The sequence below is a fragment of the Adiantum capillus-veneris genome, chromosome 5 (genome assembly GCF_014529385.1).
Source record: "Adiantum capillus-veneris isolate H3 chromosome 5, ASM1452938v2, whole genome shotgun sequence".
NCBI lineage: Eukaryota > Viridiplantae > Streptophyta > Polypodiopsida > Polypodiales > Pteridaceae > Adiantum > Adiantum capillus-veneris.
Window position 1 is genome coordinate 85,249,113 of NC_140935.1, and position 72,089 is coordinate 85,321,201.

At 44.6% G+C, this 72,089-nt stretch overlaps 2 protein-coding genes across 4 annotated transcripts; one reads left to right on the forward strand and one right to left on the reverse strand.

Annotated features, from left to right (window-relative positions):
* Positions 1-9,541: 9,541 nt before the first annotated feature.
* LOC147457651 (Rho GTPase-activating protein) lies at positions 9,542-50,202 on the reverse strand. 3 transcript variants are annotated; one of them, XM_086512511.1, is made up of 5 exons: positions 48,458-50,201; positions 47,601-48,246; positions 47,214-47,502; positions 47,073-47,135; positions 9,542-10,478 (listed from the first exon to the last, which is right to left on the reverse strand). In XM_086512511.1, exons 1-5 carry the CDS (start codon positions 49,707-49,709, stop codon positions 10,434-10,436), a joined length of 2,295 nt encoding a protein of 764 aa, XP_086368637.1. In that variant the 5' UTR covers positions 49,710-50,201; the 3' UTR covers positions 9,542-10,433. The 3 variants fall into 3 exon arrangements, with proteins under 3 accessions (XP_086368637.1, XP_086368636.1, XP_086368638.1); XM_086512510.1 differs by having other exon boundaries at positions 9,550-10,483; positions 48,458-50,200; XM_086512512.1 differs by lacking the exons at positions 9,542-10,478; positions 47,073-47,135 and having other exon boundaries at positions 47,312-47,516; positions 48,458-50,202.
* LOC147457652 (uncharacterized) lies at positions 38,115-39,183 on the forward strand. Its single transcript, XM_086511886.1, has 3 exons — positions 38,115-38,288; positions 38,489-38,650; positions 38,740-39,183. Exons 1-3 carry the CDS (start codon positions 38,115-38,117, stop codon positions 39,181-39,183), a joined length of 780 nt encoding a protein of 259 aa, XP_086368012.1.
* Positions 50,203-72,089: the final 21,887 nt, after the last annotated feature.

Here is a 72,089-nt window from a genome sequence, read left to right on the forward strand (position 1 = left end):
AGGGCTCCCCAATAAGCCCCATAACAACGTTTTAAGAGGGCCCATCCAAAGATTTATGCAGGCCTCATGCCTTTTGGTTAAGAAAAAGCATCCGCATGCAAAAATGAAGGTAACCGTTGCAGTTTTGGTGAGGAGTATTTTTCAACCACCCCATACATGGAAGTTCTGCCTTTACAATCGCTAATACATGATTACCTAGTCATCCTCTTTATACTATTCAATAGCATTTTGTGTACTACTACCGCCTCACATGGAGTAGATTGCCTGCTCGTGGGGATATGGTGCATGCACACTAACTACAATTGGGTCCTTTAAAATTCTTGTGTCCTCTAAAGTAATAGGGGCTATATGGGGGAGCCCTCTTAGCCTTGAGCCGGTTGAAAAATCAAAATAGAGGGTTGAAGGGAAGGGAAGAAGGAGAAAACCTACTTGAAAATTTTTTTAAAATAGAGTAAAATTACAAAAATTGCCTATTCTTTTGAAAAAATTCCTCTTTCTAATTATCCTAAAGGGAATTTTGTATGTTTGTGAAATTAATTTTTCAAGAACATTGTTTCAAGATCAAGAAATAAACCTTATAAGGTTCTTTATCTATCCTATCCACAAACGACAAGGAAAGTTGTTTAATGCTAGGTACTCTCTACTACTAATTGATTATGTTTTTCTCATTAATGTTTAGGCCCTTGGTTGGGGTTGATCGCCTGCTTGTACTATTGCAACTCACTCTAAGTAATAAAGAAAATCTGAAGGGAGTTGCTCGATTATTTTGTTGCTCAAAAATACCCGCTCGCCAATTTGTATAACTCCTTGAAAGTCGCTCAATCACAATACCCTTTGCTAGCATATGGCTTTTGAGATAGTTCTCAATCTCTAAACTCTACCAAGTGACAAAAACCTTGTTCTCGCCACTATGTTACTAAAGTGAAATGGAGTGGTTTTAATGTGGTTCTTCTTAAATATAGTGACAAGGTCACTCAACTACCGTAGGATCGAATCCTCGTCAACCGCACCAATATATAGCATAACTATCTGGCACTAACATACTCTGTGCCAATATTCATGCAAGCGACCTAGATGGGACACTGAGACACGTTGAGCTTTTTAGGCTCAAAGGAGTGGATATGACTAAAGAAGCAATTAAGTGTAACAATAGAATCAACTCAGAAAGTCTACGGCTATCTACACTCAATCTTCTCTTTGCCAACACTTTAATTATTTTCTTTTTGTCAAACGAGCTTGAAATGCCACAAAACTTGAAGAGATAGTGGGCAGGGACTAATAGAACCTATCCAAACCCTATAAACTCATTTTTAAGAGGTACTTAAATCGTGATTTATGGGTTTATAGGTGTGAAAAATATGAATAAAAGTGGTCTAAAAGCTTCACTTTTATCCCAGGACTCATCTCCTATCATAAAGTCAACATTCACACTTGATTACGGCATCAAAATAGCAAGTTTATGAGAACACAATAAAGTCACAAACTTAAACAAAACCAACAATGCATGCAATCAAATAAAAGAACAAAAAGAGAGAAGCAAAAAGAGAGGTACAAAAGGCAATAGTTGAAACTTGATTCTAATTAGCCGTTAATGAATTATGTTGATCACAAGTTTGCACCAAAGGCTTTCTCTCATACATAGCATTGTCTTCTAAAAAGATCATCCTTTTCTCTTTTACAAAATGACCTTTATACCTACTCACAAATAACTTTGGGTTCCATTTCCATGGGGTATATCCACCGTCATAAAATAAAAATTATTTGTATATTACATCTTCAAGGAGTGGGGTTGAGCTGCTTCTTGTATTACAATGTGGTTTCATAGGAAATATTACTTTAGAAGGATTATCCTCGGAGTCATCTCCAAACACATAAGTTGATGGAGATGATGCCTGCACAGCAAGTGACGACTGGATGCCTTTTCTTTTGCATCAAGTAGGTACTACGTATTTGATAGGCCAACATACAGCCTCATAATAGCATGCATCTAGTATGGGCAAGCAATTACCATACGTGCTCTCAAAATTGAGGACAAGAAGTCTTATTGGACTTGAGAAAGTAGGTGAGAATGAAAGAATTTCTATTTGTGGTAGTGGATCAAGGTGGCTCCATGTTTCTTACAATTGAGAACGTAAAACAACTTGCATGCATAGAAGATTGGGAAAGCATCATTTCAACATGCTTGTTAGGCAATCATCTAAGTTTACAAGCAACCATTGCATCTACATGGTGCACAAATATGAGGCAGCATGGAATATCACTTTCATACATTTTGGAGTTTGTGGACACGTGGTTGTGAAACGTTTCCTTCCTTGGGGAAAGTTCATAGCTATGAAGGTTGCCCTCCTAGTTTGATACGAGAGTGCAAAAGTTTACAAGGCAAACAAAAGAGTCCCTACAAGGATGAAGGGTTCATTGAGAAACACATTATGCATAAGCATGGCATTCAAAAAGTGATAAATAGTAATTCTCTTAAGCACAAAGCCACATTAATTATGCGACAATTCTCTTCCAAAACATTGATTCAACTTGTGTGTGATCAACGAGGCAAGGCACGAAGACCAAGTCATGATCATCGAGGATTACGTATGTTCAAGAAGTGTGCTTGACCCTTTATGATTGTGAATAAACATCCCTTAAACACCATGGAAAGCATAAGAATAAGGGTGCATGTTGGCCACAAGGTTCATGTTTTAGGATCATGCAGGGATCTTTAGCACTTGCCGGTGCATCTTGATGTGAAGAAACAAATGCATAGAGGATTTTTTTAATGTTGGTATGTGTCACCATGTTTCAAATATGAATGTCTCTAATAAGAAACCATTTCATATCGAGATCGCGTCACCAAGAGTCCTACCAAACACTGAACAAAATTTTTTGAGCAAACCAAAAGCCAAGCGAGATCCACATGTTAATGAGAAACATTCATCTACTCTAGCTCCCAATTTACTCCTCATGTATTATGGTAGACTTCAATGGTCAAGAACTTTGGTTCTTAACCTTGTTTGACAGTTACATATTTGGTTATTTTCTTTTGCACGAAGTTTACCTCCTTCTAATGGTCTTATAAACTTGTTTCATGTTGCCTTAGGCCCTTATTGCATGAAGCAAACGTATGAGAAAATTGTAAACGAGCATAAATACATGTTGTTTTGGATCCCTTATGCACACAATTAGATGCAAACATAGTATAAACTTGAGTTGACAACCATGCAATAGCAAGCTTAAGAACGTGGGTGTCCCCTATTTTTTCTACCTCTTGTCCATACCATTGGTTTGAACAAATTTTTGTGTGCCCATTTGGCTACATGTAATTATGCAATAGTGTTGACCATGTGTGGTGTGGACATACGTGGAGGGGCATCTTCTTCAAACACACTGGGCTCCTTGGCCACACAATGAAGCTCTCTCTAAAAAAAATCAAAATTTAGTTGTGCACGAGTAATGTACACGTTATTGCTTAGTAATGTAATCTATCTCTAGTGAGCATGAAAAATACAATTCTTTTTTATTGAGTTTATTTTGAATCTGGATTATAAATTGGACTTTTTCACAAAATGCACATGAGAATTTCTCTCAACAAGACTCAGGTTGGTGCAAATTGATATCAATACATATTTAAAAGAGAGAAAGAAGAATAAGAAGAAGAAGAGAATTTTAACGTTGTAGGAAGCTATCCCGAGAGAGAGAGAGAGAGAGAGAGAGAGAGAGAGAGAGAGAGGGGGGGGGGGGGGGGGGGGGGGGGGGGGGAGGAGAGGGAGAGAACAATGTAAGCACACTTAAGAGGTATGAAAGAATGGGTATTGTAGCTCATATTGCTCACAAAGGTCTTTGATAATCTCTCAAGTGTCAAAATGAGATTTTGAACAACCTTTTGACCAAGGCTTTAAATCTTTCTCTAGCACCCCATGCCGGCATGGACTGCTAGAGAGAGAGAGAGAGAGAGAGAGAGAGAGGGAGAGAGGGAGGGAGGGAGGAGAGCTCTTAAACAAAATTTGAGGTGGCCAAATTTTGACTCACACCTTTTGGATAAAATGAGCCTATCTTTTTTGAGCCCTAGGTTGTAGCTATTGTTGGAGTTGGTTGGGCATCATGCTAAAAATATTGCCAACATGGCAAGGGACGTGCGTGGTGACCTAGGCATGGGCACGCATGGATTACCAAAGCTAGACAAAAGACAAGGTCATTAAAGGTGTTTAATAGAGAGTCAATGCAAAGATAGTTTATTATCCTACTACTATTAGAATGATCTATCTAGCTCTATAATTTTGCTCAATTTTGAGGATAGTGTGTCTAGCTCCATATTTGTCTTATTGTTCTTATCATAGAGTTTTTGTAGGTACAAAGTTATCTTCAGATAGAAATCATACGGCAATTGGAGTTTTCACATGCATCAACACAATGTAACTCCACACATGTATTCGCCTTGGGTATTGAGAAAGAGTGTAATAAGAATGGGCATATAAAAAAGGAGCAAAATGCCTCCTTTGTTATAACTATCCTCACTTGCATACTATAAATTTTTCTTGGAATCTCTCTTGATCACATCATCCGTACCAGAACATAGATCTTGTTGTTATGCTTGAGATTTTTATCGTGCATCTGTTTGCTCGGTTTATATAACGCTCAAAAAATCTTGCTCAAGGTTTGGGATTCCTTTATCACCAATACACCAAGTGTCATATAAATTCTTCATGATACCAAAGAAAATTTAAATGATTTCATATCAGCTTCGTGCTAAAGGTAATCTTTGACCATAAGTATATCCACTCAATCCATGGGAATTGTTTGTTTTGTGGCAATGATGTTAAGGTTTACACATGTCTAGGTTTATCCATGTGAGCCTACTTTTACTTGGATGCTTGGATTTTCTTGTACTTGAAATTTAAGTTGACTTATTTGTTTTCTCTACAGGGCAACTAGGAAGTGTTGGCAGGTCCTCAATGTACATGGAAGCGCCTAAATTGAAAGACCAAAAGAAGATGCTATACTATCAACCCTACAACCCAATGCCTTAGACGAGAAGGATAGGCCATTCATCCTCATTATCCAAGATGGCAAGATGCACAACATGTGCATGGGTTTCTCAAGAAACAATGCTTGGGCAATAGAATAAAACCAATGTTTTCGAGAAGGATAGGCCGTTCATCCTCATTATCCAAGATGGCTAGATGCACAACATGTGCATGGGTTTCTCAAGAAACGATGCTTGGGCAATAGACTCCACCTTCAAAGCCAATGTTTTCGGGATGCCACTGTACACAACAGTGTTTCCAAATCAACATGGATTTCGCTTACCATTGTGATTCATGCTATGTATCCATATGGTGCTTTGTAGGCTGCAAGCATTCCTTGCAAGCTGTTTTTGTCGTGTATGTGTACATGCATGTATTTATCTATATGTGTGTGCACGCGTGTATTTATCCATTTATTATTTTGTGGTTGGAAGAGGTTTTAATATTCTCTCTCTCTCTCTCTCTCTCTCTCTCTCTCTCTCTCTCTCTCTCTCTCTCTCTCTCTCTCTCTCTCTCTCTCTCTCTCTCTAACCCAATCACGATGTAAAACATGGATATAAATGGGTCAGTAGTGCCTATGAACCAATGGCATGAAATTATACTTCAATCACAAAGGGAAACCAAAGTAGAGGAAAAAGGATGTGAGCACACTTGATATTAAAGCAAAGTATATGGCAGAACATGGCAACTTGAGTTTACATCATAACCATAGTAACGCTAAAAGCGTCGGCCCAAAAAGTTACCATAAAATCCCATCACCAGAATAGTCTCACCCTTCAACCAGAATATTGTCAACATACATCTCTTGTGTCCGCTAGCATGTATGGCAAAGCTTACACCCAATCATCTAGATGTAGTCGGCGCAGCCTCAAGACTGCGAGGTGCGAAAACATGACTAGCAACATTTGGGAGCAAAAAACGTTTTAATCAGTGACTTGCAATGAGGGAATGTATGAAACCAAAGACACAATTAGTACATGCACTTTAAGTCGTCATACCCAATCCTTGGGAAAACTACCATCAAGAGATTCCTATGTGAACCTTTCCATAAAAACCATGACATAGAATCCACAATCGATAGCATTGAGTTGTTGTGGGCCATTAAGTTCTATCACATGAAGCTTCTCCTTGTACCTAGCTAGTTGTTGGGCAAGCCTTGGTGCGAAGCATGTTGTAGACAAGACATGTGAGAGACTGCACAAAATCACAACACATGCACGTCGGCCAAGGATGTCCTTTAGATATAAATGCATCATCTATAAGCTTGCAAATATATGCATACATATAGATTGCAGGAAGACACTCTACAATTTGTATCAATCCAAGAAAGTCACACAAAATAATTAATGGCTTGACAATGGGGATGGATTGAATATTGTTGTGTCCATTGTTAAAGATTATAGCCAAATACCAATGGCCCCTATAATCGACTTTGTTAGAGTGCATAGAGAAGCAATAAAAACACTTGAATATACACATAAACAATACAACTTGCTTACCATGCCACCATGGGCAAAAATAAATGTGAGAGAGGCTTCAAATCAAGACACTCAGCTAGATTTGAAAGATTTTGATTGTTTCGTGTCATGCCATACCATAGCGAGTCTACCACCCACACCTTTTTGTTGCATTGGTGTCCGATGAAGACATGGAATTGGTAGAGAAGAGGCTCAAAGTCCTTGTGCTTGCCTCACCCACCAACAATTGGTAGAGAAGGCACTGGTCGATCTCAACCTCAAGAGTGCTATTAAGTGTGCTCTCTAACTGAACCGAGCGGGCAATGGTTAGCCAAAAAATTAGCACAAAAGTTAGTTTGGTCCTAAGTATGCAAGACAGACAGAAAAATCCAACTTGATATTTATCCCAGGGTAGACAAAAAAACCAAAGCTTACTGAAAAACCTAATCTAACTTTTAAACCATTTTATAGAAGTAAAAGTGTACATACATGGAAAACTGATCAACCATATGTATAAACCCGAATCATGCATAGAAAGAATACGTTGAAAATGTGCAAGAGCTAAGAGTTATGCTTGCTCACCTCAAATCCATTAATTCTACCTCCTACGGTATGAAAGAGTACCATCCGCTACAAGATGCAGCTTCACACCGTTGCGGCCGCATCGAATCACCACATCAAGCTGAGGATTGACTTACTCGCAAGGGCTATCTACTACTATGGGACGCACATCTATGTGCACCTACATGACCAAGGCAACTACAGGACAAGCAACATCACTGTCCATCTTGTCCTCTCCACTATCCCTTCCACTCTCCCCATCATCATCCATGCTATCCTGGTCATTGTCAGCACCCACATCCATGTTCCCGTCATCACTGCCACCATCGGTGGCATCCTCCCCGTTGTTGCACTCACCACTAGCAACCTCCTCCCTGTCATCAATCTCACTACCAATAGACCCCTCTCCATGGTCTATGTCATCATCCCCTTTCTCCATCATCATTGTCACCCTCATCCCCACCCCCATCATCGTCATCGTTGTTATAGACAACTTTGATTTGTCGTTGCAGCAATGAAAAAGACCGAAGAGAGAATGAAAACCACCTCAATTTACCTAACCAAGAATTGACACAGAACGTAAATCCGGACAAAGATTAGAATATAATCCCAAACAATTATGTAAATCCGAAAAACAATATACAAGCACGCTTTACACAAGTAAACTCACATGTAGTTCGTATCTTTGGGCGATACGTTGTTGGATGATGGGAATGGGATCGTGCTAGCTAACAAGCGAGTATGTGTAGGCTAGATTGAAAATCAAGCGAATTAGGTTCCAAGATAGATTAACTTGGACTCATAAACACGATCTTGCGTAGTTGGCTAACCCATCACAAGCTCACCATAGACAAGAGACATGTAAGCAAACTTAAAATGATTGTTTATTCATGAAAGGAGCTTTAAGTAGCTCTACAGTCTCACACCTTTACATGTGGGATAGTTCCACCTCTTCTCTCATTCACTCACACTCTATTGACTTTAGGACAAAGCCCATACCTTGCAATACTCCCCTTGGGGTTTGAACTAGGACAATACACTGAAGATTCTATATCCACTAAGGATGACACATGGTATCCACACAAGATGTCAATACATATCCACAAAGGATGAAACAAGGAATTCCTCCTCTTGAAGTAGAGAGGCTACAAATCTTCACCTTTGATTCTTGAAACACGCATGTCCTCCCCCCTTTTTCTTCATGTCATTCTTGGAGTCTTCTATCCCCACCATATTGGCGATGTCAATGATGTCGATGTCCACCAGAGCCTTCTCTTGAGATTTATTCAAAACAAGTACAATGCTAAAAAACATCGATGAAAATACTACTAACGCAAATGTGAATGCTATTGTTGCCAATTTTCCTCCCATTGAGGTGGAATTTCCAAATTTCCCCATGGTGCCTTGGAGCGGTCTCTTGCCATCCGGGCGGACGTGAATTTGCCATGAAAAGGAGCTTGAGGTGGGGAATAACAAACCAACCTTCCTCAACCCTAAGCACAACTCTCTCCGCAATCTTTTGGCGGTTGTATGTCAACTTGTAGTTCACAATGCTAAAGCTCTCTTGCGCTCGCTCTTGGTCGCGTACCGATGACTTGGGCATTGTGCCAAGATCCTCTTAGCCTCCCACCAAATCTGTGGGATGAATACATCCAATCTGTGCACCTTCTTTAAGTGACCCATCATTCATTACCACTTCTCCATCTTGGTACTACGGCGAGAACACCTTGGTTGTGCACGGCAAAGGCTACAAGCTTCCCACCCTCATAGACCTCAACATATGGGGGCTTACCGACATAGGGAGCCTTATCAACATTTATGGTTGAGTCTTGCAAGGAGGGGAAAGTGTCAGTTAATCCATGACACTTTGATCATACAGGTGAACATTGAAATCATTTATAGAATTCAATCATACAGATAAACTCAGGCGATATGTCTATTTATACATGTAGACCGTGGTCGAGGGGGCATTGACCACATGTGCATAGTTTATAGGGCTTTCCGAGATGGTGAACTTAACACAATTGTGGAAGAGCTACCAGATCTAGGTGTGGGTTTAACTTCAAGCTTTGGCCGCTTTAATTATTTGAAAATGTTGCAATCTCAAGAAGTTTACTTGATCCATCATTGTTTTTCCCCTCATTGTCTACTTGTTTGGCCCCCACGTTGCTAGCCTTCACCTCACAAATAAAAGGACGAAGCAATAAGGATAACCGCAAGCATGCATGTGGTTCATCGTTTGAGATCATTGATTCCTTCATTCCATCTTTCTTGCCATCATTGTTCAATGTTTTGTGCTTTTCATTGATGACCCTTACCTACGAAAGAAGATGACACTAAATAGTGTCATGCAAGTAGACCACACAAGGGTCTTCCATAAAAGTATAACCCTTAATAGTGCACCCATACATATGTGTGCAAAGGAGAGTACATTGCTAGCGTTGCATGTTTCTGAGCCCTCCATGACCTCCAGTGGGTCCTTCACCTACAAATAAGGATCACCAGAGACAGACAGATAAACGCGAGTAAAAGTACATTGTGCACAACTAGGAAACATACATCAGCGACCGTATCTTCATCCCCATGCCCCAGTTTTGAGCAGTCGCCCTCCTCATGGCATTCACCTCCATGTCTTTGCCTTTTGGAACCCTCTCCAAAGCCTTCACCTGCTTCAGCTATTGTTGAAGGCTTCCCTTCGCCAAAGGTTCTTTTATACCCTTGTCCTCCATCAATTTTTCTGTTTTCTTCTTGTCAGCCCCTTGTGAAAGAAGAGGACAAAGCAACCAAAGAGAGGTGGATTCTATAATATTGGGCATACACATAAATCAAGCTTCTATAAAATCTGACGCCAAAATTGCCATGTAGCTCAAGATTTCCATAGCTTCTCTACTCTCAAGACCTACGTGAAGATGTTTGCAACTTACTCATCTGTCCTCATGTTGGTCCCGCATTTTTTTGTCCGGATTTACGCTTGGCGTATACCCTAACCCCCGCCACATGGACGCTCACGATGCCCTTTCGATTCGCACCCTACTTTCGATTCGCACCCTACTTCCAATGCCCTTTCGATTCGCACCCTACTTCCGCACCGTAGATGCCAACAAAAGGAAGAGAACTTTCATGGGTGAGCATGGCATGCCAAAAAGTACATGGTTTCACTCTCTTGAAGAAAAGATAGACAAGAGCACAGGCAGCTTCTTGCATAATAATGCTGAATGCTCTTTTTCTTTTTATATACAATTGCAAGCACCCACGAGGCTCTTCAAATAACTCACAGACCCTTGTGCCCACAAGGAAGTACTCTCTTCAAGAATAATGAGTTGTTAATAATGTGTTGGATGGAGAAGACAAGCTTAGCAAGCCATTATGTTTCATCTCTCAGATTGAAAGTTTCTGCTTCTTAGTTCGCGGTCTTCGTCTTTTGGTTTTCTTGAGCCGCTTGCCACTGTCCTGTAAAACAACATATAAAGAAAGGCTTAAGATTAGAGCTCCAAACACATTTATTGGAAAAGCAACCGACACATTTCTCATGTTTACTAAACACTAATGGGGGAACACATAGAGTATCTGTCAACTGCTAGAAGACAAGCCTGCATGGATAGACCGATGAGGGATTCCAACTGAAAGTTCCCCTATGCAATGTAGATTAAAAAACTATGTTTTGCTTGTATAGCACCGAAAACTACAGATTGAAGACTCATCTCTAAGAAACTCAATAACATGCCCAAACAGAATTGAGTGTTAAGAGCTTAGGGTAGTCATCAACAGAAGCCTGCATGATCAAAAGCTCCATCATGCATCAGATAGATATGTTAAATACGATACGTAAAGTAGGGAAAAAAAGGTTGTACGGTACATAACAACAACTTTGAACCATACAATACATTAAGTAGTGAGCATGATTTAACATGTATGTGTGTGTATCTTTCTGACTTTGTATGTGTGTGTAATGCACGTTTGCTAATAAGAGATGCTTAGAAACATAATACAATTGCCACACTTCTATAGCATGCAAACTTTGATTTCAAAAGTTTGCAACATTTAGAAGTCAATCAATTGAAGTAAACCAACAAGTACGTTACTATTGGAAGACCGATGTGGTGCGAATCGAATTTAACATCTTGATCGATAAATTCAAGGAATCTATGCAACCTTGACGTATAGTACCCAATAGTGATTGTCTAGGGGTACTTTAAAAGCTCTTCCAATCTTCAAACTTTGATCAAGCATTTATACCTAGATAAATCCGCAAGAAGTCCAAATTCACCTTTCAAGGGAATTGCTATTTATAGAGCTAGCCATCACTATGTGCTCATGAATCAGCATACAGCGATACACAGGGTTTGCATACAAAGTTTCTATGCTGGCTGCATGGCAACCTTGGCAATAATGAAGCCTTGCACAAAAAGAAGCACCGAGTCAATACCAAAAAAAAAAGGCTGATGATGGGGCACCACTTAAGATAGAAAAACAATCAAAGAGAAACAGCTAGCTGTAACACAGCCAAAAACTTCACAATGTGAGCATATGATTATAACATATACCTAGATGAGTAAACTTCTACAGGGAAGCCTAAGTTCAACAGCTCAACATGCATGGTATGAACCAGACTTTAACATCCCAATTCCACGATAAAGTCATCAAGATCGGTGGTAGATCGTATAGGGTAGCCAAGATAAAACCATGGATGGCTGGATGGTGGTTGGAGGTGAAGGATCGAATGGTAATGAAGGCTGACTTTCTTGAGATGCTCATGGATGCTCACCACATGCCATAGGACGAAACAATCCACCAGAGCACTGAGATGTATCTAGAAGAGGTAGGAAGAAGTGGTAGCATCATCAGAAGAGGGAATATAAGAAAAGTGTGTTGAGGGATAGCATGGGTAGCAGGAGGATAAATTTCGCCAAATAATGGAGTAAGAGACAAATGCTATTATCTGTGGGACTGAACCCTTGTTGCTCCGCCGATCAGGAAAGTTGTTGACCTATGAACTCAGCATGAGTTTCCTTGTGTTGCCATTGTGTTGAGAGACTCTCGGGAATATCATCAAGATCTCAAAGACGATCTTCGCCGTTGTTTTGTCCATTGAACTCTAACGCGAAGGTCGTTCACCACAGGACCATGCTTCAATTTTGTAGAGGACAAGGAAGCAGCTGAGCTCTAATACCATTGTAACCACTTCCGATGAGTGGTCGGAAAGAAGATGGTGAACTACTTATATTTGCACATTCGTAACAGCGGTTATTATTCAATCCAAATTGAATAACTAAGCAGAGCTGATAAATCAAGTGAAGGGAGATGGAGAAGTAGACATCGGAATGAGAAAGCCCTATACATGAGAGTCAATTCCCTTGAACCGTCACTATCATCACCCCCGATTCGATATTTGCTTATTATTTCCAATACTTGGATACAAATGCAAGAGTGGAGTCCTCCAATTTTGAGCGTTATGGGAACCCATACACAAGCTTTGTGCTCTCACTCTGTGTTGATGCAAAGTGAACCTCTTGAGGTCGTTTTATAGTACCAAAGGGCTGCCCCAAATAGGGGGGTCCTCCCCACAAAAGCAACTTGGCACACATGCACGTAAGGAAAACCAGGAGAGGCACCAAAAAGCAACACACGACCCCCCCCCCCCCCCCCCCCCCCCCCCCCTGCGGGGTTAGAGTTTTGAGGGTCATCACCTGGGGTTTCCACCTAGATCTAAGAAGAGAAGATCCACCTAGATCTAAGAAGAGAGCTTCTCTTGTGTACTGATCTAGAGCAATGGCCACATTGTGTTTGGTCTGGCCAACGTTGAGCCACTTCTGTAAGCACCCTGCTTTATGTTATGACTCTTCATATTAACCTATTTTTGGGTCTTGGAGCATATTGGGGGAGTTGGACAACCACAGCTTACCCATATATATGGGAGGGGAGGGCACCCTCATTTGAGGCATCTGGCTCATTGTATCCTCTCACCCTCTCCTGAGTCTTAAATAGAGGTTGCCCTTGCAGGCTGATCCACTCTCTCTCTCTCTCTCTCTCTCTCTCTCTCTCTCTCTCTCTCTCTCTCTCTCTCTCTCTCTCTCTCTCTCGCGCGCGTTTTCTCTCGGTGCATCACCCTCCTCCTACTGCCATGCTGTCAGAATAGGCAGCGGAAATGCAATGAAGACAAGAACTGGACTCCGATCGGATGGACACCTCGACTTCGATCTGGCTCAACTTCAATAAGATCTTCTAACACTAGAGGACACCTCCAATACCACATACGTGAAAAAGGCAATTGTGGAGAAGAGAGATCACTAAGGTAAAAAGAGAAAGGACGTATGAGAGAGAGAGAGAGAGAGAGAGAGAGAGAGAGAGAGAAATGAAAGGAAATGTTATATTAAACGTCTTCAAAAGGCCAAAACGACCTATGAGACCAAATTGATACAATCTTGGTGAATTAATCCAATGTCTAGGTACAAAATAAAAATAAAAATGAAGCAAAGTGAAAGACTAAAATCATCATCATCATCATTAATGCCCGAGGATGCCCGGCATTGGGCGTCGTCCGAGAAAGTATTGCATCGATCGCTGAAGAGCTTCAACAATGTCCGCCTTTGTAAATAGCATCTCCCATGTCGTGCTAGAATAGTCTTGATCCTTTGATGGAGCCTCCGTCGATGTCGTGGTCGCCCTCATAGACGTCGGCGTCTAGCTCTAGAAAAGGTATATCTACTGAGAATGACTGCAAAATCGAAAAATCAACACCATTGCAATCACACGGCTTGCCTGAAGGACACTGTCACCCTCAAATGTATCAAACGCATCATAGAACAATGCATCGGTCTTTGGCTCAACTGATGTCACCTCAACTGATGACTGACCGAGCTATGCACCCCCAGAAATACCATTGTCGACGTGAACGTCACCACAAGACAAATGCACAACCTGCTCTCCATGCAGCACATCCGCAAAAGAGATGCCTCGTCTCTCGCTCCAAACATGGCTGCAAATACACAGAGACTACACCGCCTCGTGTGTCAAAAATATGCAAAGGGTATACCAGACCACTCCTAGCACCTATGGCTATCACCAGTGATCCCCAATGCATCTGAAATGACCGCTCTCCAAACAGTACACAATGTCCACTACTCTGCAACTGACGAGACTCTGGCTAAGTCCTGGTACATAGCATACATCTCGTAGTGTAAGCAATGCAGCGCTAGGTAAATGACATGCATACATCTCGTAGTGTAAGCAATGCAGCGCTAGGTAAATGACATGCTTACATCTCCAGCACCCTCTATGTCATATATTGAACCATCAGCAAATTGCACACGACTAAGTCTCCCACTACAAAAAGAGCAAAACAAATCACAATGTGGCGTCACGTGAAAAACTACATGCTCGTCTAGTAGAAAACTCGTGGACAATGTGCTATCCCAAGACACAAAGTAGTCTGAAGGCAAGCTAGACTCAAAAGTGACATGCTCGTCACATGCATACTCTCTAGCATTTGTCCTCATAGTAGCACCATGCATCTGCCTCTTCCGCTGCCTCATACACCTGAAGCAACGATGCCTAATATGCCCATCATGGCTGCAGTGCCAACATGTCAGTCACGATCATGAGCGAGAACCACCTCTAACCTCAAGTGTCTCCATATCCATGCCAAAACTATGGCAGACAATGCTCGAGATCACAAGGCTCTCCCACCTGAGAGCAAACCACTGTCTCAAGCAAAGAAGGTGAGCAAACGGTCAAGCTCACTAGCCTCTGCAATAGACATACATAACTGGCAAAATTTCGGCAGTCTCCTATGTAATTGGAGCAAAAAACTCAACAGTAAATCGCAATGGAGACAACAACAAATGCCCAAATGGCCAATCCAGGAATGTACTCGTCCAGAATCACTTCACAAAGTCATACACAAAGCCAAACCGCTCTAGCCGGAGTATCACTCAACGGCACCACAAATGACATACATATGTGAGTGGAAAACTACTGCCAAAATGTGTAAGTGTCAATGAATGAACAATGTGCCAGAAAACCGTAGCATACACAACCTGTGTAAAAGTGGAGGCAAAACTCAACCACTATCAAGAGTAACAAGAATTGTACTCGTAGAGTAACACAAGCTCGTGTACGGTAAAATATGGCTGCAATCAAACCCAAAACAGCCCCAAATTCAGCTCTCAAATAGCTAAAGAAACAGGTCACAATTGTGCCGCAAATTAGCTTACAATTGAGCCATACATAGGCACCTACAAAGAGGGAACGATGACTGAAAAATTCAGCTCACAAATGAACCTCAAACCTGCCTGTAAAAATGTCAATGTGAGAGCTAAGCTCGATCACAAACTATGGCGAGTAAACTCCAACCACTATCCCACAAAAGAATACACAAAGCAAAAGCTCAAGACACTTGCTGTGTCGAAACCGATATGCAAGCCAAAACACTACAGAAGATGTCCTCAACTGCAAATGGCAATACCTATGGGAGTACTAGACTCAACTTGTAGCTGGGAGTCAAAACTCGAAGCTCCAAATGGTCGAGCACTCACAGCTCAAGACCAAAAATGCAAAGCGAAACACGTCTGCGATACACCACCCAACAGGGAAAACACTGCACGCAAATTCTGAGCACTACAAGCAATCGCAATCTTGATCGCATTAACGATGTGCATAAAACGGCTACAAAACCAATAACCAAAGTGACTGAACGCTCAAAACCATGAGCAACCAAAGTGCATCAAACCACACTCCAAATGCATGCACCAATCTCCACACTTTGCATAGATCATTGCAAACACCTGCAAATCTAGTACACAAATACCTACTCTACCTGTGACTGCCAAAAAACATGCTCAAGCCAGTCAAAACAGAGAGAACCTACGTGCGCTCGTTGCCACTGCCCGCACCCCCCCCTCGCCATCGCTGCCTCCCCCCCCCCCTCCCCTTCCTCACCATCGCTACCCCCCCCCCCTGCTCTCGCGCTACTCTCTCCCCTGCTCGCATCCCTCCCTGCCCGCTGTCCCTTCCGCTGGCCTTTGCGCATCCCCCGCCCGCCTGCCCACTGTACACACACACACACACACCCCCCCCCCCCCCATTGCACACCACCCCTCCCCCCCCCCCGCCCGCTGCCCATTGCACACCCCCGCCCCGTTACATTTCCCCTGTCCGCTTCACCCCCTCCTGCTACCCACTTCACATTCCGTCCGTTGCCCGCCCGCTTCTTGCCCACTACCCGGCCATCCCCCGCCGCTTCCCTGTCCGCCCGCCACCTAGCCTCTTCCTCTTGACAGGCCTCGCCAACACCTTCAGCGTGCTTGGTCCAGTGGGAGTTTCCCCCCTCGTCGACGCTCCTCCGTCTCTCTTCCACAGCAGCAGACACAGATGGAGGCTCAAGCTCCGCCACAAAGGAACTCCAGTGAAGTCCCCTCGCCCGACCCCGCTCAGCCCACCATTCGACTTGCTCTCTCACCGATAGAGCAAGCGAGCCTAGCCGTAGAGGTGGAGCGCCTGCAGGCGACCTTTGTCATCTGCAAGATTCTCGACACCAAACCCAGCAGAGGAGAGCTGCGTAATCTCCTCCAAGCCCGCCTTCTCGCAGAGGTGGGCAAGATCTTGGACGTTCAGTTCCTCGAACGCGGCTACTACCAGATAGAGTTTGAGACCTCCGAGATGGCGTCCAAGGTCATCGCGATGAGCCCTTTGACCATTCAAGCAATTCGAGCCCACTTTCAACAGTGGAGGCATGGCTTTGACCCAACTTTGGATGTTCTGGTAGAGGAGGTAGACCTCCCCATCTCCGTCTACTTTTCTCGTTTGAGGAGGGAGTACTTACCACTTTTGTCCAGGATAGACTCAACGATTGGGACTGTCCTGGAGACACCTCGCACGGCAGCCTCAGTAGCTGCTAAGGCGGCCGGCATTCCCTCAGTTCGTGTTCTGGTTAGAGACACTCACACTCTTCCGAAGGTCATCCTACTTCCTCGGGTGAGTGGGGGTTGGTTTAGACAGAGCCTGGAGTATTCGGGCCTCCCGAATCAGTGCTTCATTTGTCGACAGATGGGCCATCTTGCGAATGCCTGTCCACGGAGAAGACCCCGACCTACTTCACAGGCCCATCACAACCCCAACCTTCAAGGGTTGGCCAGCAACCACATGCAGAGACATAGAGCACACAGGTAGAGCCACGCTCCGAGCCTGGGGCTCCAGCGGAGGAGAGATGGCAGCAAGTTCATGGACGACGACGGCAAGGGCCACAGCAACAACCTGGCACTCAGAGTGGTCCTCAGGAACCTGCCCAACAACAGTGGGTTCCCACGGCGAACCGATTCAGTCCTCTTGAGCAGGACGAGGTCCCTGCTCCACCTCCACCTCAACTTCACCCTGAACAGTCCCCCCCCCCCCCCGGTCTCCTGCTCCTGCCGCCCCTCCTCCTCACCCCTCTACCTCCTTTGCCGATCCCCCTCGCCCCTCTTCTCCCCCACCTCCCCCTGCTCCTACACCCCCCCCCCCCCCCCCCCCCCTCTCCCGCTCCAGTCCCACAGTCGACCCAGGGGGCAGGGCCATCCCCGACTACTAGGAGATCTCTTGGCAGCGCCTTTGCCACGAGTCGCTTGGCAAGAGAGGGACAGCCTTTCTTGCGACCCCCTCTTCTAGTACAGACGTCTCCCTTTGTAGCAGTCCCTCGTGGTCTGACGAGCTTCGACATTCGGCGACGATGGGACTTCTTTGCCTACGACTTTACACGCTTTCTCGGCAACTCCTCGGGCAACCTGCTTCAGAGTTCATGTTCTATTCCTTGCAACTAGGGGAATAGAGGCCTTGGACTCAACGGTGGGCTTCTCTTTTCCCCTTTGCGGCAAGGACCAGACTGAGTGGACTCTCGACTCAGTGTTGGAGTGGCTACAAGCACAGGCCCTAGAGTTCTCTCACCACATGGGAGACCTAAGAGTTACAGACATCTTCAGACTCTCTGGCCATTGGCCAAGTTTGCTATGAACCCTCCAGATGCAGCAGGATGTAGACACATTGTGGTTCACTTCTTTGCTGATATGCAGTGCCCGCCGCAATGCTATGTATACATTCATGAGGAGTCCTGGACAGAGGAGGTTGCTTTACGCACGGCTCGGTCTACTTGGGCTTGGGCCAGGCACTCTTTGCAGTCACGCCTATCTAGAGGACGTTCGGATGCGGATTACTCGCCATCCAAGCCAGCCTCGAAGATAGCACATTTAGCTGCTACGACAGCATTTGTTCTCTCTCGCTCCCCATGAGGATTGTCTCATGGAACGTGCAGGGATTAGGTGGGCCCCAGTTTCAACATCAGAGGGGCCGTTTGTGTCAGGAGCTTCAACGATGCCTTGTGGAAGGACTCCGGAGGAGAGATTGACCTCCTTATGCTACAGGAGCATCATCTGTATGAGAGCCGCATTAGACGTTGTGGTCAGCTTTTGCATGGACGATATGATACTTTTTAATCAGCTGCTTTTGGACCTGGAGGCATCCAGGGTGGGGTATGTATGACTATTGCGGATTCTTTGTAACACGCCATTATAGGCAGAGGGATTATTGTGCCAGGCAGGGCTCAGTGGATCACTATGCAAGTTCAGGGTTGCCTTGTGGGATTCCTGAACATCTATGTGCCCAATGTGGCGAGTGCACGAGCAGAGTTTTGGTCACAGATTGTTGAGTCTCTGCAGCAGGCAGAGCAGTGGTGCATAGGGGGTAACTTCAACATGTTAGAGGACCCCTCCGACAGGATTGGTGGTAGCCATGCTACTGTGCATGGAGTTGAGCTGGCAGCTTGGGAGAGATTTTGTATGACTCTGAGGGTTTCAGTGTAACAGACTTGGACACTCCAAGTCAAGAATCTACCACGACAGCACCAAATAACCACTTCAAAACAGCTTACAATTCACAATTTAATTCGACACTGGCCCGACGGAGTTCCGTGCCTAGAGATATTGGCCCCAAAGACTGACGCCCCTTTCAGTATTTCTTTTTATAGTAATCTGAGTTCAAAGTACAAGAATGCAAGCAGGCGCTCGCACTCAGACTCTGCGTCCAGATGCTCTGAGTTGTGAGAGGCCTGCTCACATATTTAAAGGTACAAGGGTTGCTAAAAGCAGAGCCCCAAAAGCTGAAATCAAAAGCTTCAAGTAAAAGCTTTGAAAATAAAGCAAGAACTCTTTCTCTCTCTCCTGCTTAGTGTAAAATAAAGCAAGAGTCTCTCTCTCATGCGATGCGTAGCAAAAAGCATTGCCCAAAGGCCGTCCAAAAAGCTGAGCTGCCGCAATATGCGCCGCTTTTTGCGGACGTCCATACTGCTGCCACGTGGCAGGTTCTCCACGAATTCCGGGACTGCTGTACGGCCAACCACGTCAGCTTTTCCATTTCAAGGTTAGGGTTTCCACAGAATTAGGGTTTTTGATTTTAGGGTTAGGGTTTCAGCAAAATTAGGGTTTTGGGCAACCACGTCATCACTTTGTGACATACCCCCCTCTTGAAAGCATTGTAATCGCCCTCGATTACGCCTGCAAAACAGACAGGCCATAAACCGTCTTAGCAGACACTGATTGTTAGTACCTAAGTACTAGGAACACACAACTAGCACATGTACCAATCAACAGTCACATCACAGGACATCACGGGACATCACTCGACATCACAAGATATCACATGACATTCAGCATTCATTCGGATCTTAGACCATGATTTATCGGCAATGTAGCTAGCAATCGCATCTAGATCCAGTCGGGACCTCATCGATGCCCGATTGACTAACCCCTATTGCAACCATGTGAATTCGAGATCAATTAGACCAAAATGCTGCAATCATTTCGTCTATCAGTTCCTGCACTTCAAAACAAGTCAAGAACAAATCAGTTTCATATTCCAGAATCCCATTTCATAAAGTCATACAACAGAATACTGTCAGCTCTCAGTATCCCTGAAGCTCAAAGAGACATCAGTGACAAAAATCAAGGCATCTGTTGACAAAGGAGCGGAGTAACTCCCCTCTTGTGCATCCCATTACACCAGATCTGCGGCCAAGCTGAATTCTGGGTTCCATTTGGAGTAGACTATGCTAAACCAAAAGCTTCAAGGTAAAGTTTCACAATTTGAGGAGTATCTGCTAGATCCTCCTCCACCATCCACTTCGCATCCAATGCAAGATAGTTCTTGAATTTAACCAAGAACCGCCTTCTTATTTTACCCTTATTCTTTGTGTCCTTATGTGTCAAAATCTGTTCAGGAACAAGGATCTCCTCGTTTGCCTCCACTTCGGGTTGCTCATCGGGCTCCCCATCATCAGGCACATCACCTTTAAAAGGTTTCAAGAGACTCACATGAAATGCATTGTGAATCCTCCAAGTGTCAAGCAGTTTTGGTCGGAAGGAGACATCATTGATCTTTTCGGAGATCTGGAAAGGTCCGTAGTATCGCATACTAAGCTTTGGAAAAAGCCTCTCCTTTCCCTTCTTCTTTCTCACACGTGCCTTCTCAAAACGTAAGAGCACCCAATCATCCTCCTTCAATTTCAAATCGTGACGATGGCGATCCGCTGCCTTTTTCTGTCGTTCTTGAGATTTCTGCAAAGCCTCGCGGACCTTGGCAAAAGCTGTGTCTAAGTCGCGCGTATACTCATCCGCTTCAAAAATCTTATCCTTCGTGCTTAGGAAGGGTGGAACCTTCGCAGCACCTTCAACAATCTCAAATGGCGCCTTCCCCGTCGAAGAGTGTATCGTGTTGTTGTAGGCAAATTCCACCAAAGGTAGATACTTTTCCCATTGAGTCTTCTGATCCGAGATATAAGACTTCGATAAATCTAAAACCACTGAATTGGCAATCTCAGATTGCCCGTCAGTCTGTGGGTGGAAAGATGACGAGAACTGCAACCGTGTGCCAATGTTCTCCCAAATTGCCTTCCAAAACAAACTCGTAAATCTAGGGTCCCTGTTGGAGACAATCGTCTCAGGCATGCCATGTAATCTGAAAATCTAGGCCACAAACAGTCTCGCTAAGTGATCCGGCTTGATTGTTTTCTTCATTGGAATGAAATGAGTCTACTTGCTAAATGTGTCAATAAACAACCTGATACCATCGTGACCACTGTGTTCTCTGGAGATCAAAAATGAAATCCATTGCAATACTTTCCCAGGGGCAGGTGGGTATGGGCAAAGGCTGTAACAATCCCTGTGCTTTATGCCTGTCAAACTTGACCTTCTGGCATACCAAGCAACTGCGCACAAACTCTTCCACATCCTTTTTGAGTCTCGGCCAAAAGAAGTATCTCTCTACCCCTTTCATGGTGGTAGCAATCCCGAACGGAATATCCCGCTACTGTCTCCCCATCCCGTATCCGTGTAAAAACGTCTGCAAAATCCGTATCCGTGGCATACTGGTCGACCATATCCTCGAAGCTCCTATGATGAAATAGCCCGAACTAACCCGAACCAACGGCTTCCGAGACAAAGCATCTGCCACCACATTCTTTTGTCCCTGAACATGGACAATCTGGAAGTGAAACGGTGACAAGATGTTCGCCCACCACATCTGCTTTTCCGATAGCTGCTTCTGTGACAATAAGTAGCGCAAATTCTGATGGTCTGTAAAAAGAGTAAAATCCGCTCCAAGTAGGTAATGCCGCCACTGAGGAAGGGCATGGATAACCGCCAAAAGCTCTTGCTCATAAATTTGTGCTGGCATTTCCCGCCTTGAGAACAATCGGCTCTCGTAAACAATGACATGGCCTTCTTGCATTATGACCGCACTCAGACTATGACCACGAGCATCACAATATACTTCAAATGACTTCTGCAAGTCCAACAGAGTCAAAACTGGTCCCGTAGTCAATTTCTCTTTCAATGTCTGAAAGGCAGTCACCTCTGTGGGTCCCCACGAGAAAGGGACTCCTTTCTGTGTCAAGATATGCAAAGGGGAGGCAACCTCTGCAAACTTTCGAATGAACCGCCTGTAGTACGAACACAGTCCCAAGAAGCTTCTAACTTCATGCACAGTCTTCAAATCGGGCCAATCACGGATAGTCTCTATCTTGGCCGAATCCATTTGCACTCCTACTGCTGACACAATGTATCCCAAAAAGTGTATCTCTGGTAGGAAAAATTCACTTTTCTTTGCATTAATCACTAACTTGTGATCTCGTAATGCCTGAAAGACCTCAAGCAAATGATCACTATGTTCTGCCTCATTCTTGGAGAAAACAATGATATTGTCAAAGAAAGTGCCAACAAATAGCTTGTACTCTCGAAAAATCATGTCGATCATCCGGTTAAATGTCGCAAGAGCATTGGTTAAGCCAAAAGACATCACCAAAAACTCAAATAACCCAAAAGTCGTCCGAAAGGCTGTCTTGTAGACGTTGGAGAGGAGGAATAAGGCACACACCCAACACACAAACTACTTGCCTCACTATAGCCCAAGGATTCCACAGCACCCGTAACCTCTCAAAAAACACCTTCAAATTGGCTTATTTGCACTAACAACTCCGCTTTAGCATACAAAACAACTACCTCACACCTTGCAAAAAACACCCACCACACAAAAAACACCCACACTGCTCAACTCACCCTTCCGAATCACAAGACACTCCTAATCTGCCCTCTTGATAGCACCCTTCGAGCTGCAGGCAAAACCTCTGCAAGCAATGGCCAACTCACGGAGAGCGAGAGAAGAGGAGGAGGATGGGGAGAAGCAACACACGAGATTGGGACAAACGAGTGGTATTATTACATAGGGAGTAGTACAACCGATGTATGCAGCTTCAATGGCAAGCTTGGCATCACACAAGCTTCAAGCTTTCACTTACTCACACAGGCAAAAAAGCCCTCAAATTTTCGTATTTACAACCTTCTATAGGAATACCTCTAGGGGGCTAAAAAAAGAAAAAAGGGTGAGTTTTCCATGTCGTGCACTTCATTTGGAGCTTCTTTTAGAATTTTTATGCATTGCCAACACTTGGCCTAGTTTACTTTGGAAAAATTTGCATGGTGTGCACACTTGTCCTTTGCATCTTCCACTTTGGCCGGCCGGATTTCCCACTTCTTGGCCTTTGAGTATGTTTGGCCTTGCACTTCAACTGCTGGTCGGCACCTTCTTACAGTGGGACGCCTCCCCTCCAAGGCAATAGCGATGTCGCTATTGGGAGGGGCCTTCCCCTCAAAAATGTTTTTGCCGCTTACGGGCACGGGCATAGCCCCTAGTGCAAGCCACGTCATCAATGAACTCACCACCGCGGGCGCCACCGCCGCCCCGCCTTGCCAGTCGCCGCCCAAAATCACCGCCAACACGCCATCGGGCGCCCACAACAGCGCCTGCGCGCAGCGCCATAGCCACGCTCAAGAGAGCTCCCCTCTCGCCCTTTGGATGCTTATGGAGAGCCCACGCTCTGGCCTATGTAGTGTGCCGCCCGGACTCCCCGTCCCGCATGTGGGTTTATCCGACCTGCCACGTGGCAACTCTGTAATGCCCTAGCCTTTTAAGGCCCTTGAACAAGCAAAAACAAAACAAAAAATTCCTTTGTGAACTCCTCTTGGGGTGCCCATTTGTACTGCTTGCCAACTGGCCCTTGATGGCCCATTTGTAGAGCTGTTGAACCCGGCAAAAAATTCATAGCACCAACTCCGCTTTCCCCAAGCTTTGCTCCACCTCATGACTCTCTTAACCCTCGGACCGAGGCTACCAAAACACGATCAACTCATCTGCAATCAGCTTCGAGCAAAGACTCCCAGTTTCCGACCGCCATATCTTTCCGCTCCAGACTCCGTTTGGCATGCAGTCACTTCCTGTTAGCTCCGTATGATGTACTCCCTGCTCTAGAACTTCGTCAAGGCTCAGAAGGTGCCAGACGGCACACTCTCCAATGCGGTCAAGTTGACTCAGACCCGGCCCCCGGAAAAACTTCAACTGACCATATCTTGCAAACCGTGGCTCCGATCCACAATCCGAAAAGACGGGTAGGCTCCATGAATTGAGCTCTACACATCTATACCTCAAGCTCCACTTGGACCACCTGTCTCCAGCTGCCCTGTCCGGCAAGAATCTGCAACCCACCAAAGCTTCAACCTTCAATAACTTGGGCTCCGTAGCTTGGTTTGATGAACCGTCTGGACCTATTCCTTCAACACTTCAAGCTCTTCATTTCTGGACCCAAAAAACTGCACTTTGCATCTCCTTCACCTGCTACCCCAATTAGCCCCTTATGTAGCCTTTCTTGGCCTATAAGCCGCATCATGCATACACTTCCGCTGCTACCTGCTATCGCGTGACCTTCCTGGCTGCTCCAGTCCTTTGCCATGCTTTTGCTTACCTGCACACACCTATCCATGCCATCTTCTAGAGTCGACACACTTCAATCCCGTTCTGTGACACCACATGGCCTAGCAATTGAACTCTTGGTTGTGCTAGCTTGCACTTCTTTGGATTCAACTGACCTCCTTCTTCATCTAGCCTTTGAAAACACAGCCTTAACTTGGACAAATGCTCTGCCCTGGAACTATAGCAACCAATATCATCCATAAACACTCTGATAAACTTACCCAAGTAAGGTCCGAACACCTTGTTCATTCAATCTTGAAAAGTCGCATATGCATTCACCAATCCAAAAGGCATCCTACGATAGGCAAAGCAACCCCATGGAGAAATGAATGTAGTCTTCAATTGGTCCTCCAAAGCAATACCAATCTGAAAATACCCTGAAAACCCATCCATTACAGAATAGCGCTCATGTCCGGCAACCTGGTTTAAAATCTCATCTTGAAAAGGCAAAGGGTAATGGTTCCGCTTGGTTGCAGCATTCAAAGGCTTATAATCTACACATACCCGCCACTTTCTATTCTTCTTTGGGGTAATGACAACAGGAGAAACCCACTCAGACTCCTTTACCGGATAAATAATACCTGTCTCGAGCAACTTGTTGATCTCCTGCCATAGGGCTTCCTTTTGAATATCCCCCAACCTTCTGAGCTTCTATGCTTTTGGCCTGTATCCTTCTTTAAGCAGAATCTGATGCTCCACTCCTTTAGCTCCCCTCAGATCCTTATATTCCGTTGCAAATAAGTTAGGGTAGGATGCACATGGGCCCATGTAGCCTTCTTTCTCCTACTTTGTTAAATCGGAACCTAGCATATCTTCCATCTCTTTAGCTTGCAAACTACAAACAAGAACTTGCATACCTCTCCTTGCAGTGGTAGAGTCTACTGTGACCCCGAACAAATCTGTATCCAGCTTTAATAAATCATCATCACTCTCCTCCTCTTCGACACTGGTCAGCCCTTCATCATAAGTAGACTCCGTCTCGTACTCATAGCTGGTACTGAAATCTTGATTATCTCTACCTGCTGAGGGATGAAAATGACTTTCCCTCGTCTTTAGATCAAACACAATCTGTCCGCCATTTTCCCGATCCGGCAAGGTAAACACCCCGGTCCCCCAATCTTATTTGGCCCCAATTGCCAACAACCATGGCCTCCCCAATATAATTGGATAGGCATTCTCACCTGCTTTCATGACAAAAAAATCAATTAAGCATTCAATTTCCATAACCTTTACCTTCACATCTTGTGCCACTCCCAAACAACGAGCCTTGGCATGATTAGCCATCCTCATTCGCACATTGGACCTGACAACAGCTTTAATGCCAATATTCCTCATAGCTGACTCCGTAATAACACAGACTTGGGCACCACCATCGATGTATGCTTGAACTTGTTTCTTCTTCTCGATCAAAACATCCACCACCGGAAGCTCATCGGCCGGACTCCCCACTTTCAAGGCTAGATTCTGCACTGTATGTACCTCTCCTCCCACTCGAGAAAGCCTTGTGCTGACACTGGTTGACCATTGCCTTCTTAACTTAGGGTTTAGAGCAACTGCCCAAAAGTAATGTTAGCCTTTTGATTTTGAATATCTCTTACCAAATCATACTCCGGATTGCCACGTCCCAATTGAAAATCCTTTTGGGTAATTCTCTGTCTTCGCCTCCTTCTGCTTGGTTCGGACTGCTCTCTTCCTTCATTTACCTTCTCTTTCCCCTTCTTTGCTCTAGTTTCACGCTCCATCTCAGTCTCTCTTTCACCTCGTGCTCTTTTGTTGGCCATAATGTCAACCTCTTGCCTGTCAACACCAATAATGTTAACCCTTGGTATTTCATCATTACCTGATGGAGCCGCATGTGCCTGGTTTTCAACCTCTTGTTGACCTCTTTGGCCATTAAACTGCACCTGACCACAACCTCGACCAAAAAGAGGATACATGCCACCCCTTTCCCTTGGTGGATGAGGGCAATCTGGAGCATAATGGCCCTCCTCTCCACGATTGTAGCACCTGCCAGGCAATTGCCTAGCTCTGCCTCTTCCAGCCCTTGCTTGACCTCTATCCATAACACTTAAACGCAACTCTTGCATTTGCTCAGACAAATCTTGAACTGTACGTACCCATTGTTGAGGAACGGTTGCTGCCCCTCGATTGGGCTGATTCTCTGCTTGAACTTCTTCTCTCGGGCTCGAAGCCGGATTGGGAACCATCGCCTCATACCCCAGTGCACCTTGCTCGATCTTCTTCTTGATTTTACGGCTTTTAGACCGCGCAATGGCAACTGCCCCGTTGTAATTCTCCGGGCCCTCGAAATCCACCTTTTCACGAACTTTGGGATGTAAACAAGACATAAACTTTTCCAATTTAAAGTACTCACCACCATTGACCAACTGCATGGCCACTACAAAATCCCTCCAGCATTCTTCAAAGCGGGCAAGGAAGATACTAAATTCCTCATTCACGTCCTGCTTCAAATTTTTCAACCTTGCATCCAAATCGATAGGAGACACCTCCTTTCGAAAGTTTGCAAGAAACGGGTCCGCAACGCCGGCCACATAATTCTTGGCTCTTCCTCCAACGCATAGAACCATGTCTTTGCTCTTCCCCGCATCAAGAACGGGATCGTTTGCATCTTGCTAGCTTCATCCGGCATATGCAGCGACAGCATATACAACTCGAAATCGGCCATCCACTCCTCCGGATCTCCTTCTCCATCAAAAATTGGTCCATAACTATGTGCTGCCATCTCTCCTTGATGGAAATAACCGTCTTCGATCAACAACAATGAGCAATCAGCTGCTCCTCAGTGGGGGCACCAGAAGATGGAGAGGGGGAATAAGGAACCCACCCAACACACAAACTACTTGCCTCACTATAGCCCAGGGATTCCACAGCACCCGTAACCTCTCAAAAAACACCTTCAAATTGGCTTATTTGCACTAACAACTCCGCTTTAGCATACAAAACAACTACCTCACACCTTGCAAAAAACACCCACCACACAAAAAACACCCACACTGCTCAACTCACCCTTCCGAATCACAAGACACTCCTAATTTGCCCTCTTGATAGCACCCTTCGAGCTGCAGGCAAAACCTCTGCAAGCAATGGCCAACTCACGGAGAGCGAGAGAAGAGGAGGGGGATGGGGAGAAGCAACACACGAGATTGGGACAAATGAGTGGTATTATTGCATAGGGAGTAGTACAACCGATGTATGCAGCTTCAATGGCAAGCTTGGCATCACACAAGCTTCAAGCTTTCACTTACTCACACAGGCAAAAAAGCCCTCAAATTTTCGTATTTACAACCTTCTATAGGAATACCTCTAGGGGGCTAAAAAAAGAAAAAAGGGTGAGTTTTCCATGTCGTGCACTTCATTTGGAGCTTCTTTTAGAATTTTTATGCATTGCCAACACTTGGCCTAGTTTACTTTGGAAAGATTTGCATGGTGTGCACACTTGTCCTTTGCATCTTCCACTTTGGCCGGCCGGATTTCCCACTTCTTGGCCTTTGAGTATGTTTGGCCTTGCACTTCAACTGCTGGTCGGCACCTTCTTACAGTGGGACCCCTCCCCTCCAAGGCAATAACGATGTCGCTATTGGGGAGGGCCTTCCCCTCAAAAATGTTTTTGCCGCTTACGGGCACGGGCATAGCCCCTAGTGCAAGCCACGTCATCAATGAACTCACCACCGCGGGCGCCACCGCCGCCCCGCCTTGCCAGTCGCCGCCCAAAATCACCGCCAACACGCCATCGGGCGCCCACAACAGCGCCTGCGCGCAGCGCCATAGCCACGCTCAAGAGAGCTCCCCTCTCGCCCTTTGGATGCTTATGGAGAGCCCACGCTCTGGCCTATGTAGTGTGCCGCCCGGACTCCCCGTCCCGCATGTGGGTTTATCCGACCTGCCACGTGGCAACTCTGTAATGCCCTAGCCTTTTAAGGCCCTTGAACAAGCAAAAACAAAACAAAAAATTCCTTTGTGAACTCCTCTTGGGGTGCCCATTTGTACTGCTTGCCAACTGGCCCTTGATGGCCCATTTGTAGAGCTGTTGAACCCGGCAAAAAATTCATAGCACCAACTCCGCTTTCCCCAAGCTTTGCTCCACCTCATGACTCTCTTAACCCTCGGACCGAGGCTACCAAAACACGATCAACTCATCTGCAATCAGCTTCGAGCAAAGACTCCCAGTTTCCGACCGCCATATCTTTCCGCTCCAGACTCCGTTTGGCATGCAGTCACTTCCTGTTAGCTCCGTATGATGTACTCCCTGCTCTAGAACTTCGTCAAGGCTCAGAAGGTGCCAGACGGCACACTCTCCAATGCGGTCAAGTTGACTCAGACCCGGCCCCCGGAAAAACTTCAACTGACCATATCTTGCAAACCGTGGCTCCGATCCACAATCCGAAAAGACGGGTAGGCTCCATGAATTGAGCTCTACACATCTATACCTCAAGCTCCACTTGGACCACCTGTCTCCAGCTGCCCTGTCCGGCAAGAATCTGCAACCCACCAAAGCTTCAACCTTCAATAACTTGGGCTCCGTAGCTTGGTTTGATGAACCGTCTGGACCTATTCCTTCAACACTTCAAGCTCTTCATTTCTGGACCCAAAAAACTGCACTTTGCATCTCCTTCACCTGCTACCCCAATTAGCCCCTTATGTAGCCTTTCTTGGCCTATAAGCCGCATCATGCATACACTTCCGCTGCTACCTGCTATCGCGTGACCTTCCTGGCTGCTCCAGTCCTTTGCCATGCTTTTGCTTACCTGCACACACCTATCCATGCCATCTTCTAGAGTCGACACACTTTGGCTGCATCAACGTCTCACGGCGCGATTCTGATCTGATGATATCCACTCTTCAAATCAATCCTGCTAAAACACGAGGATCCCTATAATCTGTCGAGTATATCATCGATCCTAGGAATCGAAAATCTGTTCTTGATGGTGATTTTGTTGAGAGCTCTATAATCGATGCACATCTCCAAGATACGTCTTTCTTCAAAACCAACAACATTGGAGAGCAATATGGTGAAGTACTAGGCTGGACAAGACCCTTTTCCAAGAGGTCTTTCACTTGGTTCATAATCTCTTCGTTCTGTGCTCGGCTCACAGGGTAAGGTAGCCGGTTCGGTGGTGTGCTTGTGCTTCCAGGAATCAGATCAATGGTATGATCTTCAGGACGAGCAGGTCTCTGAGAAGCAATCGGCATGAGAGTGGAGAAAATCTTGGCATTCTTGATCAAGTTCAGACATATTTGTCCTATCCTCATCACTTAACTCTTTCATAAAGATCAAGTAAGCAAACAGACTGGATTTCATCAATTTAGAAATGGCCGAAGCCAATACAATAGGGACAGACTCGCCCTTCAGTTTGATGTCAAGTACAATTGTTCTTCCCTTCTCTATAGTCAATGTCGCTTTCCTCGCCCGATAGTCGACCACGGCGTTGTTCTTGTGATACCCGGGAATTCCCAAGAGGACATCACAACCTTCCAAAGGCATTATGTAAAAATCCTCGTGCCCCAAATACCCCTGACAATGCAACCGAAGTTTGTCAATGACAGGTGTAATGGCTACGTCCCTGCCGGGTGCCGCTAGAACTGCCTTAGAAAGTGACCCCATCCGATTGAGAGTGATCTCGAGCCGTGCCGCCAATTCTGGTGAAATGAAGTTGGCCTTGGCTCCTCCATCAAAGAAGATCAGGGCCTCTTGGTCTTTTACTTTGCCCCAAGCTCGGCAAAGTTCTGTACTCTCGTCCAACGTGCTGGGATCGATACCCACGCAATCTGGAACCAGTCCTGTTTTCATCTTGCGTTTTCTTCCACGTTCCTCAACTGCTCTCGAACTCTAAGGCCTTTCATCGTCCTTGTCGTTCTGTTCTTTCTATGCCTTTTTAGGGCACTTCGCGGAGATATGTCCACGTTCCGCGCATCCAAAGCACGTCCCCTCCCTGATGAAGCGAGCTCTCTCCTGAGGAGTAAGCTTGGGTCGTGCATCTTTCTTTTCTGAGTTGCTCTTTCTCTTTCTACTTTCATTTGTCGAAGTCGGTTCAGCTATTTGTGTCATGATCTCATCGGTGGGGTAAGTCAGACTGCCAGAGTGGATGGCAAAACCCCGTTTCGCATGACTCATCAACTCCTGAATAGAAGTTGACTTCTGTTCCAAGCAGTGATCTCGCATCTCTGTAGGTAGCCCAAGGTAAACCACTCAATTTGTTCCTTGAACGAGATCTTCTTAAATGAAGAGGCGGATAGAAAAGAGCTCCAAAATCTCTCACTGTAATCGTCCACTGTATCTTTCTTGGTCATCCGAAGATGGTTCCAAGCAGTTCGTATATCACGTTCATACTCTCGAGTCAACCAAGAAGAAATAAAAATCCTCTTGAATTTCAGCCATTTAACTGGCGCAGTCTGGCTTAATAGAAGCATGGACCACCAAGTTCAAGCATTCCCCTTAAAGTAAGAGGCAGCTCTCCGAATCTTAGAGTGCTCTGAGTAACGTCCTCCCGCGAAAGCGATGTCAAACTGTTGTACAAAAGACAAAGCCTTCGAAGCATCTCTATATCCAAAAAACGTGTCAAATTTAATTGACTTTCCACCTTCCTTAAACTCTCGAACTTTCTTGCTTTTGTCTTCGAGAAAGTCATACTGGTTGGCTTTGTAAAAATTCTTCTTCTTTGCATAAAAGTTGCTCTCATCAAAGTCTGAACTATCTGTAGACGAGTCCTCTATAGAACTGTCACTCACTGGGCGAGATTTAGACTTCTTTGCCTTTTTCTTGCCCTTTCCGAAGCGTTGTTTCTTGCTTCACTTTTTGCCTTTTCAGTCTTCTTCGCTCGAGTCAGATGAGCTAGCAGAACTGTCTGAAGAAGAAGAAGAAGAAGAACTAGGTACTTCTTCAAATCGAACACTCTTCCATGCCTAGAGATATTGGCCCCAAAGACTGGCGCCCCTTTCGGTATTTCTTTTTATATTAATCTGAGTTCAAAGTACAAGAGTGCGGGCAGGCGCTCACACTCAAACTCTGCGTCCAGATGCTCTGAGTTGTGAGAGGCTTGCTCACATATTTAAAGGTACAAGGGTTGCTAAAAGCAGAGCCCCAAAAGCTGAAATCAAAAGCTTCAAGTAAAAGCTTTGAAAATAAAGCAAGACCTCTTTCTCTCTCTCTCCTGCTTAGTGTAAAATAAAGCAAGAGTCTCTCTCATGCAATGCGTAGCAAAAAGCACTACCCAAAGGCTGTCCAAAAAGTTGAGCTGCGCAATATGCGCCGCTTTTTGCGGACGTCCGTACTGTTGCCACGTGGCAGGTTCTCCACAAATTCAAGGACTGTTGTACGGCCAGCCGCGTCAGCTTTTCCATTTCAAGGTTAGGATTTCCATAGAATTAGGGTTTTTTGGTTTTAGGGTTAAGATTTCCACAAAATTAGGGTTTTTGATTTTAGGGTTAGGAATTCAGCAAAATTAGGGTTTTGGACAGCCACGTCATCACTTTGTGACGATCGGATGTGTGGCAACACTCTAGCTTTGTGAGGCCCCCAGACAGCCTGGCCTTCTCTCGTTTAGACCGCAGAGTGGGAGGAGTGAATCTATCGCGGATAGATCGCTTCTACACTAGTGACCACTTCTGTGGGCAGATAGGCAGAAGAGGGGGAGCATGATGCTTCGCATCCTTGAGGGGTCTTGCTGGACTCTACACTCAAAGAGCGAGTGGAGGCTCTTTGAACAGAGAACTTAGACATGAAGGATTCTCCTGCTGAAAGAGTGGCCTCAGGACTAGCTCAGCTTAGTCGTTTCTTTCTCCAGGAGTCTTCGGCTCACTTGGTTGCAACGAGACAGGAGGAGCAGCGTCTCTGACGGGGCGTTGCTTCCTTGTAGAGGATGCAGGAGCAGCATCCAGACAGTCCTTGGTTGGAGGAGCAGTTACAGCAGGCTCGCTAGGAGATTGTTAGCACAGAGGAGAGGCGCCATGAGTTTGCTTTCCATCGATAGGCATCTCAGTGGACACAGGTGGGTGACAGAGTCACAGGTGCTTTCTTTGAGACAGTGGGACCTCGGCATACGCATGCCAAGGTGAGTCAGTTGAGGAGGACCGACGGGTCAATTGCTTCTGAGAGAGAGGACATGCGTGCAGTTTTTACCGTGAGTTACTATCTGTAGAGCCTCAGTCAGATCGTCAGGATGCATGCAGGGAGTAGGTGTGGGCACAAATGCCTTGTCTTGTGACTGAGGAGATGCGTCAGAGGCTTGAGCTGCCACTTCAGCTTGAGGAGTTGCACACGGCTCTTAGTGCACTCCCTCATGGTAGCTATCCAGGTGAGGATGGCTTGACTCCTAGTTTTTTCTTGGAGTACTGGGACTTGCTTGGTCCAGATCTCTGTAGTGCTTTTCAGTACATCTTGCACACAGGAGAGATGCCTGACAGCATGAGTGAGGGCCTGATCTACCTCATTCCCAAGGAGGATGGCTCCTTGGATGAGATTCAACAGTGGCGCCCCATCACCATCCTCAACTCAGCTGACAAAATTCTTGCCAAGGCTCTGAGTTTGAGGATTCAACCACTTCTAGAGAGCCTTATACATGGGACTCAGACAGGTTTTGTCAAGGAGCGTAGTATCCTTGACAACATCTTTACTTTTTGGGAGGCTTCTACCCTAGCGCGGCTCCGTGGTGAGGATCTGGTGATTCTTCTTCTCGATTTTGAGAAGGCCTACGACAGAGTTGACTGGGACTTTCTGGAGGGCACTCTACGCAAGATGGGCTTCTCAGATGCTTGGATCAGAGGGGTGTCAGCTTTGTACAGACGGGCACACAGTCAGGTACTTTTGTCAAGAGGTAGAGGTGATCGTTTCATGCTCACACATTCAGTCAGACATGTCTGCCCTCTTGCCCCCTTCCTCTTTCTGTTCTATGTTGAGGCGATGAGTAGGTTTTTAGTGTCACAGCAGGTTGGTTTACAGGGCGTAGCACTTCCTATTCGGGGAGATGAGCTATTGGACGCTGAGTTTGCAGACAACTCAGCCTTGTACTTGGATGGCCAAGAGGCCAACCTTCATAGGTGTGAGCAGGCTCTAGAGACCTTCTGTTGTGCACAGATCAACTGGAGAAAGACAGTGGCTTTCTCGGTTGGTAGTGCTCCTATGCTCGATTGGATGCCAGGTGAGGGTTTCGGGTGGATTCCCCCAGGGATTGCAATTCGGTACTTGGGCTGTCAGGTTTGTCTGGACTTGTCTCCCGAGCAGCAGATTGCTCCCCTCCTCCTGTCCATCAGGAGGAAGTTGTTGCATTGGAGCTCCGCACGACTTTCTCTGGCAGACAGAGTTGTAGTGGCCAACCAGGTGTTGTTGGCTACTATGTGGTACATCACTTCTTGTTGGATCTTCTCGAGTTCTTGTATCAACCAGGTAGAGAGGCTGATCAAGAACTTCCTTTGGTCAGGGCGTGACACTCAGATAGCCCGGGCCAAAGTGGCTTGGCAGGTCATCACTCTTCCTTGTTCTCAGGGGGGCTTGGGATCATAGACCCAGCACAGCAAAGCAGAGCCCTTCTTGGGAAGTTCATCGTCAGAGGACTTCTTCCAGGTGAGGAGCCCTTGGAAGGAGTTCCTGTTACAGCGGCTTCGTGCTAGGGTGCCTCAGGCTAGAGGGCCCTAGCGACCTTCGACCAGATGGATCTTCACAAAGATGCACAGAGTTGGCTTGAGCAGGAGACTGGAGGACCGCTTCGCTGTGAGTGCTTCGATCCTGGGAGCATTTGCGGCGAGGCCTGGAGCAGCGTCAGCCTACTTGCACGGAGGAGCGCCTGAGACAACCCCTTGTTTGGAACCCCATGGTTAGCACTCAAAGAGGCCACTTGGTTGGTAGTCGGCCTCATGTTTCCTGGGGTCCCATGACAGCGGGTCCAGCATGCTCTTTAGGTGACTGGTTACGGTTTTCAAGCTTGTCAGAGGAGTTGCAACGCTTTCAGCTACTACAGGGCATGAGAGAGGTGCAGAGCATGTGCCAGGACATTTCAGAGGTAGTACCAGCTGAGTGGCTCACACCTCTCAAGCCAGCAACGCCCAGATGGATGGCAGCCTTCACGCGACTGGAGGTTCTCATCTCAGTTCGGGCTTGCTCAGAGATTTTACCCTCCCTGTTTTTCGAGTTACCGGGTGAGGGACACTTACAACGAGTTGCAGTAGAGGCCCCGTAGGTGGCAGTGTTGTTTTCAGAGGATCCGAGTGGTGGGCATCTGTGGGAGGACTTGTGTCATCGATCGTGACCCAGCAGCTCTTGAGACTGGTCACTGGAGACTGTGGGCATGGGAGAGTTGTCCCCTGGCACGAGTATAGTGGGATCCTGGAGAGTGGCTTTGGAGAGACCCTTTCTCTTCTGCAGACCACCCAGGCGTCCCTTTCTTTCAGTACACTGTTCGACTGGGACATCACATACTGGCAGCACAGAGAGAGGCTCGCCCTACTGCAGCACCTCATTGGCAATGGTGGGCATCTGTGGGAGGACTTGTGTCATCGATCCTGACCCAGCAGCTCTTGAGACTGGTCACTGGAGACTGTGGGCTTGGGAGAGTTGTCCCCTGGCACGAGTACAGTGGGATCCTGGAGAGTGGCTTTGGAGGGACCCTTTCTCTTTTGCAGACCACCCAAGTGTCCCTTTCTTTCAATACACTGTTCGATTGGGACGTCACATACTGTCAGCACAGAGAGAGGCTCGCCCTGCTGCAGCACCTCATTGGCAAGAGGAGGGTCTCACAATTGAGTTCTTGGCAGCTTTTTGGGAAGATTGTGGGACTCTAGACAGCCGAGGCAAGTCACTTTGTTTCAGTGGTTGGTCGCACACAGAGCTACAACAGTTGGGAGCTGGCTTGTACATAGTGGTCTCTCGGCCACATGTGCAGCTTGCGACCATCTTGTGGAGAGTTGACGTCACTCTCTTTGGGAATGTCCTTTGGCACAACAGGTGTGGCTTTGTGTTCTTCGATTGATGCCTGCTCTTTCCACGGCTCGGCAGTACACTTGGGGGGCAGCTGCTTGGTCCACTCTCACGGGCCCGGCAGTTCAGTTTGAGCTCTCTTCCACCAGCAGGATGATAGTGATGCAAGGGGGGCGACCTACACTCCAGCCTGCTACAGAGCTTACTCCACAGGAGTGGTACAGTGAGAGAGGAGTGCTGGGAGCTCATCAGTGGCCTGACACTTTGGTTCATCTGGCGGGTCCACTGCTTCCGCATCTTTGAGGCTCGCCCTGTACCTCCAGCAGAGACTGTTCGCGATCTGTGGCTAGAGCTGATCCATACTCTCAAAGGATAGCTCGAGAGACTCCAGGGCAACTCTGACCACATGCGGGAGCGCCGAGGGGCTTTCCTTCGACTCTAGCGTCCTGGGCCTTTTTTCACCATGGTCCAGGGTGTACTCAGATGGCACTACCGTCCACCCATGTGGCTTTCCCTCCTCCCATTTCTTGATTTAGCCTCATTGTACATATGGTGTTTTTTCATTGGGAGAGTCTCCCCATCGTGGTTGTTGTAGCCCTCTCTTGAAGAGGTGGTTGTAGCCCTATGGGTAGTTTCACTAATTAATAGAAGGATCTTTTTCTCGGAAAAAAAAACATGCTCAAGGCATACATTGCCGAGCTCAAACCAGGGTTGTACCAACACGTACGTATTGATCCGTACTGTACGATACATCCGTACTGATCCGTACAGTACACGTATGGATCGTACAATACGGTGCTTTTTTTTATAAAAAAAATTAAAGCCCTTTTAGGCTATCTGGGATTCGTTTTGCGTGTCATTTTCGTTGCACACTACCGCTGCAGAGCGTTGTAGAGAAAGTGCAAAACACTGTGCAGAACCAGGTACCCCCCCCCCCCCCCCCCCAACACTCTCTCTCTCTCTCTCTCTCTCTCTCTCTCTCTCTCTCTCTCTCTCTCTCTCTCTCTCTCTCTCTCTCTCTCTCTCTCTCTCTCTCTCTCTCTCTCTCTCTCTCTCTCTCTCTCTCTCTCTCTCTCTCTCTCTCTCTCTCTCTCTCTCTCTCTCTCTCTCTCTCTCTCTCTGCGAGAGAATACACCAGTCTCTACCTGTGACCCATTATTTGCATGTTTTCAGCAAGCTGTTTTCATCATGCCAAAACCTACGAACCCTTTGTGGAAAGAGCACACCAATGTAATTGAAGTTGTGAATACTGCTGGGCAGGCTGGATCAGGTTGTCGCAAGTGGTCATGCAAGTACTGTGGTTTCACGTTGTCGAGTACAATCACTCGAGTTGTGATGCATCTAACTGGCATCAATTGCACAAATAATTGTGGCAAGTGCAAGAAGGTACCTCCAGGTGTGCGGGAAGCATTGATTGCTGAGAAATTCCCTGCATTTGCAACAACAGACAAAGGAAAAGTGGCACAACAAACAGAAGACCATTTGCAAGACGCTCTTCTTGGACAGCTTGGTGACTCTTCTACACAGGTGGAGGAGAGCTCAGGGTCTCAGCAAATTGGAAACAGGAAGAGGGCTCGTATCATGCAGGAGAGGAAAATGAGGAGGTTGGTGATGACAATGTGCATGTGCGTAGGCAGACCACCTTGCCTTCACGTGTGCATTCTGTGTCTTGGGTAAAAGAGCGTCAGAAAGTGGCTAAGATGGAGATTGCTCGCACTCTCATTGAGTGCAACATCAGTTTCAATGTCTTGAAGACTGAACAATGGAAGAGGATGGTGAGGTCCATTGCCCAGGTAGGTGCTGGTGCCACAGACACATGGTATGGCCTCGATTACAAAAAGATGCGCACCACAGCACCGGAGGAGCAGAAGGCCTTGATAGATAAGGCGTTGGTGCCTGTTAAGGCTGGATGGCAGCAATTTGGATGCACCATCTCTGATAGATGGAGTGATGTACGCAGGCGACACATCATTAACATACTTGTGTCTTCTTGTCTTGGTACATATTTCTTGCGTGCTGTGGATGCAGGAAAGGCAGGAGATAAGATCACAGGTGAATTCATTTTTGAGCATATTTCAAGGGCCATCAATGACGTTGGTAAAGAGAATGTGGTTCAAGTTGTCACAGATAATGCAGCCAACTGCAAAGCTATGGGAGAAATGGTAACGGCACAGTTTCCTCACATTTTTTGGACTCCATGTGCAGCCCATTGTTTAGATTTGTTGATGGAGGACATAGGCAAACTACCTTGGGTGCAGCCAACAATTTCAGAGGCTACCAGATTGACCACATTCTTCCGAAAGAAGCATCAAGCCTTAGCCATCTTTTGTAGCCATAGTACCCTTGATATGGTGCGGCCCTCCAAGACCAGGTTTGCATATATGTATTTGGTGTTGCAGAGACTCTCCAAGGTGAGGGATCCACTGTTGCAGACAGTTGTGGACCCAAAGTGGAGAAACATGGCTCGTGCAAACAGTGAGAACACCAAAGCCATTCAGAGGCGTGTGTTGGATGAGTCTTTTTGGACAGAGGTCCATACCTTGATAGTGGCTTTGCAGCCATGTATGTCTTGCTACGAGTCACGGACATGGAGGGCTCGACATTAGGCCTTGTCTACCATCTCTTCATGCAGATGAAGAGCCACATCACGGCAGGCCAAGCCTTGACTCAGGAGCGGTGAGTGTTAGATATTTGCAAGACATTCTTTTTACATCTAGGCCATGAATCCATTGTTAATTTGAGTGTGATCATTGCTGATTTTTTTGCAGCCAAGATGATATCCTATTCTTTATAGATAGTAGGTAGAAGTTTATGAGCCGTCCTATTCATGGGATGGCTGCTTTACTCCATCCTTTTTACAAGACCCCACAGTTGTTTCATGAGAGTGATCTCCTCACACTAAAGGACGAGTACATTAATGATTCGTTTGAGGAGCACGAGCAGTTGGCAATAGATGCAGAGATGTGCAAGTACATGAACAACTTGGGGCCATCGTTTTCACGTCAGGTAGCATTGCGTCCAGAGGCCACCAGTTGTCCTCTCACTTGGTGGCAGAGTTATGGTCGCCAAGGTCTTCCATGCCTGACTACTATGGCTCTACGTTTGCTCTCGTAGGTATCTTTTAAATCTCACTTTATTTCTCTATCTTGGGTCTTGCAAAATGTGTTTAAATCCTGCCAACGACACCGGCAATTGCTTTAATGTAGGATTGCTCAGCGGGTGCTTGTGAGAGCAACTGGAGCGCTTACTCTTTGATCCATACCAAGATCCGGAATCGCCTTAGCACTTCTCAGTTGGAGAAGCTAGTGTATTGCAGGGCCAACATAAGGCTTGTGCGCTCTTACCACACTTTGGGGACACCCAAGCAGGTAGTATGACGATGTAGTATGACATCCTATGTATATGTTTCTTATTTACACTATTGCTAACAAAATGTACATTGTACAACATTGAACAGGTTGATCCCTCACGTATCACGCTGGTAGTTGATCCTACTGTGGAGGAGGCGGACCAGCATATCAGAGATAAGCAAGAGGAGATAGTACGCATGCTTCATAGAGAGCTAGAGGATGTCGATCGGTGTGTGACAAGATCTCGTGCACGTGCTTACAACATTCCATTACGCCTCCAGGATACAGGTGAGGGGAGTGCACGACGGAAGAGCATTCGCAAAGGCAAGCTACACATACGTACTCCTCGGCAGCGTGCGAATGAGGCAATCCGTCTCATTCACACTCCAGAGGGAGAGGAGGATAGTGATCCAAACCCAGTTGGTGCAGATGAGGTCACATATGCTATGGTGATAGAGCCAGAGTTTGAGGACGAGGGCAATGTCGTGGCAGATGGCGACATGCTCTTTTCAGCATCATCTTCTTCTTCTTCTGACGATGAGTTTCACTAGGCACTAGTGACTGGTTACTAGTTTAGAGTCTAGACATTTTCACATATTTCAGCAAGATGTTGTTTCTTATGTACGCTCTAGCAGGAGCCATTTTGGCTTGACATTTGTCATTATTTTGGTTCCATCCTTATTAACAGTTTCTGCCATGTGAGCTACTTGAGTCTTGAAGCAATGTTTGTACAGTTCTGAGTTTATTGTCAGCAACTTACCTTTTGTTCAATTGCTTGAAGCTTCATGCTTGAAGGTTTGTCATTGTTCTGAGTTCTCTTGTCAACAGGTAGAAATGTTTTTACGTTGTTCAATGTATATTGTTTCTTGAAGGTTGGTACTTGTTTTGAAGTTAAGTGAATCTCTAGTGGATAATGTGTGTAGTAATGTGTCCCCGAGTACTTTGCAGGGTATAGATTGGTTAACCCTCTAACGAGGAAAATAAAATTTTCTTAAATTTCCTCTCATTTATTGTTTTTTTACAAAGGTACGTATTTTTACGTACCTAAAAAATTTATCCATACGGCACGAGGTACAGTACGTACAGTCACGACCCGTACAGTACGTATGGTACAACCTTGGCTCAAACTGCAATCACATGAGTCTCCCTGAGCATCAAACCTGTATCTGTACCTGCACTCGAACACATGTATCCAACAAAGAAGATCTCCCTCCTACAAAGACAAATTGTCCCTGCAAGCTCCTACTACCCTGTGTGTGCGCCTGCTAGCACACATCCACAATCTCAACCTCAAAGGACTGCCCTGTAGTTCGAGATACACACACTAGAAGAGGGAAAAATGGTCGAAAATCGATGAAAAACGAAATACACAGGTTGCTGCAAAAAATTCTGTGATCACAATTAGGTCAAACGGACACCACCATTGCGTCAGGAATGTGCCAAAACCCCCGAAAAGAATCCTCGGTTGCGCAGATCTGAGTCCGTATAAGCAAAAAACATGATTTTCGAGTCCAAAAAATGCTCATGCTCATACAGTGTGGATTGATTTGTAAGCACTAGAAAGCTTCTATAAGCTCTCTATATGACTGCTCACCTGTCCGAGCTCTCCAACAGCTACTACAACCACAGTGCTGCGAATCGGCGCCTGCGTCACCTCGCCGACCAAGCTTTGATACCAATTGTTACGTGCACATCTAACCCTATGTGTACGTGGACAAGCTACTTCATGTCAAGGGTTCAGTTCAGTTCAGTTAGCTTAGGAAGTGTTCTGCCACTTTTGTGAGTCTGTTCGCAGACCGTGCATGTCCAGGCACTTAGAGTAGATGCATATCCTCTGGTTGCACATGGCATGATCATCAGCATTACCATCAGAATCCAGCAACAGCATTTTACAGTGCACAAAACCTATTTTCCCTATTTTAGCCAGTTTTCACTTATTATGAATAAGTGACTTTGTTGGGAAACTGGGAAGGGCAAAGTTGCTAAGTTAATATATAAGGAAACTGAGAGTACAGACAACTCTTGCAGCAGGCCCGCTAGTTTTCCTTCTCAAGCAAGAACCAACACTTGCATTTGCAAAAGCTTTACACCAGTGTTTTCAGCCCTGGTCTGCCAGCATTTTCAGCCTTGATCTACTAGCGTTTTCAGCCTGCTGTCCACCGATAGAACCCGCCAAGAATAGCAGTGTTTTTCAGCCAAGATCAACAGCGTTTTTACAGCCAGCAAGTTCAGTGTTTTACAGCCAGCAAACCTAGCGTTTTTCTGCCCTGCAACAGTAGTGTTTTCAGCCCAAGCATAGCAGCATATTCAGCCACTGAAGTCAGAGTTTTCAGCCAGCCGTCATCAACGTCGTCGTCGCCGTCGTCTCCGACTCAGAACCCCATTGCATCGTAGCGTCAAGAACTTGCATCAACATCTTGTATCAGATTTGTGCAATCACTAGCATAGACTTCTGTCGCCATCGAGAGAAGGGCCCTTGGAGGAGGGTTTGACAACTCTTCTAGTGTCGTATTCTCTTCTCTCTCTATCTGGAGCGTTTTCAGCCAGCCGTCATCAGCGTCGTCGTCGCCGTCGTCTCTGACTCAAAACCCCATTGCATCGTAGCGTCAAGAACTTGCATCAGCATCTTGTATCAAATTTATGCAATCACTAGCATAGACTTCTCTCGCCATCAAGAGAAGGGCCCTTGGAGGAGGGTTTGACAACTCTTCTGGTGTCGTATTCTCTTCTCTCTCTATCTCTCAGTCTCAACACCTTCATTCACAGTGTCTACCACTTTGTTTGTGATCACTTGCACTCTCTCACTAAAGGAACGGAAGGCTCTCCATTCCATAAGTAAAAGGAACCTTGAGCACAGTTCGGAGCACTCATCTTGAGCAAAGTTCAACATTCACTTCCGCTGCACCTTACATTGGTATCAGAGCTTTGGCAGTGTTCTGTATCACTCAAGGAAAGAACCCCAAGAAATTTTTTGCTTGTTGCAGTCGCACGTAACCCAAGTCCTCTTGAACGTGTCGATTCCTAATCGTGTTTTTGAAAAGTGATAGGAAACCCAAGAAAGAAGGGCTTGTCCAGCCTCCCCTTGTTCCTCTTTTCACTCATTGAGAGCGGACCGTGCACTTAGCGGCCGACCAATCGACGTGAAGTGGGAAAAAGCAACCTTGGTGTGAGCACAAGGCCGCCAAGGGGTGCGCCCGTGGGAAAGAGAAGAGCTCGGGTAAGAGAAGATCCTTCTCTAACACAGATTGCACGCCACAGAAAGAACTCAAGACCCTCAAGAACTCAAGAACTCAAGAACCTCGAGAACCTCAAGACCCTCAAGAACCCAAGAACCACAAGAACCCAAGTTCCTCGTGAACTCAAGAACTTAAGGCTTCAGTGTATGGTCATCACCCGAAGCGGAATGGATACTTCGCATGGAGGTGATGAGCATGGAAGTGGCGAAAAAGAATTTTCCCCACTAGGAGGTTTTCCGACCCTCCCCCCCCCATTTACGCCAAGGTTTGTACCAAATCCTATGGAGGCTTTGGTCAAGATGATGATGGACAGGAAGTTACAACGAGAAGCGCAACGCGCCGCCTTGGAGCGCGAGCGCAAGGAAAGAAAAGCAGAAAGAATGGCAACCATAGAGCGTGAACACAAAGAAAGAATGGCAGCCATAGAGCGTAAGCACAAAGAAAGAATAGCCGAATTGGATTGCAAGCGCGAAGAAAGACGGTTAGAGCGAGAAGCGCAAAAAGACCAACACATGCAAGAGTTGGTCCCACTATTCTCTAATGTGCAGGCGAAGATTGAAAAGAATCAGGAGAAGGAGACTCTCTCAGTCTTGTCTTCTCCAAAGCACAACACACATGATTTGCATGATCAAGATGTGATTATTCACAAGCATGATGCATTGCATGATAATGATGTGATTATTCACGAGCATGATGATTTGCAGGATGAACATGTGATTGTTCACAAGGATGATGGTTTAGTTGATACTTTGTGACTTGTCTAGTGAAGCTAACCTCATTGCAGATTTGATCAATCACGAAGAACCGATCTTGGCTCTCGAGTCAAGGTCCAAAGAACCTCCACAGGAAGTATTATGTGTGCGCATGATTAGTTAGCACGCATTGTTCGAGTGTTTCATTCGTGATACTTTCTTGTATTTTAGTCACCGTCTTTATGTGTTCCCTTTCAATAGGCAATCCATATTGTACGATGAACATGATTCACTCATGAATGAGCACGGATGTATGCGGATTACTCATGAAAAGCTGAAATGTTTGCATTCAAGGAATTCACATTCCGTGTCTTTTCCTTGGCATGACACGGTATCTGAAAGAGCACAAGAAGGATTGAGCATCAAGCATCAGCATTTCCATTGTGATTTGCCACAATTGATAGATTTAGATCAGAAAGACAAGTTTCGATTCCATTGTTTGTGTGTGTTTGATGAACGGTTTGGCACTCCGTCTATATGTTCATCTACATTGCATGCACAGTCTTTAAAGAAGACTAGAATTTTTCCAATCACTTTACATAGAATGGGTATGTTCATGTTTTTGTGTTGGAAGTGGTTTCAGGAATTTTCATCATCGGAGATTCTTGAAGAAGGTAGATGCATGACTATAGACAAAGTTGAAGCATTAAAGGAGCCACAGATGACTGTGTCGCTTTCGGTACGGCCCAAAGAAGCAAGCATTACAAACTTTTATGAAGTTCAAGTATCGCATGACCCACGCATCAGATTGGGCTGGCAAAGAGTCCTTTCCACGATTCCAGACACTGTTGGCGATCTCCCTCGACGCCATACAGTTCGGTACCAGTACCTCACTTTGAAAAGGAGGGGATGTCACGTGCACATCTAGCCCTATGTGTACGTGGACAAGCTACTTCATGTCTAGGGTTCAGTTCAGTTCAAGTAGCTTAGGAAGTGTTCTGCCACTTTTGTGAGTTTGTTCGCAGACCGTGCATGTCCAAGCACTTAGACTAGATGCGTATTCTCTGCCCAGGCATAGCAGCATATTCAGCCACTGAAGTCAACGTTTTCAGCCAGCTGTCATCAGCGTCGTCGTCGCCGTCGTCTCCAACTCAGAACCCCATTGCATCGTAGTGTCAAGAACTTGCATCAACATCTTGTGTCAGATTTGTGCAATCACTAGCATAGACTTCTCTCGCCATCGAGAGAAGGGCCCTTGAAGGAGGGTTTGACAACTCTTCTGGTGTCATATTCTCTTTTCTCTCTATCTCTCAGTCTCAACACCTTCATTCACAGTGTCTACCACTTTGTTTGTGATCACTTGCACTCTCTCACTAAAGGAATGGAAGGCTCTCCCTTCCGTAAGTAAAAGGAACCTTGAGCACAGTTCGGAGCACTCATCTTGAGCAAAGTTCAACATTCACTTCCGCTGCACCTTATACCAATTGTGAAGGAATGGATCGTAGGCGTGCGTGTGCAACGAAGATGGAGATAGTGCGAGAGGGAGAGAGAGCACGACATAGGAATGTGGGGTGGAGCTCCTAAATCTCACTATATGAGCACAGTGTGAGAATGAGTAAGAGCTCCTTACTTTTTGTATGTATAAAGAATAAGGAGATAAATGTGGGCGGCCGGACACTGGCCGGCGGACACAGGCAAAGCACGATGAGGCACACCGCCTTTACCTAACAGCCAGATAGAGTTCCAAGAAGGTGACTTGGTATTATTATATGTTGCTTCACAGTTAACATCGCTACAAAACATTGAAGTCTGTTTTTCCAAAGTTACGACTGAAATATTATGGTCTTTTCAAGATCTTGAAGAAGTATTCTATTGTCAACTACACACTTAAACTTCCTCCAGCATGGGGAAAGATTCATTCAACATTTCATATTTCCTGGCTAAAGGATATATTCCAAGAAATTCAATTATTCCAGATGTCTCATCCTATGTTCCAGAAATTGAATAGCACCTCATTTTAGTTCCAGAACTTATTCTTGATGTTCGTCAGAAGGAGACAAGATAAAAGATTACTATCGAATTTCTATTCAAGTGGATGGATCTTGATGAGTGGGATTCTACTTGGCAAACAAATGAAGAAATGCAACAATATCCTAACCTTCTACAAAAGTTCTTTGATAAACAAATGTCTATAACTTAACACAAGGTTTTATTGTAAATGGGAGGTAATGTCACAATTGTGACATATTCTTGAAGCTAGTATCACCTCTCTTGCTTGTTTCTAATGCAGACATGAAGACGCACCAAATCAAAGACCCCAATTCTCCAAAGGATGTGTCTCTTTGCTTAAAGGTCACACTTGTTTGGCAAATGGACATGCCTCTTCAGCAAATGGTTGCATCTCTACGCCGAATGGTCATGACTCTACATTGAAAGGACACAACATTTGGTCTAAAGTTGTGTCTCTTGACCAATGGTCATGTCTTCTCACTTGTGTCCTTTCAATTCTTGTATAAGGAATCTATTGTAGCAGATTTAATCAATCAATCAACTCACATTTAGTCTCTTGAGTCTCTTGTCTATAGTTTTACTTCTACTTCAATTTTTATTGAAGTACAATTACGAATATATACACATAGTAAGTGTATCCTTCACACTTACGAATATATACACATAGTAAGTGCAATCAGTAAGATTCTTCAATTGGCTCCTCCAAGGCAACGGAGCAGTGTCGTTGCATCTTTCTTCAGACATGCGCGAGATCGTAAGTTCTTTTCCCTCAGGATCATGCCCACATCATGTGGCATTATGCACCCCCACAGTGGTTCTTTTTACGTTCCTCATACAGACCACCTTGATGTTTACATAACCTACACATTGTTAGCCGACTTTTGTACTTCCTCTCGGTGATAGGCCACGGAGCATCTCCAAAGGTCTCTTATGTACACAGAATATAGCCCCTTTTCTCGCCAGAGAGAGAGAGAGAGAGAGAGAGAGAGAGAGAGAGAGAGAGAGAGAGAGGAGTGATTAGCCCCCCGTAGCTATCATGACCCAAGGTCCTAGAGGGCACCACATACAACAAATTACAGACTATATCCAAAGGGTGCCCACTACCCCTACCTATATACTAGGCCAGGGGGCAAATCAAGTAAGCTCCTAAAAAACCCCACAACCCATGAATGAGAGGATGGTTGAATAATAATAAAGGCCCCAGTGCACGACTAACAAAAATAGGGCAGCCCAGCCAAAATGGCCGGCCAAAACCAAATGCAACCAACATGCAAAATGTAAAGGGAGGCCAGCCCATGAGACACACTAGCTGTACAAGCATGCCCTAAGCCATAGTGAAGCAGTAGAGTAGTGTGTACTCTAACATGTAACCCATCGCACTTGAGTGGATTATAGATGGAGTTGTCACGGAGTTTTCCTCCCATGTGGTGTACCATCGCAGCCTCATACCGGATCAACAGATCTACCAGTTCCTCTCCTCTCCTTCACCTAGACGGTTTCTCACGAGGCTTGGAGTTGGATCCAAGAGATGCACCACATTCTGGATCTGCCTATACCATCTTCGGGAGCTTCATTCTGTCATTGCCAGATGTTGTACCAGTTGCCCCATTGCACAGGAGAGGTGTACTTGCACCTATGCCATTTTCCGTTGCCACTTGCATCCATCTTCCGTTGCTACTTCTCATAGACAAATGTGAAGATTTGGAGCCACCTTGCTTCTGTATACTAGCAAGTCTCTCCGAAAGAGCAGATAGCTTTGGAGGTGTAGTTAAGGACCTTGGGGTTTCTTCTAAAATTTTGGTCCCTCCATAAGAAATCACTTCTCATTTATCATCAGTCATTTCATTTTTTTTCAAATTTTTTATCATGACACATGATGATGTACAGAAGAATCTTCTGATTTTCAAATGTCAACCTCGGTGCAAAAGAGCATTATGAGTAATCAAGAGCATCTTGCTTTAGGGTTTATGAGAAATACAGCCTTCTTGCTTTTGTTGTTCTTGCTGACTTTGTTCACTGGTGCTGCTCTTGCAATATGATGATTCTTTTGAGCAGGCTGCACACTATTTTGCAGAATTCTTGCTCACTGAGGGGATGATGCACTGTGCAGCAGGGCAATCTGCAACTACTACAATAATAAGAGCTCTAAATACTCGATGGACAAGAATCGCAAAGCTTAGAGGCCAAACAATACCCTTGGAGACAACCTCTGACAGCTTTCTAAGGCCAGTTAATTAAACTGTAACTTGCTACGATCATGATGTTGAGTGTAAGGGGGGTAAATAAGGGTTGCATTCATGGTCTGAGAGAACAGTAGACACAATGAAACACACTAGGGAGCCCTTTAAAGCTGAATAAAAAGGGATACTTTTTTTGTCAGGAGTTGGTCCTACTCTAAGAAAATCGGCTTCTACAAAAAGGAAACAAGAGTCTGATGACCGTACAATGCAAAGCAGTCAATAGCACACCCCAGATTCTTTGTTCAAGAGGAAACATGATTACCTTGATATGTTGGTTATAGGCAGAAGAGCCACTAAGTGTCCTCCCGTCTCTTGTAATATAGATCTGTGCAAACATGAATTAATCCACATTGACTCCCTGTCAACAAAACCAACCTTCATAGCATGATAAACAAGATTTTACCCTCTTTCCAGTTCTTTCTGTGACCCAATGACCTGGCCCAGCACTTGACTTAGCATTGGTAGACACAGGCGTTTGGCTACCTCTATCTCCTCCACTTTGACGGTTTTTACGTCTGCTGGCAGGCTTTTTGTTACCTGTTTGGATCCATCCGTCATTATCTGTTGTAACACTTTTCTGATTCCTTTGGGCAATTTTCCTCCACTTTGACGTAGATCTGGCTGCACTCTGCTGCTTAAGAGTCATAGATGCTAATGGGCAAGAACCAGCCTTGCCACCTGAGAATTGATTCCTGACGAAAATAAACTTTCAGAATATGTTACATAAGTAGACGCTTCAAAGACAGTTTTCAAAAAATAATGTTCAACTCAACTGAAACAAGTAACTCACTCATAGTCGATGTAAACGGGCTCCATGCCTGCAAATTCGTCTTGCCTCAGGGCACTTACAGACAAGAAATGAGGAAGTCTCAATCGTAGAAGATTGGCTACTTTAGGGTCTTCTTTAGAAACGAAATCCACAAAGTAGTTACTTTTGTCTCCAAACACATTTGGGTTTGCCTGATATGCTCTAGTGGATGTTTCACAATGATCATTGTCAATAGCATGTGAAACCAAAGAATTGTCCTCTTTGTCATCATCGCTACATTGCCACATGATATTTCTAATGGAAGCTGTCTCCAGGATCTTATTCAAAGATAATTTTTGCTTTGTCCCAAAATCATCCAGACATTGAGTTGATGACATTTGGGCTGTATCTATGGGAGCAAAGCTTTGACTTGTTCCAAGTTTGACAGAAGAGGAACACGCTGCAGTTTTAGAAGTAGAGCATAGATTTCCCCTTTCCTCCACCAAACTGCTTTTAGGTGAGTGACGAAAAATGAAGCTGTTGTTGGGGCTAGCAGAAGTGCTAGAAAGGAGTTGATTGAAACTTTGATGTGGGGTACAATCAGCAGCCACATTTAAAAAAGAAGCACTTGTTCTCACACTTTTATTGCCACAAAGTGAGAGTTTTCTTGTAGGTTGGGTACTAAATTCTGCCAGATAACAAAAAAAATCAATTAAGAAAATGCATGATAAATTATATTGCCACAAAGTGAGAGTTTTCTTGTAGGTTGGGTACTAAATTCTGCCAGATAACAATAAAAATCAATTAGGAAAATGGATTTGCCAAAATTTTCCCTCAACAATCAGACGACCCTAATCATGATGCCATGCATTGTTTAAGAATTCAGGTCTAGGAAGTACCAAAATCATCATCGGTTGAACAGTTCTCAATATCATCTTCCTCGGCCCCATCGACAGTCTCACAAGTGCTTGACTTCTGCTCATTTAAGCTCTTCCAAAAGCTTTGAAGAGCATTGGTTTTGCTTTGACTAAAATTAGCATTAGTGGTCTTGCCTATATGTGCTTTGGTGGGGCAATCCAGTGGTTGCTGCTTTGAAGGGGAAGGACTATGCAACTTCTCTATCCTGTGAGCTGAGCTCCTCCAAGGGCTTTGCAGAGGAGGCTCATCAAGACCATTGCTCTTGTTATCATCTATGCTCTTTCTGCAGGTTTTGGCCAGATCATCATTTTGACAAGTGAAAGAGCTGCCACATAAACTTGACTTCTGATCATGCAAGCTGTTTCCACCATTCTCAAAAAGGGGGCTCGCTAGGCTTGGTCTATCATTTTCAATTGCAAGTCGATTATTAATCGTTTTACTGGACAAATCATGAACTGAGCAGGTGTAGTTATCCTTGAGATCAACCTGAACTTTGCTTGAGTCATCTTTCTCAAGCCCCACACATCCCTTCTGAAGCCCTGCTTTATGATTCACTGCAAGTTGAGGTGAACGCTTGCCTATGATACCTGGAATTACAAACTCGCTCAATTGAGAGGTGTCCAGTTGCATTTCATTGATCCTGGTCAAGAACTCGCGGGACTCATGCAGATTCAGCCCTGTAGGTCCTACTACACTTTCACCCCCACCTTTGGAACAAAATGTGGCTGGTGAGCCTTTCACTAGCTTGGAGTCAAGGCCTTTCCAAAAATTGGGCAAGGTCCGACCGTTGCTTCCAGCCATAGTAGGCATTGAAGTCTTTTTTGGTAAGCATGTTTTTTTAAGCTTAGAGAGATTTAGTGGAAGAGATTCCTTACTTGTGTTTGTACCACCAGCATGCTGTAAGTTTTGTGAAGGGTTTGAGGGGGCCAATACAGAGTGCCCAGATTTGCGTTGCAGTCTCTTCACGATCCTTGGAGTGCTGCTTGGTGGAAGTAGCTCAAAATCTGAATCATAATCTGGATTGCTACCTCTGTTCAGGGACTGCATATTTTCTTCATCCTTGTATGTCAAGTTATTGGTACCACTGTGTATACCAATCTTAAATGGATTTGAAGCATGTAAAACAGCAGCATGACCGTGAGGGCTGGGTGTTACTTCTTCATCCAATCCAAGAGAGAAGGAAGGCGCTTCGAAATTATCCATGATAGAAAATCTACCTTTTTGGGCCAGCATGTGCACACACACCTAATATATGGAAAGAGTGGCCACGAGTAGAGACCCTCCTTTGAGCCCCATCTTCAGAAGAGGAAGACAATGAGATGCTGATACACAGCAAACTGCATGTCCAAGAACCATATGTATTTCAGGACTGATTGAAACCCCCCATGGCTGGTGAACGTTCGTCATAACCAGCGCTGTCGTCTAATGCACGGAAGCACACGCAGAAAGAGGTGTGCGCACAGCAGAGAGACGACAATGCGAATCATACACTCGGGCAAGAGTAGGTGCAGAGAACCCTAGCATCGAGTGTCGTGTAAGCTCGCTCTCAGCAGACAGGAAAACTAAGAACGCGCGGGTTCGGAGTATGAAATTTGAAATGAAAGAAAGGCAGGAGAGAGATGGCAGCTTGGCGGCCACGATTTGATTGGCTGGCAACATGGAGCAGAAAAGTCTCCGGCCGTTGGTCGGCCAGTGAGTGGAAGAGCAAAGCAATGCGCCGATTGGATCATGGATGGCAGGAACTCTCGCAGTGGCCGGAGGAGGTAGGGCACGGGCTACGACGGCCAGCCAGCCACTTGGCAGCCAAAAGATATGTGGACCATGTAAGCAGATGCCCCTATGAGATGCCTTTTAACCAACCGGTTAGACTAGATGTGCTGAGAGAGAGAGAGAGAGAGATGTAGCGCGCACATGGAACGATCAGTCGTGCATCCGATGGCGGAGTGAACGCATCTACCGATTGTCACTGCGCCCACATGAGCTGCTTTAGCCAACATTTGTTGCTAGCTGACGTATTGCTGATCTTCAATGTGCAGAGCAGCTGGCTTAATCAGCGAGCTCCACGTAAGCTTGTCATAGCTTTTGCAGGCCTGCAAGTGCTGCAGGTTATCTCCCGCCATGCGACGGTTGTTGGACGGGATGAAGGGGGGGGGCTCCATTGCGGCCAAAGCGGTGGCTATCCGTTTCTGTGCGTGTAGGGGCGTGGTGGGCCTTGCTGAGCTGGAGTGCTCTTTTTCACCGAACGCTCTTCGTGAACGGCGCATGTGCGCACCATGAGAGAGAGAGAGAGAGAGAGAGAGAGAGAGAGAGAGAGAGAGAGAGAGGGAGAGAGAGAATAGCTCTGGTGGTCCCACCAGGTGGTCAGCAAGAGCAAGGCCATAAGCTTTGAGTACATGAAGTGGGGGAAAAACTGTGCAGAGGAAGCCACTGACACGTGGAGGAAGATGACTTAAGGTAGAGGGACCACATGGAGGAGGATCACTTAAGGTAGAGAGACCAGTACTATGGCACGATATCAAAAGAGAGCAGATTCTTCCATCCCATAGGAATGAGCCAAGTAGCGTGTACTTTTTCCTTCGCTCCAATATGATAAAGCACGCACGAAATATATGCTCTCAAGTTCGCTGCAAGCACACACTTGCTTTGCAAAATTAGCACAATAGAGTATTGTGGCACGCAAGGGCCATTAAAAGTTTCTTTTCGAACTCGCGATCGATGATAGTGAGGCGTGCACCTCAACAATCGGCTTATTGCAGTTGTGTGATTCTTGAATGAAGTGTTTTATTATTGGGGGTGACTCGCGTTGCAATTGGGGGCCTCTCCAATATTGGCCCCCCTTACCTTACATATTGCCAGGAGTTGAAGCTGGATGGAAAGAGGCGACTCGCAAGACTTGAACTTTTCCAACCATTCACCCATCCACCAACCATTGCCACATCTGCATACACCCCTAGTAGATACACATTGGCTAGCTAAAGCATCCCTATGTGCTCATGTTAAGAGAAAGAGGTAGAAAGACACCGGCTCCAAGCAGCCGTTGAAAAGGAAGAAGATGGGTGTGTAGGATGAAGTGGTGAGCCCTTTTCGTAGTCGAAGGTTAGCAAGGGCCACTCTTTCCAACAAGTTCAACGGCCACCCGCTTCACATCTTGCTCTTCTTCTCGCGTACCTCTCTTCTAGCTAGCAGTCTCTGTGTTGAAGTACAAAAAAGTGCAAAGTCAGTGAAAGCCTAAATGAAGCTCCTAAAAAAGGAAAAATCCAACGTGTAAAGTATCCAAGCATATGGCCAATATAAAGAGGCCTCGTTTTCAATGCAGCATTATCCAAGTTTCTTCACACGAGTATTGTGTTCGTGTAAACCACACACTAGTCTCAAGATCGTGTTTATGAGTTCAAGTTGATCTATTTTGGAACCCAATTCCTTTGAGCTACACCGCTTACACATTAATACACTCACACACACATACATGGGTACGCTTAGGTATCACCTACCATGAAGCGTGCTACTCTTTGTGAAAATTCATCCATGTTTTAACATGGTATCACAACCAAGTTCTCTTGTTATGGTTGTAAGTGTCCGTTTTAGCATGTGTATTCCTTTTTTTCATTAGTTTTTCCTTGTATGTTTTGCAGGATATTCTAAGAGAGACTAGAGAGTGTAAAGAAGACATTGGCTTGCACATGGGAGGAAAGGATGTCGCAATCCCCAAGTGAAGAGAATTCGATCAAAAAATAGTCAAAGAAGACGAGGAAACTTGAGGTCGCCATTACTGAAGTGTTCCATCAAAGCAAGACACAACCTTCAAACTAGCATCAACAGCAATGGGGAATCCTTTGCAAAAGCACACAGCATGTTAAAGAAAATCGATAGACTGTGTCCATCAAAACAAGTGGTTGGCATCCATCCAAAGCACCCAAATGCATTTCTCAGTAGGTATATGATGGAAGAGCACTCACATGTATGTTTTGCAAGTAAAATAACCGCCAAAAGGCATAAGTCAACAAACTCTTCAAAAATAAATGAGTTGAAGCGGAGATTACAAACTGCAAATTCACATATTGCAAGAGGTTGTTGCTCAAGGGACCTTGATCTATGATAGGAATAGAGTGCATGTGCCAAATTTCAAATGATTTGAAATTGTTTTGTATATCGAAGTCTGCAAATTGTTGAAACTAGTAAAATTTGTGCAAAACTTGTCCAAATTCGTTGAAAATTGATTCATAACTCCTTGACCATATCCTTTGACCAATGTACATCATCCAACATTGGAAAGGGGGAAGGGGGTACACACACGACACACACACACAAAAACTATCTCTATATAGCCCAGGACACACACATCACCCCAATCCACTAGGATTCACCTTCAAAATCCTCATAATTCTAATAGTACTAACACCTTTTGTTGCACCAACACACACACCCACACTTTCTAGAAAGCTCAAGCACATTCCATACTTTCTAGACCTTGGTTCCACACCGCAAGCACACACCGACCTCTATCTCTCTCTCACTCACTTTGCACACACAAACCTCAGCTTGAGGTTGCACTCAACCACACCGACAATCAAGGCAATGCACTGCAGAAACAAGAAGGGGGGTGGGGGAATCGAAACGAAAAGGGGGCAATGGCGAGCTTTGCATTCACATAACTTGCTTACAAATGATGCAAGACACACTCCTTCTGTGCGTCTCCTTCTTCACTTTGCTCCTCCAAAACCAACTTGGCAAAAAGACTTTCTAATGGCGTGAAATCCTCCCTTTATAGGGGCTTTACAAAATTTATTTTTAAAAAATTGGGTGTTCTCTGGCTCGTGTAGCAACCGAGCCTCATGATAGTTTTTCTTTTGCATTGCCTACACATGTCACACTCCTTTTAGTATCTTATGCATGCCACCAACACATCGAACAACTTGCCCACTTTGTCTCACACCACTGCATGGGACTCAACACTTGGGGCTCATATCCGAGCTCCCTATCTCCTTGAACCACATCGGAGGCCCCCCTTGATGTCATGGCGCCGTGACAAGGGGCAAGACCCCCCTTTTCCTCATTAAAAAAGTATGACCCATATGGGCGCGGGAACAACACCCCCGAAGGCTCTGCCACATCACCATCCACAACGTAGCGAGCAGCGCCACCTACGCTTGCCAGTGAACGTCGTGCAGAACCACCAAGACAGCACCTTCACTAGTTGCCATAGCCAACGTGAGAGGAGAGCTCTCTCTCTCTCTCTCTCTCTCTCTCTCTCTCTCTCTCTCTCTCTCTCTCTCTCTCTCTCTCTAATGCCCTATGTCATAAAATATAATATCTAACTAACCCAAATGATTTTCTCATATTATATTGATCATTTAATGTGGGAGAATAAACAGGAACAAGAGTTAGAATATAGACGTGTGCGTATGGATCTATCTCAGCACGGGACCAAAGTCATTGGGTCAAAATGAGAGATGGTATGTCAAATAGCAATGCTAGTTAACGAAGCTTGAGATACCTTAGGTTTAGCTCATTTAAGACCTCCAAAGGTTAGTGTTAAAATTCCTTAGACTCGGACCTTAGGGAAGCGAGGGCTGAGCTTGAGGTGGGAACTCGGCCCAAGCTTGAGGTGCTTGTCGTGCTTGCTGACTAAGGTGCTTGTCATGCTTTATGACTAAGTTTCTTGAGGGGCTTCATGACTAAGGTGCTCAAGGGGTGAGGTGTTCCAAAGTCAACACGATCCCTACAAGAGGGGGGCGAGCCCTAAAGCTAGGGGCATGAGAGAGAACACGCACACACACTCATTCAAGGCAAGCCCAAGACCTAAGAGGCCACAAGGACACATGTCAAACACCTACACATGCTGCCCTCATGTGGTGCCTAAAGCCTATTAATTGACCTCAAAAGGGAAAGGAGGACACTTGTCCAAATGCTACCATGGTTGCTTGATATGTCTAATGCATGTGATTGGCTAGTCTAGAGAAGGTCCAATCAACTTCAAGCTTGAGCTAGGAAGAGGGGTCGATCCGGGCAAGGAAGGGGGGAGCTTGACCATATACTCTCTCTCTCACACTCACACACACACACACACACACTCGTTCTCATGGTGTGTTGGGTAAGAACTCCATCTCCTTCTCCAAGCTTGAGAAGTTGAGAGCCTACACCAACAACTCTTGGCTATGGAATGCAAATCCAACCAAGAGCCATGCTCCACAATGCAAGATTGTCATCTTCTTCATCTTCATTACTATGCTACTATGCTATGCTAAGCTACAAGAGTAATACAAGTGAGGAGATTATTTCTTTCTTGTATGTTACTTCTTCTTCCTCTTCCCTACCCTCATTCCATGCTACCTCTCTCCACCTTTGAAGGTGTTTGAGGTCTTGGGACTGAGGCTGGGGACATGTTAATGCTTTGCTAAGATAGTTAAGGGCATAATCTTGGTGCATGAAGCTTACCATCTTCATTGCACCAACGAGGGCACAAGGATACCACTTGTAAATCCTCTTACTTTTGATTAATCATGAGGAGCTCAGTTTCTACATACATTATTTTTGTCAAAGAGTCCCTAAAAGGTCCTAATGTTTCATCAAATGTAAATAATAGGAATCAAGAAGATTAGACTTGTCTAATTTTCTAAAAGGATTCCAAGATGTGTTCATCGATGATATCCCTATGGACTTACCTCCAAAACAAGGGGACGATGACCATCAAATCGAGCTCCTACCAAGAAGCTCATGGCCTAACAAGCCTCCTTATTGAGATTCACAAGATCAACAAGAGGAGATCATGAGGCAAGTACAAGAATTGGTAGACAAAGGGATGGTGAGGCCTAGCTCCTCTCCTTTTTGTTCTCCATTCCTTTTAGTGCAAAAGAAAGATGGTACATACCGCATGTGTATGGACTATCAAGCACTAAACCATATCACTATCAAAAACAGATTTCCCGTGCCTCGGGTAGAAGATCTGTTTGATAAGCTACAAGGCTCTACCTACTTCAATAGGATTGACCTTCAAAGTGGCTATCATCAAATAAGGACAGTGGATGAAGATATCCTAAAGACCGCCTTTCGTACAACGTTGGTCTTTATGAATATCTAGTCATGCTTTTTGGCTTGACTAATGCACCAGCCACGCTCAATCATTTAATGGAGAAAATATTTATACCCTATTAAAAATTCATTGGAGTGTTCTTTGATGATATCACCATCTACTCCAAGTCCTTGGAGGAACACAAGCAACATCTCCAAGTGATTTTTCAAGCATTGAGGAAGAACAAGCTTTTTCTCAATCAAAAGAAAAGCAAAATTTTCCTTCAAAAGATTCAATACTTAGGTCATGTTATCTCTCAAGATGGTATCCGAATGGATCCATCAAAGTTGAAGATAATAAACACATGGCCTTATCCAAGGAATTTACATGAGCTAAGAAGCTTTATTGGTATGTGTGCATACTATAGATGCTTCATAGCAAATTTATCTCAAATAGCTGGACCATAACATGACTTAACAAAGAAGAACGTTAAGTATTCATGGACTACTAAAGGAGAAAAATTCTTTTGACAAGCTCAAAGAGAAGTTTACCTCCCAACCAGTCCTTATGCTTCCACATCTCTCAAAGCCATTTGAGGTCCAATGTGATGCTTGTGGTGATTTCCTTGGAGCAGTCTTGCTTCAAGAAGGGCATGCCATAGCATATGAGAGCCGAAGGCTCAATACGGATGAACGGGTCTTGGGCAATTATGAGAAAGGTCTTTTAGCTGTTCTACATGCCCTAGACACATGGAAGCACTATCTATTGGGGACTCCATTTATTTTATGAATTGACCACCAAAGTCTCAAAAGTACTTCATGACGCAAACCAAGCTTTCCGACAAACAAATAAAGTGGACAAATTTTCTTTCGCAATTTTATTTTCATATTGCTCACTTTGTTGGTAAGCACAATTAAGTGGTCGATGCACTTTCACGACGACCAAAAGTTAATGCGGTGTCTATAGCTACTCACAATGATCTATCTTCTACGATAGATGAGTATGCCACTGACCCTGACTTTATAGAAATAATGTCAGCCCTTGCTTTCGGGAAGAAAGAGGAGCCATTCACCTTGCAGGATGGTTATCTTCTCCATGGCAATAGGCTATGTGTTACCCACTCCTTTTGTGAAAAATTAATGTATGAATCCCATGCTCCTCCCTATGCGGGGCATTGAGGAATTCAACCTACTCTCCGAGGAGTAGAGACGTATTTCTATTGGCCTACCATTAAAGTGGACATACAAGAGTATGTTTCAAAATGTGTCGTATGCCAAAAGACTAAGTATGATAGAGGGAAGCAACCTGGATTACTCCAGCCATTGCCAGTCCCTAATTCACGATGGGAGAGTATATCCATGGATTTTATCTTGGTACCCAAGTCTATCCATGGGAATACGGGAATATGGACAATAGTCGACAGGTTTAGCAAGCAAACACACTTTCTTCCTGTCAAAAAGACTATTAAAGCACACCAAATGGCAACTCTCTTCATATCTCAGATTTCAAACACCAAGGATTACCAACATCCATCATGTTAGATAGAGATCCTAGTAATTTTTGAAAAGTCTCTTTGAAAATATAAGGTACCAGACTCTTCGGCAAATCACCCACAAAGGGATGGCCAAAGTGAGATAGCCAATCTTACGATACTCGATCTACTAAAGACTTATGTTACAAAACTAGATCAATGCTCACAATGGGAAAAGTACTTACCTCTTGTAGAGTATGCGTACAATAATAATGTCCATACTTCTATAGGAAAAGCACCTTTTGAAATCATTGAGGAAAGACCTAAAAATCCTTGCTACTTAAAGTACATGGGAATATCTTCGCTGCCGATGAGTATAGTTGTGACCTACAAGAATCTTTTCAAAAGATTAAGGAGGCTATATCCATCACTCAACAAAGGCAAAAAGATGTTGCTGACAAGCACTGAAGGTTCTTAATGTTTAAATAAAATCATTGGGTCTTGCTTAAGTTTCCCAAGGCTCTATTGAGGCAAACGACGGGCAAAAATCCTACGGGCCATCAAAAGTATTATGCTAAACTAGCAAAAAGATATTATAGTCCCTTTAAAATCTTGAAGCCAATCAATGAGATGGATTATCAGCTCAAGGTACCCAACCATTGGCTCATACACAATGATTTTCATGTGAGCCTACTTAAGCCCTACAAAGGAGAGCCACCAAGTGAACCAATTATTGAAGACCCTCCCGAAATCGAAGACCAAGAAGAGGTGCTACAACCCGAAGCTATTCTTTGCCATAAAGACAAGGTACTACAACATGGTAAGATTATCCGACGGTATCTTATTAAGTTCAAAAATTATCCTTTTGAAGATGGTAGATGGATGCAAGGAATACAACTTAAGGATACTATGAGCCTAGTCAATGCTTACAATTCTACATAAGAGTAAGCAAATGGACACGTTTCTTTTAAATGACCAATGTTTTAGTCTTATAAGACTAATTCTCTTTTGTGCACTACTATGCATGCTTTCAATCATGATGACGAGGTCTCTCAAACACCAAGTAAAATTTGTCACTCTACTTTGGGAGAATGAAATGGACTAACGAGCAGACATGCTTGTGGAAACTACGTCTCCCAAGCACCAAATGGATTAGTCATCCATCTTGGAATGATGTCGTAGGGTAAAAAAGGATCCTCTACCCGCTAAGAAACATTGACTAATGACTAAGGCTTTATCTCTTCTACCTCATAGTCGAGAACGACTATGATTTCAAGAGAGAGCTAATGTCACAAAATATAATATGTAACCAACCCAAATGATTTTCTCATATTAAATTGATCATTTAATGTGGGAGAATAGACGGGAACAAGGGTTAGAATATAGACAGGTGCTTACGGGTCTATCTCAACACAAGGCCAATGGTAAAGGGGTCCAAATGAGAGATAATCTATCAAAGAGCAAGGCTATCTAATGGAGCTTAAAGACCTTAGGGCTAGCTTCATTAATTAAAGACCTCCACAGGTTAGTCCTCTCTCTTAAAGGGGAAAGGGGGACACTTGTCCCAAGGCTACCTTATTGCTTGTTATGTACTAGGCCTGTGATTGGCCAAGCTCGAGGAGGTCCAATCAAATGCCAGAGAGTGTTAGAAGAGGGGGTCGACCAAAGCAAGAAGGGGGGTATACTCTCCCACTCTCTCTCTCTCTCTCTCTCTCTCTCTCTCTCTCTCTCTCTCTCTCACACACACACACACACACACACACACACACATTGTGTGAAGTGCAAAGTGCAAGAGCTCCATCTCCTTCTCCAAGCTAGTAGGGAAGTTGAGAGCCTACATCAATACTCGTGGCTATGGAATGCAAATCCAACCAAGAGCCATGATTCAGTGCTTAAGCTTTCCATCTTCTCCATCTTCATTACTATGCTATTATGTATGCTAGCAAGAAGAGTGATGATAAGTGAGGAACTATTTCTTTCTCCTATGAATGTTTCTTCTTCATATTCCCTACCCTCATTCCCCGCTAGCTCTCTCCACCTTTGAAGGTGTTCGTGGCCTTGGGACTGAGGCTGGGGATAGTTAATGCTTTTTACAAAGTCTATGTTATGCTCGTGATGCATGAAGCTTTCCATATTCATTGCATCACCTAGGTCACGAGGAACACAAAGATTGTATTGTACCAAGTCTCTCTTGATGGGAGAATCTATAATACAAAAGCTTATTGGAGGGGGGACCGACGATCTAGTCCTCAACTATTGTCAAGTTCTCTAAACTCTCTCTCTTGCAAAAGTATTGTTCATGCCAAGTTAATTAAGTACTATGATTATGTTGCTACCATCCAATTAAGTTCACCCTCTATGTTCTCAAAGTAGTCTCACAAAAATTATCTCTTTAATTCTCCTACTTCCGCTATTCTCAAAGTTCACAGGCCATTTCCATTACAGTTCATATACGTCCCTATTCCAAGTTCCTCCTTGTGGCTCATCCCCGAAATTTACTCTTTGTTTGCAAGCCCATGTCCCTTCTGGTTGTATGGTTGCATCTAGTAACGCACTCATAACAATGTTGATCGATGTTTAAGGCCGAGAGGAGAGCTAAAATAGGAGATGAAGAAGTGTTGCTTCATGGTGGGACTCAAGGAGGGTTATGGATCAAAGGGGAGGCCTTTGGCAATTTTTTTGGTAAAGGTGAGTTTGCACCATCGAAAAAGCCAATCCACTGATAAACAAGTGACTGGAGGAGGGATGCCTACCAAAGTTAGCTATGGTGGTCATCGATGAGCTTCACATGGTTGTTCACAAAGGCTTTGGGGCTATTCGCTCGAGGTTATGTTAACAAGGTTGCGATATGTTGTTGGGAGGTCCGCATACTATAGATAAGGGGGCCAAGGGCCATGAACTGAGGAGATTCATATGCACTATAGGTAGGTAAGGGGAATGCAAGGTGGCCAAGCCAAGCTAAGAACATTATTGTAATGAGGTTCCTTATTGTATGCTAGAATTGAAGTCCATTGACATCACCATCCTATTCTCACTATTGGAGTAAATTTTATCTTTTTTCCTCTCTCACCTTTGTCAAGCAAGGTCATTAACTTCATTAACATTAAGCCATATCTATTCTTTTTTTTGTCTCTCGTGCCATAGCAAAGCCAAGATCTTAAGTTTCAATAACATTAAGCCATAGTTTATTACACTCTCTCTCTCTCTCCTTCTCCTTGTTGTCATTAAAAATCCCTCATAATCATAACTGGAAAGCTCTCTTTCATGTAAAAGGGTCATGAACATAGGTTTTTGTAAAGGATTTGGGTAAAAACAAAGTTGGGATTTTGCCTCTTGGTGTGTTGGTGGCTTCCTGAGTGCTTCTACTTGTCTCTCTCCTCTATACGTGTAATAATCACCTCTTTGCTACCCTCTTCTCCAATTATGCCATCTTTACAATAGACACTCTTACAGCGAGGCACCCCGCGAGTTCTCAACTACTCAAAATCCACTCCAAAAATGAGAAGATTATATTTTAGACCGAGAGGTAAATGATGTTGAATATATACCATAACACTTTTTGAAACACTTGTTCAAACCATTTGAGTGACCAATATGGATGTATGTGACAAAAAATCCACACCCACACAATTTTGTGATAGAGAGGGATACGGCTGAGGTATCGGACTCTAAAAAGGAGCACGTGAGGGGCAAGATACTACTCAAGGGAGGGGAAGAAAATTTCTTTAAGTTTTCAAATCAGCATCATAGACGCCAACAGAGGTATCATAGGAAATGAGAGAACAAATTGAGATGAAATCAAAATGTGCCAAAAATAGGGGACAAATTTCAATTCTTGATAATGGTAGATGCAAAAGATTGTATCAAGGATAAGATCATGGGCATATATCCTTTCTCAAAGAAAGGAAAAAACACAAGTCAACAAAACACAACTAAACAAAAATCAAGCAAACATGATGAAACCAAAAAAAAAAGAACCTCCAATGATGAAATGGACCAGAATGCTAAGTATAAGGAGTTGAAAAGAAGCTTAAAGGAGGTTTGGACCAATGACGAATCATACTGGAGCAGCCAATGAGACAACCCAAAGAACCTGGAATATACTATGAGGGTCCTAAAAATGCCAAGAGGATTGACCTAGCAGAGCTTGGAGAAGACTCAAAGCTAACATACATAGCTACATATTTATCCCAAGAAGAAGAAGCAGTCCTCATTTAAACCCCAAAGGAGTATAGACACGTCTTTGCTTGGTCTTACAAAGATCTCAAGGGAGTAGATCTTGAAGTCTATCAACACACTATCCCTATGAGAGATGATGCTAAATCGAGTAGACAAAGGCTCTATACCTACAATGAGACATTTGCTAAAAAGATCAAGAAAGAGATAGACTGTCATGCCAAGGGTATGACTAGGAGGGCACAGCCTTGGGGCAAGGGCCTATGGATACACATGCAATACAAGGGCTATATATAGCTAAGAGCCAGAGGACCAGAGGGCCTATATATGGGTATGGTTGGGTGGTTATTGGCATGTCTATCTTTCCAGTCTCTCATATTGGTATCAGAGCTCAGGGGGAGGGAGGAGCTATGGAGGAGGAGGGAGCCTTGCATGTCTTTTGCATGCATGGTTGCATGATCTCTCTCTCTCTCTCTCTCTCTCTCTCTCTCTCTCTCTCTCTCTCTCTCTCTCTCTCTCTCTCTCTCTCTCTCTCTCTCTCTCTCTCTCTCTCTCTCTCTCTCTCTCTCTCGGTCGGGTGATGGGACACCGCCCCTAAAAAGCCGACGCTGGAGAAGAAGACCGTGGGAGGTGGGCTTAGCCGGGGAATGGAGCGAAGTTGAACTGCATGCAACCGCTCGTGGGTGGGATCACTGAGTTTGTGAGGGCAAGTTGAGCAGGGTTTGTCACTGTAGCATGGGGAGAGGCCGCCTGTAGTAGCGGATGTCCTCATCAAAGTGCTCTTCGATTGCGCCCTGTCTTCATCGACGCTATGGATTTCCTTGGCTTGTTCAAATTTGCCCGCCCTTTGGGGCTTGGGTAAATTTTCCATCCCCTCTCAAGGGGGCCTTTCCTGTTGGGGTAAAGCCCCATGTGGCCGGTTAGACTAGGTGCCCGCCCACTATACTTATTCATTATGTACATAATAGAATAAGGGGGCTCACATGTAGATAGTGAGTTTTTGCCCCTGCAAACACAAGGTCTCCTCTCTTTTCCATTGTTGCACACACGCTCTCGCTCACGCACTTCAACTCGTATCAGAGCTCAGGGATTGGGAGCACCATTGGAGCTCAACGGGGAAGCAGACAGAGAAGCAACAAAAATATACAACACGTTTTTGAAGATCTGTTTTGACCTATCAAAACGTCTTCATTCAAACCGATTCCTCATACTCCTGACCGTATTTTTGTCCTCTTCAACTTTACAAAAGAAAGTTTTCTCAAAATCTTCACCAATTTAGAGATACGTCACTGAGACTGCATGCACATCTAGGGTACACAACTGCAAATTTTTATAGATCTATTTTAACCTGTAAAAACAACACATTTCAGGTCCATTCCAACAATTTCCAACCGTTTTTGCGTGGTCTACAACTTTGCAGAAGGAAGTTTCTGCAAATTTTGAACGGTTTGGGAGATATGGGTTGACCGACTGCTGCAGGGTATTCGAAAAGTTGAAGATTATGTATGCCTATTGTGGTGATTTGCTACATTCGGAGAGCTCGGATTGAGCTTTGTTATTCTCTTGTTTTGTGCATTGATGTTTTTCTCTCAGTAAAGAGAGTGTGGGTTGAGATTTTCAACAAATTTATGCGCATACGTTGAGAACACTTTGTGGATGTATTCATTCTTGTGGACTCTCAGGATTGGAGAGTCGATTCATCATTTTTTAGCATGATTAAGAGCTGAATTTTCAGCTGATTTGGATGCTCATTTCGTACACATTTGGTACATGCTTGATGCTCGTTTATATTGCCATGTGGATGTACATGATGTGCGCTTTTCGGTAGATGATATTCTTCACTTTGCAATGGCATATGTGGGCTGATTTTCAGCTGTTTTGAGCATCAATTTATGCCATATTTTGGTTGGTTTGCATCCAAGTTTATGCTAGTATATGCCTCGCTTGTAGAGTGCGGTTGATGCACTTTGTGTTTCGGATTACAGGATTGTTTTGCAAGTTTAGGGAGTTGGGACTTTGGGGCAGCTCATGTATGCTTGAGTGCGGATTTTGCGCATGATTTGCTCATGGTTTTGAGCATGTTTATGGCATGTATGGTTATTATGGTTAGATAGCCAAATACTGTCACATGGTTAGATTTTTCTTGCGAGTTTATTTGTTTATGCGCATGGTTTGCAATCGTGTTTTGATTGCAATTGGCACTCAGTGGTTGCTTTGCCATAGTGTTTTGGCATCGCATTGTGAGAGTGTTTGCTCACCGGATTACGTCATTTGACATACATGTTGTAATATCTTCAGGAGGGATATTGTTGATGATAGTTTCATTGATTACCACATAGTGCTGTTGGATTCGAGCCGGTGTTTTGGCATCATTTGAGCAGTTTTGCTCACTTGTTTGTTACATCGATCGCCATATTTGCTGATACTTCTCTTAGACAACTTATGTTGTATTTTGACAGTACTTGGTGTATGAGTTAGCCATGATTTGGCTATTGTCAGTTGATCGATTTGTGCTTGGTCTTGTCACAGGTTATCGCCATGGATTTGACATGTATATCATTGTCAGGGTTTGTGCTTTTCCATACAAAGTTTGATGGTTCAAACTTTGAGCATTGGAAAGCAGGTATGCATGATGCATTGACTTAGTTGGGCCAAGTGTTGCCACTACAGGGCATGGATGGTAGGATGGACTTGGATGAGCTTGCACGCTCGCCAATCATGTTACACCTTGGTGAGCCTGTCTATCGCATTGGTTTGGATGCATGTATAGCTAGAGAGTTATGGCAAAGATTGTGCAATGCTTTTGGCACAAATGAGTCTAGAGAGATGCCTACAGTCAAAGGACGATCTTGCAGACATAGAGATGTTGTGTGTTGGCATTGTGATCATACAGGGCATGTACATAGACGTTGTGTTCGACGGATGAGACAACATAGGAGACAACACAAGAGGGATGCTATCACTTTGGATGATGTGGGAGTAGATGTAGCATATGTGTCTACGCATGACGGAGATGTCGCCTTTGCTTCCATGTTTACTCTTGACTTTCTTATGGCGTTTTTTGACGACACATTACCTTCGCATTGAATGACACATTACATTCGCATTGGATACTAGATGTGAGTGCTAGATTTCATGTCACGCCGAGTCGTGAGTGGTTTAGCACATATGCTAGTGGTATGCTTGGACGTGTGTGTCTAGCTGATGGTTCAGTGCATGACATAGTTGGTGGAGGAGATGTCTGACTATTGTTGTTGACTGGTGCATCGTACGTGTTGCAAGATGTATGCCAAGTGCCAAGTTTGATGTAGAGCTTGATCTCTGTGAGTGAGACAGCAGATGCCAGTAGTGCTGGATGAGCACAGTTTTAGATTGCATTGTGGACAGCTAGTCATAGCAAGAGGTGCTAGTGTTGGTACGATTCATGCGATGCGAGTACGTCACGTACAAGACGGCATAGTCTTTGTGAGTACGCAGCCATGCAGAGAGACGAGGCATGTCTCCTTTGCGGATAGGTTGCATGATGCTCCAATTTGTGAGGATGTTGAGCCAGTTGTGTAGCAGGGCATGTCATTTGTGGATATGATGACAGATATGGATAACTTGAGTGCTGAGGATTCATCCGTGATTCAGTCATTCATGGATATGCTTAGGCCAGAGGCTGATGTGTGTGAGTTAAAGCTAGGCATTGCTCTTACCACACAAGGTTCAGGACAGACAGATGCTCTTGGTGCGCATGTGACATGTGATGGACACAAGGATGGATTCCAGGGATTGAAGTTTGGGTGTCAGGGTGATTTCCATGAGTGGAGTTCTGAGCCAGATTTGACTGAGATGGTCAGATTGGTAGATGTTTCTAGGATTGCATTAGCATTCGGGAGTCTCATGTACGAGATATTGATCTCGAGACCCCCGATTGCATTTGCAACAAGTGCATTTGCAGTGGGAGCAGTTAGTCGTGCAGTGACTAACTGACGTTGGCCTTGAGCATAGGGGCACTTTGCAGCATATGGTGAGATACCTGCAGGATGTGTGCGGCTTTGGTGATGAGTATGGTGTCGACCTCTCTATACTTTCTCTACAATTAGAGCTGGATGCACACAGATTCAGTGAGCCAGTGGGCGTTGGATGAGGTAATACTTGTGATGGCCTTGTACAGGTTTTGTACGATTTTCTTTTCTCTCTCACGACCACATTGGCCTTTACGTGGGAGATTGTTGGGGTAAAGCCCCATGTGGCGGGTTAGACCAGGTGCGCGCCCACTATACTTATTCATTATGTACATAATAGAATAAGGGGGCTCACATGTAGACAATGAGTTTTAGCCCCTGCAAACACAAGGTCTCCTCTTCTCCTCTCTTCTCGATTGTTGCACACACTCATACACGCTCTCGCTCGCGCTCTTTATTTCCCACTCGCTGCAACATGTCAGTCCACCCACATGCGCCACAAACACAACATGCAGCCATGTGGGGATTGTGTGACCATGCAAGGGTGGACGACCCTCAAAGTTGTAGGAACTAACCATGAGCAGTAGCTTTGGGAAGAGCCGAGGATGTCAAAACTTTCAAGTTTTTATGGCAGAAGCTTTCACTATTTAGCAAGGGTTTCAATGGATTTGGAATTGACATAGCAAGCAAAGGGCAAGGCCTACCAAGCATACCATGCATGACAAGGTTGTAGTTTCAAGGGTTTCAAACGGAATTCAGTACATGATAAAGGTTGTTTGGCATATTGGAGAGGCTTCATGGTGCATCCGATAGCATTTGAAGAGATCGAGCACTGTTAAGAAGCCAGGCAAAGTGTTGTCTCAGTAAGGGCATCGCATGCAAGGCCTTTGTCAAATATTCCAACACGGATGGATTATAAGATTTGAGATTCACCTTCTTGTAGTTTTCATCACTTTATGTATATGATTGTATTGCAGGAGCATGTAATTATTTTAATCTTGGCCATGGTGCCCTGAGAGACTACCTAGGGGTCAAGTCTGACCATGGTTAGTTCATTTCGTCTGATTTAGATGGTCGTTACCACAATTTGGACTAAGGAGCAAGGATCCAACAAAGCTAATCCATAGAAAGGATTTTATGGTGCTCCAACAAGGCAAGGTTGCTTATAGCAACACAAGTAACACAGGCCAAGGTCAATTCTAAAAGGGGTACATCAATCATGTTTTACCCAGGGAGCAAGGCTTCGTCCACCAAGACTACGAGGAACTGAATCCCTATCTATATATGTATTGGGTGCATGATCCTGCCCAAGCATCTATAGCTTGTAGAGGACAGACAAAGTCCATAGCGATGAGCTAAATCCCAAGTCAACAACCATACTATAGGATGCTACGACTTTCACTTCCAAGGGTAGTCAATAGGTATGTTAACTTGTTGCTTTGATCAAGCAGTATTTGGCAATAGTTGACACTTGATAGCTAAGTTGTAGATGCTATCTCTATCAATATCGGGCAATCTCACGATTCTCAATAAAGTGCACCATACTATAGGATGCTATGACTTTCACTGCCAAGGGCAGTCAATAGGTATGTTAACTTGTTGCTTTGATCAAGCAGTATTTGGCAATAATTGACACTTGATAGCTAAGATGTAGATGCTATCTCTATCTGTTGGGGTATAAAGCCCAATGTGGTCGCCCAGGTAAGTGGGCGGGCCGCCAGGTATATACACATATTCTTTTGTAAAAACCTATTAAGAACTCACTATGCTCTACACATTACAGTAGAGCGAGTTCACCATATCGTCGTGCTCTTCTTCTCGCACTCTCTCTCGCGTCGCACATCCGCTCGTACTCCTTCAACTGGTATCAGAGCTCAGATCGAGGCTCGGGGCAGCACTGCAGGAGGCTAGAGTCACCAACTCAGATTGGAGTGAAATTCGACAGGCGAATACACGGCCCCAAATCTCGTGGGAGAAGGCCGAAGGGCTTGGTGTTGTCAGAATTTCATTCTGAGGTCATCTCGGCCACCGTTCGGCTTCGACAAAGGTATGCACATGCCATTTTCGACTACGTGGTCTCGATAGGTGCAGATCCGACTCTGCAAATTTGGGGTTTTCGGCCTACGATTGCAGGTGCTGAGGATATCGACACTCCCAGAGTGTTGATTTGTGGCTGTCTACACATCGAAGGACGGCTCACAGTTCTTGGAGACGTGTCACATACGACACGGGCGCATCTACACACAGACTGTAGGCGACATCCACTAGTTCATCAGGTAGCTTGTGTTTGCTGCTTGATATTCCAGATTTCATCCTGACATTGGAGGTACTTCCACATGGGATGTATTGTCAGAGATGATGTATGTTTGTTGAGGGTTTGCTGGCTGTGAGTCACGCAGCAAACAACCGCTGTAGCGGTTACAACATATAGTGGGAAATTTGTGGATGTATGACTTTGTGGGAAGTCTATGTAGTGTCAGATTTACTGCAGCCTTTGTTGAGGGTCGAGTGAGGTTTTATTGAGATGGGGGATTCTCGAATGTTGAGATCCTTTCGGTGATACAGGTCTTGGAGCGATCCCTCGAGCACCCTTAGATAGGCAGCTAGGATGTATTGACTGTAAGTTAGACAGTTGGGATTGCATCTTTGCTTTACTGCCGTTGAGGCATTGTCACGGTCTATGCTTACAGGACAGTGACAGGACAGTGGGAGACAGTACAGGTGCAGGACAGGTTTACCCGCAGCTTACAGTGTCAGAGAGACATTGTTTTTTGAGCTGTTTTTTAAGTACACCAGACCCATTTTACAAAGGAGACTCTGCCAAAATTTATGCAGAATCTGAATCTTTCTCGGTTCATTTGACAGGTTGATATTGGTTCAGAGGTCAGTTTACAGGGGAAACTCTGCCGAATTTTTCCCAGGAAAGTAAACCACTGTGAAGCGTAGCTATGGCTGGATCACAGGACACTGCTCTTTACAATATCAAGAAGCTGGATGGAACCAATTTCCCATTGTGGAAGAAGCAGATTTGGCACGTGTTGGTACAAAAGAAGCAGATAAAACCTATAAAGCTCAAGGGGATAAAACCAGAAGATATGGACGAAGATGAATGGAGCGAAATGGATGAATTGACACTTTCTACCATTATGCTGACTTTGGCAGAAAGCGTTTACTTCAATGTAGCAGACGAGATGTCGGCTTATCAAGCATGGTTAAAGCTGAGTGATCTTTATGAGAAGCAAAGTGCAGCTTCACAGGTATACTGGCTTAAGAAGCTTGTTGACTTGAAGATGAAAGAAGGGACACCTATGTCCAATCATCTGAATGAATTCAACACAATCTATAGTCAGTTGTCAGCTCAAGGTGTCAAGTTTGATGAACCTGTTAGAGCTATGTTCCTGTTGATCACATTGCCGAAAAGTTGGGACACTTTTCGCACAGCTTTGAGTAATTTTGCACCTCCAGATGGTTTGAACATAGCAGGTGTAGAAGGAAGTCTGCTTACTGAAGAAACCAATAGAAATACAATGGACAAAGGCAAAGGAACAGCCTTAGTTGTCAGGGGAAGGACCAAAGAAAAGTACAAAGGTGGAAAGAGGAATCAGTCTCGTAGCAAGTCTCGTAGTGCTAAAGGCAAGAGTGACATAGAATGCTACCATTGTGGCAAGAAGGGTCACATGAAAAGAGACTGCAGAGAATGGAAAGCAGAAAAAGGCAAAGAGAAAGCTGAAGACCATGGTGAAAAGAACAAGTCCTCAGTGAAGATTCAAGAAATAAATGTGACAAACACTATTGCAGAGGATGACAGTCTAGTGTCAGGAGACATCTACTTCTTGAAGAATACAATGGACTCAGCTCTTCTTACAGCATCTGATGGAAATGCACTGAGTGACTGGATTATAGACTCAGGGGCATCACTTCATGTGTCTCCAAACAAAGAGTGGTTTACCTCTTATGTGACCACTAAAGATCATGTTCGGCATTGCAATGGGCAGACATGTGAGATCTTAGGTGTTGGAGATGTTCAATTGAAGTTTCAAAATGGCTCTTCTTTCACGCTGAAGAATGTGAGACATGTTCCCGCAATTACAAAGAGCTTGATCAGCACATGTTTACTTGATGATGCTGGCTATGTCACCACTTTTGGACAGAACATGTGGAAGATATCCAAGGGTTCTATGACAGTAGCACATGGAGTAAAGTCTGGAGGACTTTACGTGATTTATGTATCAAATGTCTCTAAAAATGTAATCAATGTAACCGAGCAGCCGAACGTTTCTTTGTGGCATAGCCTGTTAGGACATATGTCCAAGAAGGGAATGGAAATCTTGTCTCGTTCTGGTTATTTGCCTGGCTTTTCATTTAATGATTTTGAATTCTGTGAACATTGTCTGTATGGTAAGCAAACACAGCAGCCACATAAGCATAGAAGTAGTAGAAGAGATACACAGTTGGCACTTGTTCATAGTGATTTGTGTGGACCTATGCCTAACCTATCTCTAGGGGGAGCTTCTTACTTTATGACATTTATAGATGATTACTCGAGGAAAGTATGGGTTTACTTTCTCAAGCACAAGGATGAAGCGTTTAGTGTTTTCAAAACGTTTGTGACACTTGTGGAGAATCAGAGTGGCAAGAAGCTTAAATGCTTACGCACTGACAATGGTGGAGAGTATGTTTCAAAGGCCTTTCAGGACTTTTGTGAGTCAAAAGGTATAAAACGTTGTCGTGTTGTGACATGTACATAGTGGGAACACATGCTACAAGAGATATCTTGTAACTTTTTAGATACATAATTATATATCCTATAATGTACATATGCATATGTAAGTATAAAAATAAGCTTTCTATCTCATCTTATTATTTATCTCAAGGGTAATGTATTCTTACTTTACCATCAAAAAATACTATGGGAAAAGTGTCAATAGCTCCGCCTCTTTAACTTGGGACAAAAAGCATTGATTCTTTATTTCTACTATTTCATTATCATCTCACACCCTAGCTAGATCCTATATCTAGGGTAAACTCCAATATATATATATTCTATGTATTTTTTATACTTTTCTTATATTTCTTTTTAAATAGCTACTAGGAGAGAATCAAATCCTAGTGGGACACTAGGTGGCATGATTTCAAAGATACACTTATTTTAATGCATTATTGCAAGCATGGTTACAAAACTTTGTCAAGGAGAAATGTCATGCTTTCATATGGCATGAGGTGTCCTTGGGAACTAAATGAAAGTCAAGGCTAAGGAGACCACATGAAGACTTTTGCTGCCATAAATGGACCCTATTTTGATGAATTTTTTACACAAGGTTCCAATCCGAATTGGAGAATGATTTTAAAATGAAAATCGTAGCTAATGAGCTGAAGTTTCTGCCCATATTTTTACTTTTTTATTTGGAGCTACGGTTGAGGAGATATGATCAAAATACTGGACCCCAGTCTGCCCACATCATGCAGGGACAGCTCATTTCCAACTTTTCCAATTCCTGTTCACACTGGCTCCTGTCTTCTTCTGTAAACCTTTGTGGGTTCCCTTCACCTATAAAAGGTGACCTCTTCTTCCTTGGAAGGAACTCAAGCATTCGAGCCATTGATGAGAGGAATACTCGAGGGAGTGAGTAGTAATGCCTAATTGTACTTAGCCATTAATATAAGCCCAAGCCTACACTTTCTCCTAGAGGAAAACTAGCCATTCTTGCAACAAGCTAACCTTGGAAGATCAACTCTAATCAAAGAAGGTCTTGCACTTGGTGTATCAATCAAAGTGGAATTATCCACTCTTCTTCTCTCTCCCATCAATAATGGTGCCGAAGGGTTTCAAGTAAGATGTGTTCTACATTGATGTTTTCTTGATTTCTTGTTGTTTTCATTTTCATCTCTAATCCAACATATATATATGTATCTAATATCATCTCCTTAACCAAACCTATCTCTCTCATTCTTAGTAATTCATCCTCTCTAGGTTCTCTTTGCTACAGGTACATCTCTCCCCGCAGTATCCTTATTGCTTACGGGCAAGAATAGGGCTTGGGAGGGAAACTTCTCATCTCTTCACTTCTCTCATATCTACATTTCTCACATACTATCCTAGATGAATAACCCACATGATGATAATTTCTATCACTTTCACTCTGTACGATCTATTAGAATTAACGTATGGATTAGCCGTAAAATACACTTTCAACAACGTATAGTGTTTCTCTTTGGCCCAGAAAGGCTCAATGAAATACTTCTATCACCGGATCCCATCATACTACCTCTCATAGACTATAACTTTTCTTTTGACGTAAGCGTATTTATCTTGCTATGAACCAAGAGGATTTGTACACACAATTAATCCCAATCACCAGACAAAATATATATATTATGGTAAGCACAAAACTACAATTCCAAAGAACAATTCATAGCCTATTTGGTCAGCCAAGATTGAATGCCATTAACTCATCCATTAACCCTTTCATATTACCCATGATACGCTATGACCATAGCCTTGATGTTTTCATCTTCGTATTGTTTTGACATTCTCTTTTGTGTTCTTCCTTTGTGTGTGTGAATGCAAGAGAGAAAGAGTGAGTCTTCTTTGGTTGAACTTCTTTCCAAACCCTAGTATTCATGGCATCTATGGTTTAACTCCTTCATATAGTTTTTGTTGAGTTCTCTCACAAACTCTCGCAGCCATAAGCCCGGTGCTTTCCTGGCAAGACCGCAAATTTCTCGACAACGTGAACTTACTGCTCCTTACAATCCTCCTCAAAATGGTGTTGCTGAGAGGATGAATAGGACCATACAAGAGAAGGTCAGAAGTATGTTGTCTAATGCACAACTGCCAAAAGGGTTTTGGGCTAAAGCTGTATCAACAGTTGTTCATCTTGTAATAGATCTCCTAGCAAGGTTTTGCAGAAGGATTCAGTGCCAGAGATGGTATGGTCAGGCAAAATGTCCTCATACAAGCATCTCAGAGTCTTTGGCTGTGAGGCATATACTCACGTTCCAAAGGA

Coding starts and splice junctions, on each gene's coding strand:
- LOC147457651 (XM_086512510.1), bottom strand. CDS start 49,709: ATGCTGGCCCAAAAAGGTAGATTTTCTATCATGGATAATTTCGAAGCG. Junction 47,503..47,600: donor CCCGTTTACATCGACTATGA/GTGAGTTACTTG, acceptor TATTTTCGTCAG/GAATCAATTCTCAGGTGGCA. Junction 10,484..47,072: donor CCTATAACCAACATATCAAG/GTAATCATGTTT, acceptor GTTGTTTTACAG/GACAGTGGCAAGCGGCTCAA.
- LOC147457652 (XM_086511886.1), top strand. CDS start 38,115: ATGGCTGCTTTACTCCATCCTTTTTACAAGACCCCACAGTTGTTTCAT. Junction 38,289..38,488: donor GGCCATCGTTTTCACGTCAG/GTAGCATTGCGT, acceptor GCTTTAATGTAG/GATTGCTCAGCGGGTGCTTG. Junction 38,651..38,739: donor CTTTGGGGACACCCAAGCAG/GTAGTATGACGA, acceptor AACATTGAACAG/GTTGATCCCTCACGTATCAC.